Source organism: Talpa occidentalis, unplaced genomic scaffold, assembly GCF_014898055.3.
Source record: "Talpa occidentalis isolate TD23 unplaced genomic scaffold, MPIMG_talOcc4v2.1 talOcc4.3, whole genome shotgun sequence".
NCBI lineage: Eukaryota > Metazoa > Chordata > Mammalia > Eulipotyphla > Talpidae > Talpa > Talpa occidentalis.
In genome coordinates, this window is record NW_023603184.1 from 3,415,300 (window position 1) to 3,487,388 (window position 72,089).

Sequence of the window (72,089 nt, forward strand, 5' to 3'; positions counted from 1 at the left end):
CTGTCTCGCCCACTGCTCCCCTCAGCAGTGCCTTGGCCCATCTGCCTGTCCTGCTCCCCTCTATGTCTCTGGTGAATCCTCTCACCCTCCCGCAACTCTGGCCTGTACCCCAGCTCTTGTATAAATAAAAAATAAACCTTAAAAAAAAAGAATTCTCATTATTCAGGGCCTCCCTGGTGGCACAAGGTGTTGAGATGCAACCTATGAGTCTGTTCACAGCCTCTGCAACACGAGTAGATACCTGGCCAGCCAGGAAGCAACCTACGTGGCGTAGCAGACCTCTCCGGTCTCAACCGCTGCTCCCCTCAGCAGTGTACTTGGGTCATTCTGCCTGTTCTCTTCCCTACTCTGTCCCTGGTGAATCCTCTCACCCACACCCTGACTCCCCCACCCCCGCACCTCTGGCCTGTACCCAAGCTCTTGTGTGCATAAATGAATAAATCTTTTAAAATAAAAAGAATTCTTATTATTCTTTTGCATATTCATAGATTGAAATAAAGTCAAAGATGGTCAATTAAATATAGTAGTTGTTATCACTGAGGACTCATACTTAAAGTTTGCTCTTTCCAGAACTCCTTATTTTGCTGAACAAACACCAGCTCTCCTTAATGTTTCCAGGGAAAGAAACAAAAATTATTTATTCCAGGGAAAGAAACAAAAATTATTTAACAGGAGCTGAACAATTAGCGTGGGTTACATTAAAAGTCAACAGCCCATGATATGTGTAGATTAAGTAGCGATCCCCCTCATATGTGTGGATTCAATAAAAATGTTATCATTTAAGTCTCTGGGTTCCTGCAATCACATCTCTCTGCAACAAGTTCATTAAGAAAATGCGCACCACACAGTATCCTAAACAGGGTAGTCACGACTCCAGTATTCTCCCCGCCTTTCCACAACCTCTATAAAGGAGTAAAAAGACAAAAGAAAGAAAAATATCAGCCCCTGATTTCTACAGTCTACCTAGTATGCTTAGTCACAAAGAAAATCTTCTTAGGGACAAGACTGACTAAACTTCAACTCTTAAAATAGCTGCAAAGTTGTATCTACAACAAGTCAGATTTCAGTGTGTGTGAGTGTTCTCCTTAGACTAAATGAATTCCAAAATATGGTTTCCCATTCAACTGTTTAATAATCTTGAGCAAGTTTACATGCTCTCTGACCCCTAGTTTTTTTGTTTATTTTTAATCTGAAAAATAAGAGTGATGATCAAATAGTGAGGATCAAATAGTTCCTGTCAAATAGAATTCCTCTGAAAAGAACCTTATCCTTATGAAACTTACAAGTATAGATGTGCATTAACACACTCCATGAACTAACAAAATATAAACATTCATTATTAATTCATTCGTAAAGGAACAATAATCTGCAATTATTTCACCATTGGTAAATAGGAAAATACAATTTTTTTCAATAAGTTTAAAAAGCCACTAAATTTAGATTTCTCCAGAAGTTATAAAATATTTTCAAACTAGCTTCTACTGAAAACTCACTGGATGTTAAGTGGCTAATAGGATTTTCCATTTCACACATGGGAGAACTGAAATCAAGGTATCAGTATTATCATCAAGGTATATCCAGGTATCAAGGTATATTGCCAAGTATGAAACCAAGATTTCAAGAGAGCATTTTCTATTGGAACAGATTTAAAGTTGTTTGGCAAATATCAAAATGTTAGATTGGTTATACAAATTGGAAGTCTGTAAAGGCATAAAAGAAATAGTAAGCAGAAATATATGTAGAATATATTTATAATGAAAAAATGAATTTCCCCAGAAAATGAGCACAGGAGGTGGGATGATTCCAAGGCTATGCCAAGAGGTAATTTTACATTGGGTTAAGGATGCAAAAATGAAAAGGAAGGAAGAACCAATGGGAAAAAGAAAAGAAATAAGGAAAAACTCACATATTTGGTATCAGTCGATTCCAATCAATACTTGAAGGGATAGCCTTGTCTTCTGGAACTCATGATAACAATAAAAATTCTGTTTGTAAATCAAAATAATAGATCTCTTAGGGAGAAAGATGCATTTAAAAAACCATCATTGTATAGTACTGTGAAATTATATTTAGAATAAACAGATCATAAAAACTAACCTGTTCAAAATAGGAGGAAGAATTATATTACAAAACCTCAGGAAAAAAAATGGCAAATACACCTGGGCTTTTGGACCTGGCCTTTCTCATTTTGATGCAATAATGAGCAGCAAAGTCCAGTTCCCTAAATGCTGGGGACCTTGGTGCTGGCGGAGAACAACACTGAAAGAGCGAGCAAGAGTATTTAAAGGCTCCAGAGGGACCTGAGAACAATCCCAGTAGGAATCCCTGTGGCAATTCTAAGACAAGACTAGTAAAAATAAACTCTGATGACTCTACTTTAAAACGAATTTGGCTTTGCAAATAGGTTTTTAAAGAAACATATTGCTATATAATGATGCACAGCTGAAAATAATGGTATAAAGCACTGTTGCTTAAATCACATATATGCAAATGTGCTATTAAATTCCTTCAAATATATGGTGCTGATATCAAATGTTGGTTTTTATGACCAGTGACTAAAATTTTTTAAGGCAGTAATAAAACCTAATGCATTCATTATGTATATTAAGATTTTTTTCTCTGCTTCCATTACCAAGGCTAATTACCTATTAATATGAAGATGTTAGCTTTTACTTAACATAATTTATATCAAATTCAGGGGCTTCCCTGGTGGCACAGGTTTAAGCCAGCACTATCACTGTTGCAGGCTAAGTTCAATCCCTGGCCAAGGAGCTGACTCACAAGGCACAGCAGACCTCTGCTGTCTCCTGCGCTATTCCCCTTAGCAATGTATTTCAGTGTATCTGCCATTCTGCTTCCCACTGCATCTCTGGTGAATTCTCTCACCCCGCCCCACACCCCACACCTCTCGTGTACACTCGAGTTCTTACATGTGTAAATAAATAAAAATAAATCTTTAAAACAAAAAGATCAAATTCAAGTGTCCCAATTTCCACAAAGCTTTTTCCCATATTACTCTCCTATACTTCATCTCCACACCTCAAGTCATTCCATTCACAATATCTGATATACATAGATTATATTATTTGATTCCCCTTTCATATAGATCTGAGTTTTTAATATTAAGTGTGTGTGTGTTTTAAATGTTGGTGTTTTCATGTTTTCTCAATAGAGTACTAACTCACTGAAAGTAGGGTCTACTATTTCTCCGGTAGTACTTAATGATCTAAATTTTATGATAAAAGAGTAACAGCAAAAAAGTGATCATTACAATGTACTGCTACTTGTGGTAAGAATTCTAAAAGATAGCTTTAATTTAATATACATAATGTTATGTTCACAGGGGTGAGATGGTATCACATTGTAATTTTGATTTGCATTTCCCTCATGATAAGTAGTGATGAGCATTTTTCAGATGCCTGATGGCCATCTGGATATCTTCTTTAGAGAAGTATCTAGTTAGCTCTTATGCCATCTATATGATTGTATCCTTTGTTTTCTTTCAGATGAGTTGTGAGCGTTCTTTATACTTTTTTAGGTATCAGCCCTTTGTCATATGTATGATGTGAGATCACAATCTCCCATTCAGTAGGTGTCTTGTTGTTTTAGTGACACCTTCACTTGAGGTACAAACTTTTAAGTTTGATGTAGTCTCATTTGTTCATATTTCCTTTATTCTTTTGTTTTGTTGTTTTGTTTTGTTTTGTTTTGCAGCAGAAAACAAAGCTACAAAGAAAACACTTAAGACTGTGTTGGAGAATGTTTTCCTTACATCTTCTTTAAAGCATTTTATGGTTGGGGGCTTATATCCTTTCCGTCAATCTATTTTGTGTTAATTTTTTGGTTATGAGAAGAGATGTGACTCTTCTGCATGTGATTTTCCTACACAATTTGTTGAAGAAACTCTCTTTTCTTCAACATATGCTCATGGCTCTTTTGTCATAGATCAGCTGTTCATAGATATTCAGGTTTATTTCTGGGTTCTCAATTCTATTCCTTGTCTGTTTCTTGTTTTGTTCTGGTACTATACTGTTTTCATTATTATAGTTTGGTGGTATACTTTGAAGTCTGGAAATGTATTACTATAATATTACTCCTTTTTGTCAGGATTGTTTTGGGTAGTTGGGGTATTTTTTGGTTCTCAGATTATACAACATCTTCTTATACCTACAGTCTGGAAGGTTTTCTCTCTTTTAAATGGTTTCTTTACTACACACCTTCAGTCACATAATTTCTAAGTATTAACCTTCAAGTTGGATGTTCTTGAATAAGGTAAAAGTCTCAGATTCAAATAATACAAGTTCATTAGGTTTAGATGCTATACCATATAGATAACACTCCTTCAACTTCTTAATATTATGCATTGAATTATTACCATATGTTTACCTAGAGAATTCCAGAAAGTTATCAGACTATGTAGATTAATTTCCCTTATGCATTACTTTTTTCATCTTAGAATGTTTGAAATACTGGATTAATTTTCAAAACAGTGTGCTTTTGGTCAAATGTAGTGTATGCTACTACTTGCTCCCTACTGATTTGGGGGGTATTAAGATTTTTTTTTAACATACGCATTTTAGAATTTTAGCTTAATATCAACTTATAATTGCAGCATACACTGTTCAAACTAAAGGTAATAAATTTATATGGACTGGAAGTAGAAGTATTGGTGAATTTTAAAATATTGATATCTTGAAACAACTCAATCTATCAACTTATGCTTTAAAATAGCAATATCAAAATAACAAATATGAGTTATGAATACCTGTTCTAGAAAATGCAAAAAAAATGGAGACAGTAAAAAGTTCAGTGGCGCCAAGATATCGAGGAGAATGGAGAAGGGATGAATAAGTGGATCAAAATATATTTTGGGGATGAGAAGTAATTGTGTATGACACTAATAGAATATACACAACACGATATTGAGCATTTATGAAAACCAATAAAACGGTATAAGCAAGAGAGAACCTTAAAGTAAATGTACAACTTAGTAAATAGCAATGTGTTGATATTGACTCATCAGTGTAATAAATGTGCCACACTAATAAAAATTTAAAGGACATAGGAAACTGTGACGAGAAGGAGAGGAGTTCGTGGGAATCTCTGTACCTTATGTGTAATTATTTTGTAAATCTAAAACTGCTGAAAAAATAAATTCTATTAAAACTGTATATTCATAGTAGAAACTTAACTTTCTCATTTACCATATTTGACAGTATTTTTAATTTAATAAATATTCATTATATAATAAAGTCATAAATTGATAACCTCAAGTTCCCTACATGTTGTCTACTGTCTGCTTGTGCTTGTCTAATTGATAAATGCACATTGTATTTTTTCATGGAAAAAATAGCTCCTTTTAATTGAGAATACTGTAAAGGTTAAGACTTAATTTGAATTTTATTATAGATCATGAAACATTGGCATTAGAGCTCTAGCTCTTTCCCACAGGTTAGATTTTAAATTGTTGATCTGTCCCATAAGATGCCAGTTGCCACAAAATAATTTAATGCCATTCCTAGCTGAAATCCATATTTCATAACCTGAGTGTTTTCTGAGGTTTCTTATGTGTACCAAATATGTGTGATCAGTAAATAGGAGGAAGAAAATAACAATTTGGAACTAAGATTGATTAATAACAATGTTCGTATGTTTGGTGTAAAATGTAAAATTACATTATACTGTGTTACTTTTGAAGCTGGATTTGTTAATGTAAAGATTTCAATATACAACAACATTTGTAATATTTTAGCATTGCTTTATTTTGTTGCAATGGATCCTGAAAACCATGGATGTGCTAGGTCTGCTCTCTACCTGTGACAGGTATCTCAGTGAAGATATATTTCCTAGAGTGGATACAACTGCCAAACCATGCAGTCTTACGGGTTTCCCTGAATAAAGTGCTTTCATGCCCACTATCTCTGGGATCATGAAGAACAGCAAGTTCCAGAATGTCAGACATGAATTCTAGATGTCAGAGCTGGGAGGGCTGTGGAGATCAAATGCTTCACTTTCTATGTACAGAGTGTGATAAAATAAAAGAAAGAACAAAGTGCCTCCTCTCTCAAGGGGTACATCTCTTGAAGACGTCATCCCACCTCTCTGCATCTGCTCAGTCTCCACATTAACAATTCTGGGCAGGGCATGAGATCCCACAAAGGACACCAACACAGAGCCCTCATTTCCCGTCAAGCCGCTTGTCTCGGCACCAAACCTTCCTCATGGCATTCTTCATGTCGGTGTTCCTCAGCGTGTAGATGAGGGGGTTGAACATGGGCGCAATCATGGTGTAAAACAGGGCGAACACCTTGTCGTTGCTCACAGAATCCACCGTGGGCACGTAGGTGAAGATGAGGGGCAGGAAGAACATGAGCACCACGGTGATGTGCGAGCCGCAGGTGGAGAGGGCTTTGAGGTGGCCCTGGGAGGAATGGGCTCTCAGGCTGGACAGGATGATGATGTAGGAAATCAGCAAGGCAACGAAAGTCAAAATGGACAGTACCCCGGTGGTGGTAATGATGGCAATAACCCACACGTGGGTGTCCGTGCAGGCCAGCTTCAACAAGGGGAATATATCACAGAAGTAGTGGTCTACCTGATTGGGGCCACAGAAGGGAAGTTCCATAACAACCAATACTTGCATGATTGAATGAAAAAATCCTGCAATAACAGAGACTAACACCAAGACATAGCACACCTGTCGGCTCATGATGAGCATGTAGTGAAGGGGTCTGCAGATGGCAGCATAGCGGTCATAGGCCATGGCCACCAGGATGCAGATTTCAGTGCCACCAAAGAAGTGAGTATAAAACAGCTGGGCCATGCAGTTGTTGAAAGAGATGGTCTTTTGCTGGGCCAGTAAGTCTGTGATCAGTTTGGGACCCACAGTGGTGGTGAGGAAGACATCCATGAGGGACAGACAGCTAAGAAAAAAGTACATGGGCTGCTCACTGAGGCGACTACCCCTGATGGTGACAAGAATGACCAGGTTTCCAGAGAGAATTGCAAAATAGCAAAGTGAGAAAAACACAAAGCAAGCAACCTTTGCATCCACATCACTAAAAAGTCCCAGGAGGATAAATTCTGTGACGTTTTCATGTCCCATTTCTTCTGTGGGTTTGATCATGTAGAGAGGGTATTTAATATAACTGAAACTCTCAACTCTCTAACTATGGATTTCTTTTAAATGTCATTCATCATTCAATGAATATATACGGTTTGGTTATTAGGATGTAATCACTATAATTGGTTAAGGGTACTGCAGTGTATAACACACAACCTCTACTCCCAAGGGCATTACAGATTATTTCAACATTTATTGGATAACAAGAAGACTCCAAATAACCAAGAGACTGCAAGGGTAACTCCAATGTTGCACACTTGATATGAACAACAGAATGTATGCCAAAAGACGAAATATTCTTTTCCAGGTTAATTTTCAAATAAAATTTCACTCTTATCCATCAAGGGGAGTTTTTTAAACTTATATGTTTAAAATAACAGTAAGTTGTCTATTCTTCAAATGTAGGAAGGGCACTATAATTCCCAATTCATCCTAGTTTCACTAACTTGTGAAAATTCACTAGTGCCAATAAATGTTTGTTCTTTTAAACCCTGACCTCTGGCGATAATTTCAGAAAGTAACTTTAGAAACTTTTCATGTACCTTTAAGAAAATGGAGGGAGAAAAGTACAGCAGCAGATATTTGGAGGAAAGTGTGTTCCAGTGTTGCTTCCTAGCACACTCATAGCTTCTTGATTTTCACCCATTTCCTAATTTGTTCCCCAAGCTAACCTGGCAGCTCTCATCACCTGTACCTGTAGTCACACCTCCTGGTACTTCTTTTTTGACAGCACCCTTGGGGAGGGGCAAACTGCATCCTGATATTCTCCTTCACGCCTTCTTTTCAACTCCTTTTCTCTCTTCAAATTGAAGCACTTTTGCAAGAGGTAAATCCTGGGATAATGTAATTAAAAAGAAAGTATTTCTTTGATACAAAATATTATACTCCTCTCTTACATCTTTTCTGCAATCTGATATATCACAAAACTGCTAAACTCAAAGCCCATTTTCATTAAAATAAATCACTACATACAAATAACAATCTGCCTACCTGTCTGTGAAGAGCTATACTAGTAATTGAATAGCACCCTTCACTCCATGTGCATTCTTATGAGATTGTTTTAGGAAAATACACATTTTTCATACAATGAGATTTTTAACAAGTTCATGGACTTTGGCTTAATATCCTATGGTTTATTTTATTTCAAAATTTCTTGAATTATCAATGTCTGTCAACTCTTTGTGTTAGTTCTGAGCTAATGATATGCATGTTTAAAGATTCTTTTAACTGTGGGTTATTGGCCCTTTAAAATAACCTGTGAGTTATTTGCCCTTTCTTGAATATAAATTAAAATATATAAAAATATTTAAATTAGTCAAGATATTCCACATATTTAATTAGGAAAGATCTATGTAAAATGATGCCAATTCTTCCCAAACATCAGTACATTCAATAATTATAATTAAAATGCTAAAAAAATGTGTAATTTGAAATGTTCATTGCAAATATCAGAAACAACTAATATCGAGTCATTAAGTGAAGTTTGTAAAAGGAAGAATGAAGAGGATACACATACAATCTCAGAATTGAAGTAAATTATAAAATTATTCAATAAGATATATTGGTAAAGATAGGTTACTGGACTTGAAGTCAATCAATAAATAAATACACACACATATTGAAATTTGTTCTATTTAAAATACAATTTAAGTTACTTGGAAATAATGACTGTTTAGTTACTGATATAAAGACAAACTTTTCTGGAGAAAAGAAATCTTGCAAATAATAAAATTATATGCCAGATATATATTTATTTGATACTGGATGTGAAGTGAGTAATAGGATTTTCCATTTCGTACATGGGAGAACTCAAGAAATCAAGGTAAATTTTATTTATGAAGACCTCACTACCAACTAAAGATAATCTCTGTAATTTGGAGTAGTTGAATCAAGCACCTCTAAGAAATAATTAGTTTATCCCTATATTCTACTTAGTTCAATTAATAGTGTTGTGCTTTTTCCCCTAAATTTAATGATATATATTTATTATTTATCTTTGTAAAAGAAATAGACAATCATCATCCTTCTTGATTTCCTTGTGACCAATGAAATATCCTCCAATTTATTTCAAATGTCAGGAATTATTACAAAGTATTATGAACGTATGATACAGGATATGAACCTAGGATATGATGTTTCTGGTCGTCATCTGCCATTCCCTGATTATGTGATTGAGAAAACTGTCTTTCAAATTCTATGGGTATCCTCTTAACAAAATAAGGAAACCTGGGATTTTTCTGGATTCTTTAGTTACAGAAGCCCACTATGAAATCAAGTGATACACTAAACCATTCATCAGCAAACATCAAATTTGTCAAGTAATATTTTATCATTCCCTTAATCTATTCTGTTTATTGTTTACTTTATTCAATTATTGGAATCTTTTCAAAATTTTTATTTTTTATCTTTGAAGTAGAGCATAAAACAACCCACGGTTTATCTCTGCCTCCTGTCACAGTACCTAAGAGCTCCAAGTTAGAAGCCAAGATTTCAAGAGAGCATTTTCTTTATCATTTTCTACTGGAATGGATTTTAAATTGTCAAAGTATTAAAATGTCAAATTTGTTATACAAATTGGAAGTCTATAAAGGTATAAATGAAATAGTAAGGTGATATATTTGTAGAATATATTTATAATGGAAAAATGAATTTCCCTAGAAAATAAGTCATGAGGTGGGAGGATTCCAAGGCTATGCCAAGAGATAATTTTACATTGGGTTAAGTTTGCAAAAATAAATAGGGAGGAAGAACCAATGGGAAAAAGAAAAGAAGTAAATAAAAACTCACATATTTGGTATCAGTCGATTCCAATCAGTATTTGAAGAGATAGTCTTATCTTCTTGTACTCATGATAACAATAAAAATTCTGTTGTAAATCAAAATAATAGATCTCTTAGGGAGAAAGATGCAATTTAAAAGCCTCCATAACTGTATCTTACTGTGAAAATATATTTAGAATAAACAGGTCCTAAAAACTAACCTGATGTGTACTCAAAATAGGAGTGATAATTATGTCATAAAACTGCTGGGAAAATGGCAAATACACCTGGGCTTTTTGACCTTGTCTTTATTCCTTTGATGCAGTAATGAGCAGCAGAGTCCAGTTCCCTGAATGATCGGGATCTAGAGGCTGGTTCAGGAGCTGCACTGATAGGGCCAGCAAGAATATTTACAGACTCCAGAGGGAACTGAGTGCAATCCCAGTGGCAAATTCTGTGGCAATTCTAGGACAAGCATAGTAAAAATAAACTTTGGTGATTTTTATTTTACAATGACCTTGGCTTTGGAAATATGTTTTTAAAGAAACATATTGCTATATAATGATACACACCTGAATATAATGTTATAACGCACTGCTGCCTAAATCATACATATGCACACATGTGCTATTAAATTGCTTCAAATATATGATGCTAAATATCAAATATAGGTTTTATGCCCAGTGACCAAAATGTTTAAATATAGCTTTGTTTTTCTATGCAGATAATAAACCCAAACCATATATGTGCTAAAAGTCTTCCTCTGCTTCCATTACCAAGGTTAATTATCTATTAATATTGAAGGTATTCACCTTTTACTTTATACAATTAAGTCAAATTAAATGTCCCCATCTCAACCAAGATTTTTCTCATTATTTTGTATTTCCTACAAACTCATTCCACATCCAAATCATTCTGCTATCCAAAATATGCAGATGATATCATTTGATTCCTTTTTCATAATCTGAGTTTCTTTTTAATTGGGGGAGGGTGTGTGTGCATGTGTGTTAAAAGTTGATGTTCTGCTCTCAAATTCTCAATAGACTAATAACTCAGTAAAATCATGATCTACTCTCACCATGCATCCAATAATTAATATTTTATGATGGTATCAGTAATAGCAAAAATTGAAAATGCTGTTATAATTTGCTACTAATTGTGGTAAGGACTTTGAAAGAATTTTTTTAATTTAATGTACATAATGACCTTATGAGATGAAATTATTAATATTTTCTATAGGGGCATGATGATGTAATTTGACAATGCTAGGCAGCTAATAACTATATAAAATCTGACTTTGCCTAAGATACTTTAATAACACTGTAGTGGCTGTGACTATTAGTACCACACTATATACATAGCAAGCAGTTTGTAGATAGTTCTGGCTTTTCAATTTTAAACAAGATAATAAAATATCATCCTGAATGTTTCATAATTATGTTCTATTTTACTTCATGATGTCACTTGTACATGAAGTCTTAAAACCTAAAGAAATAAACAACAACAAAAAAAAGAATCTCATAGATAGAGAACAGATTGATGATTACCAAAGGAGAGATTGGGAGTTGAGTGAAATGGGTGAACGAGTTCAAGAAGTACAAAATAAATAACCCACGGGGATGTATACTGCATAAGATCCATAGATAATAATATAATATTGCAAATTTGAAAAATAAATGGGGAGGGAAGAAAAAGAGATTAATTAGCCAGAATAATAGAGCTGAAAAAACAAAAGAGCCAAGCCTGCCTGCCTTCGATGTTTTAAGGTCCATCCCACCACTCATCTTCACCCATATTGCCCATCAACTCCTCCTGGCTCAGGAAGCAGGTTCATGGTATGCTGGGAGTTTCAATCCAAGGTACCTTCGATCTTGTGAATGCAGAAGTGGGTGTGGACTTGTTCAGTCCATCATTCCCTGGCTATGAGTTTACTCCTCACTGTTCCTTTGACAAAACTAACATGAACATAAAGGATGGGGTTGGGAAGAGTGTATGAGGTGGGGTCTATGAAGAACATTCTTGGACACTAGGACTGAGGAATGCCACAAAAGATGCCTCACTGGTGCCGATTAGATGACTCTAGCTTGCTTGGTTTAGAACTACCCTTTTGAGAGAGGTGATAACTGAAATTGGCATTAAGTCTGAGTGGGAACCCTGCATAAAGTACTCCATTTTGGTCTTGTTTTTCCTATTTTTAAAACATTTAACAGTTATTAACTGCTGCTACCTGATATTCTAGAATCCCCCCAATGACCACAGGATGCAAAGGTCTAGGGAACTTGTGTTGGACTTTCAATGTACACAAGCATAAAATAGTAAATCTATGTTGCTTTAAGTCATTGTGAGTTAATTAATTGCAGCAGTAACAGAAGCCAATAGAGCTCCCGTCTTGAATATGCATTAAAGAGCCAGCTCCCAATGCTCTTATAAGTACAACAGTATTAGTTTTGTGGGGCTATCATGATGAAGTATCATAAACAATAGAAAAAAACATTTTATGGTTCTGGGAGCTATAAATGTGAGATCTTGGTGCTGGTAAGTATATTCCTTCTGTGAGTTATGAAGAGAATGTGTTCCACTCCTTTCTTCCACCTTCTGGTAATTTATCAATGCCCTTTGGCACTGCTTGGTTTGTGGATGTACCCAGAATCACCCCATTCACCCCATTCTCTGACTTCACCTTCACGTGACATTCTCTGTAAGGCTATACCTGTGCCCAAATTTCCCCTTTGTGTTAAGACAGCAGTCAATGGAATAGAGCTCACCACAAAGACATTTTGACTTGATTACTCTGTAGAGAGCTGCTCTGTGTGAAGACATAATTTTGACTTGATTACTCTGTAGAGAGCTTCTCTGTATTAGTATTGGCTTATCAGTATTGATCCCATCAGCTAGGAAAACCAGGGGCACTCATGGGTCCCCTACTCCTTGAGGCAGGCCCCCACAGACAATTCCCCTTTCCAAGTCAGTGTTGTGGCCCAACTGGTCCTTCTGGTTCTTAACATGATTGCAAGACAAACCCCACAAAAAATGGCTTGTTCCCCATAGTTTGTGTGGGGATACTCAACACGCTCAGGGTCACACAGCAAAGTTGCAGGTAGATAGAGAGTATGGGCCTGTGCTCTGATTTTATTAGGCTAGAGGATGGGGTGCCTAGTGTTCCTGAGTTTACTCTATATTGATGAATGTAAAACATACGAGTGTGATTGAAGCATGAGGAGGGAAACACACTGTCTCTCAAATGATCAGTTGTAGGTCAAACAGGGAATTCCAAAGGGAGACTTCCTGGGTGGGGTTACTTGGCTTTTTCTTAGTTAAGTATCTAGTGATGTGTTTATTCAAGATGGATGTCTTACAGCATGAATGGAACTGGAGGGGGAAATCCTAAGTGATAGTCCAAAGGAGAAAGACAAATACCAGGTGATTTTTTTAATATGTGTTTCTTTCAGATCAAGAAACAAAACAAAGGAACAGAACAAATGCTGTAAGTCTGACTGTACAACTGAGACTATCAGAGGGAGAGGATTTGAGGAGGAACAATGTGGGAAGATGCCCAGTGAAGTGTGGTGGAGGATTATGGGTGTGAATCTATACACCCAAATTATATTATATTCAATGTTGCAAAATGTTACCTTAATAAAAATAATACAATAAAAAATAATTTTAAAAGATTAGTGTCTTTGAAATGGTTACCTCCCTTAGAAATCAAAAGCTCCAGGGCCTCCCCAGTGGTGCAGTGATTGAGCGCTGGTTTGAGAAGCCACCCGCAGCCTCTGCAGTGCCGGTTCAGCCTCTGCAGTGCCGGTTCAATCCTCAGCCGCTGGGGCGACAGACCTCTTCTGCCACCCGCTGCTCCCCTCAGCAGTGTATTTCGTCAATCTGCCTGTTCTGCTCCCCGCTCTGGCTCTGGTGAATTCTCTCACCCTCCCACACTTCTGACTGTACCCAGTGCTTATATGAATAAATAAATAAATCTTTAAAAAAAAAAAAAGAAAGAAATCAAAAGTTCCATGTCAGGCACTCATATTATAATTTAAAAATAAATGTCAAGTTTTACATCACAAAATTCTGTCTCTACAGAGGTCACATTCTGAGGTGCCAATTTGCACTCCAACATATTCTTTTATTGGGGGACACAGTTCAACCCAAAAAATCAAATTTCAATTATGTGAGGACCACATATCAAAAACTCATCAAGCTCCAGAATTAAATAGAAAAGTAGATAATTTTCAGTGAAAAGATTTTTTTATTCTGTGAAACATTAGACAATATTATTTAAAGTCAATAAACTTTTATTTAGAGAAATTCACATAATACAATTCCTTCCACTGCCCATCAAGATTACTCTAGTTTTTCCAGTTTGAATCAAGATTTATATTCAAGGTAGCCCTTTTAAAGAATCTATGTTTTCTTATTGAAATATATTTGACATGTAACATCTTGAAAATTTCAGTACAATACGCCACATTGGTACATTTATATATTATAATACGATTGTCATTAAAAAAAAAGATCTTGCAAACAGCATTGAGAACCATTATGTTAATGATTGGAAGTTACACCATTCTACATTCATGCAGAGAAATATTTAAGAACACTTCTAATGAAGCTATTTCTAATAACACTAAAAAACAAGCAAATATATATTTACATGAATAAATAAGAGGAAACTATGCTTAATCACAATTCTATCAGACAGCCCACAATTCCTATAGTTGGGCATAGTTTATCTCCACTTGAATATGGACATACTGATAAACATACTTTAAAAATTCCTAGAAACTAGAATGTAATTTCTTCAAGCAATTTAATTTAGACCCCTATAGAGATTAAGTTCGAAATGTGTTCACCACTAAACTATCACACCCAACATTTGTACAGATTTCTGGGATAAACTGATACCTAAAATAATAAATATATATATTAACTTTTAGATCTTACATTTTTAGCATCTCTGATTTGTGTTCTTTCTTGTAGAGTTAACAAATAGGTCCCGAGTAATGCAAGTGTCACGTGTACTCTATGAGGCTTCTCCAATGATCTGGGCTCACAGGAAAAGCCCTCTTGGGGTAAGCTCAATTCCGGATTTCTATTTTGCCATCCTGTGTTAGCGCCTTCAAGATTCACTACAGTGAGGAATTGCTCTCCCCATTCGTACTTCTACTTGTGAGCCAAGTCCTACAACCCCCTCTGTATCCCATTTCCTTCTACAGGAGGACTGTGATGTCCTGCTCGACTTTTTTGTGACAGCCCTTAGTTAGCTGTTGGGATGCAAAATAAGCAGTCAGAGGAAGCTCAGGAGAAGAGCTAATACCAATTAGCTAATACCAATTGCCAATGATAATATCTTCAGATGAGGTCAGAATGTAGCATCAAGGCTCGAGAAAACTTCCTATATTTTAGAGAGAGAAGCTCCTCATGACAACTGAGAGGATGCAATATCATTTGTGAATTCATGATCCTCACTTTTCTCACATAAATGTGCCTGTTGTAGATCCTGATCCCCAATCATTCCCTAGCAGGACATGACTTTAACGACAACAAGAATGCTAGTGAGACTACACATTCTTTGCATTTCTACTATCTTTGTTATAAAGTCTTGAAATGGATTCAGAGCACAATCTGTTTGCAGAAGATGTGGTTGCAAACAGTGGCCATAGCAGCTCTAGGTTAAAAGCATATCCAAAAGGCTTATTAGAGTGTACTGGGAGGCACCTAAATTAAAACCCAAATACACCACTTTTCATGTTTTCCTGGTCATAAACTAGAAGACTTAAACTAAAACTGCTAACTAGAATCTACTGCTGTGCAAACCTTGCAGGATAAAACTGTAGCAGCTGTGATCTATGATAAACTGCTGAGATGAATTAACTCTGAAATTCAAATAATCTGAAAAACGTGGGATAGATACAGATATAGTAGATATAGATTAATTCATTTTGGCATTCACAAATTGCCATTCCCACACAAAGAAATGTGTTATCTTTTTCTAAAGCTAAAGGAAACCTAACATTCCCAGTACAATAAAAATAATACCAATTTAGCAATCTTCATATGATATAAGGATTTATAATAAAAATAGAAGCACAAAATAAGCAAAATTATTTATATTTATATTGAATTTTCTATATAAATAAAAGTACAGATAAATGAAATGAGAAATATTCTTGGTCATCTGTGTAGTGTTGATAGTGACAAAAGTTGATATCCTCTTCCATTGCATAAATGTAATATTTTTGCAAATTTCTGTCTTTCTCAAAACTCTCTTTTCTGGCTCATATTCAAAATCACTAAAATAATTCATATCTGTGATGTAAGTATTTCTTCACAGTCTGAAAATCTTCCTCTAGTTTATAACATTCTTTCTTTAGTTACTATTTCAAAAATCCCTATCATCAACCACTTGCACTTTTTTATTCTAATCCACATAAATGTATCTACCTTAATTTGAGTCATCTGTGCTATAACCACTATAGCCCAAAATAATGAATACATTATAATTTTTATGAGTCAAAAAATCTTAATACTACCCCAAAGTTAAGAAGGTTCATTTCAGAAGCAAAAAGAATTTTTCTTTAAAAAGAATAACAATATAAGTACAAACCTAACCTTCAGAAGATTTCTAAGATCAAAGAACTTCTTCAGAAGGGGAAATTTGTCATCATGTTCTATCACAGTTCTAGAGTGATTTGAGTAAATATATAAAATAGGTGGAAGTATAATCCCAAGAAATAGAAGTTAATCTAGCTAGATTACATACTGGTCCTTAAACATGAACATTCTACAATTTATTGAATAGGGTACTTCCTATTTAGTCAGAAAGAGCAACAAAGTTGAAAGTCCATGATCAGATATTATGAGATCACTGTTTGGAGGGAAAATATACCAGGCTGTGTTCGTATACATATAGAAGTATAACTATGAACAAACAACATGAGACGTCAAAATAAGCAAGGATGGAAAATGCTAGATCAAAGTCACAGTGATACCAAGCAGGCAAGAAAGCCAAAGACACAGGTTGAGCATCGAAAGCAAGGCACCAAAACAATGGCTGTCTGTACCTCCTGTTGTCTATTCTTTTACATAAGACTAGCTCAACACTAACCATGTGTTAGTTTATGTGTTCACATAAAGTATTTTATTGAAAGAATCCTCATACCCCAAGTTAGTATTATATGAATTCCACAACAGAAGATGATGTTGCCTATGGATTTATCATAGCTCAATCCAAACCACAAAGAAAAAAGTGAAATTTCCATTCACCTTTTATCATCTGAGACCAACTTCTTGCTCCATAACTTCTTCATGGCATTTTTCACTTCCGCATTTCTCAGAGTGTAAATCAGAGGGTTGAGCAAAGGTGTTCCAAGTGTATAAAACACAGCAATCATCTTATCCATGGGGAAGGTGGTTGCAGGGCGTGTGTATATAAATATGCAAGGGCCAAAGAACAAGACGACCACAATGATGTGGGAGATGCAGGTGGACAGGGCTTTTCTCCTCCCTTCAGCACTATGGTTTCTCAGAGAATGCAAAATGATGACATAAGAGAACATCAGCATGACAAAACTCACTGTGCAGATAGCCCCACTGTTGGACACCAACAGTAGGTTGATGACATAGGTGTCTGCACAGGCAAGTTTCAACAAGGGCTGCAAGTCACAGAAATAGTGATCAATCACATTGGGGCCACAGAAAGGTAAACTCAAGGTCAGAAAAATCTGAACTAAAGAATGCACACAGGACCCCACCCAGGCCACAGCCACCAGCACAGTACAGACACGTCGGTTCATGATGGTCATGTAGTGCAGGGGCTTACAGATGGCCACATAACGGTCAGCGGCCATGAGGATTAGAATGAAGATCTCCAGGCACCCAAAGAAATGGAATGAAAAGACTTGGATTATGCACTCATTGAAAGTGATAGTGCTACTTTTCACAAGGGTGTCCACAATCATTCTAGGGGCTATGGTAGCAGAGAAACATGTATCAGATAAGGATAAATGAAAAAGGAAGAAGTACATGGGGCTCCCCAGTGCTGGGCTGGTCTTGATGGTTGCAATAATCAGAGAGTTACCCAGCAATGTTCCCAGATAGAAAAACAAGAAGGTGATAAATACTATTTTCTTTTTCACAGGATCCTGAGTCAACCCAAGTAGAATAAATTCAGTCACATTATGGTCCAGATACATGATTTCATGAATGAAGAGAAGTTTTAAGTGTGAGCTGATTTATCTGCAAAAGTAAAGAAATTAATTCATGGTGTGATATATGAATTATTGGGTATTTTAAAAATAAATATTCTTTATCATGGACGTTTAACAGTGACTTCTCAAGTCACATCCATGCTTTGCTGTAATGACAATGACTACTTCGTAGGTCAGTAAGTATTTCAAATCAGCTTGACAATGTTTAACTTTTTGAGACCCTCTTCAATTACAAACCATTGTAACTTTTACATCATTCTGATTCATTTTGACAATACAATGAATTTAAAGTTGAGATATGACCCCATCTGAATTTCTTTTTATTCATATTTGATAAATGAGACCCGTGCTTGTGGATACATTTCAATGCCCTTAAAGGCTGAGAACATAAATGTAAAATCACACCCATTCCAAGCCCATAAAAAAAATCATCTCTATTTTTTATGGAAATGTATATTGTTTTGTTTTAAATGTCATTTTTAATTCTACTTATTTAGTATATTCTCAGTAACTTTAAAAATTGTTCATTTTTTCTGTTCCTTTCTGAGAGGAAGTGGAAGCAATAGGGCATAAGACATGGATATAGAAATTAGGTTGGATTATTCCATAATGATGCCTCTCAGTACAAAGATGTAAATAATTTGTCACTTACCTGTTAAAGCACTCTAAATGAGTGTCAAGCCTAACGCTCCCTTTATCAAAGCAGCCATCCCATAGAATACTAGGGAAAAAATCCCCTTTCCTCATTCTAGAGGGAATATTAAAACTTAGTGACGTAAGATGTCAGCATCTGGGAGTAGTATTCCCTAAAGTTTACTTTCCTGTGCTAATCAGAAACATCCCAGATGTTATAATAAATTTAACTTTTGTTTTGTCCATTTAACCTATATAAAATAACAAGTTAACTCTCTTGATACTCAGTAATCAAAGGGAAACAGTGTTTGGTGATATGAGGTCTCCCACTGACCAGATACCAGGTAAAAGGGAAAAATACAAATGGATGGCAGAGAGGGTGACCTGGAGAATAAAAAGATGTAATGTCTTCGGTAAAAGGAAGATTATCAAGAAATCACTATGCTCTCATCTGGTGTTATGCTGCCCCTCCTTACATTAGGAGACAATCTTTCCTAGCTCTGAGTCATTTATTTGCAAGCACAATCCAGAAGAGGCACTATGGTATTCTGGAGGCAGAGGTTCTATTCTTTGTGCTGACCTGAGGATGAATATTGATACTCAGCAATGAATAGACACTCATATTATTTCAAATTTATTCCTAATGCACATTCCTGATGTACATGAGTAAAAAGATACTTATTTAGGAATACACTTTATTGAAATAATTTTACTTCTCCAAAATGTATTGATTACCTTTTATACACCGTTCTTTGCTTATCACACTGCATAAATAATAGTTCTTCATTTACACAAATAATCCATGATGTAGATATTAATAATGACGTTTCATATAAAAAAAAGAACTTGCAGAGTTGAGCAGTGAGCCCCTATCACACATCTAGTAAGTTCAGTCTGGACATCTGTGTTCTGACTCTGTATTCATGATTTGTCCTCTTTCCACACATTTTCCTGACACTAGGCTAAATTGAAAACCAAGAAGTAAACAGAAAATGACAATGATGAAGTAAATTTCTAAAAGCTAGCAGTAGTGTCTCAGCTTAGAGTTTGGAATGAACACAAATGCAATGAGAAGAGGTTGAAATTCAGGTAGCCATAGAACATACAGGGAGACTGTTCAGTGGGAAACTGGGTTTTTTTTTTTTTTTTTTTTTAGTATGAATTTCATGTTAGGGCTGTAGAATTGTTGGGGGCCATGACTTGTGGCTGATTGTTTAAATCATGAGATTGAATAACACATTTAAAAATACATCGTTTGGGAAAATGAGCTAATGACAAAATATAGGACTATATCAACATTTAAAAGAATCTCTGAAGATTCTCAAGAAGTATATTCAAATAATCATAAGCAAAATTATGAAAGGACAGAGACATGGCACTCAAAGAAGCAGACTTTCAGGAAGAAATGAGTGGAGAGCCTCCCTGGTGGTGCTAGCGCTTGAGCGCCACACTGTGAAGCTGTCAGCAGCCTCTGTAGCACGGGTTCAATCCCAACCAGCATGGGAGAATCCCATATGGCGCAGCAGACCTCTCCTGTCTCACTCGCTGCTCCCCTCAGCAGTGTATTTTGTCGGTCGCCTGTTCTGTTCCCCACTCTGTTTCTGGTGAATGCTCTCACTCTCCCACACATCTGGCCTGTACCCCAGTTCTTGTATAAATGAATAAATCTTTTTAAAAAAATGAAGTGAGTGGAGTGAATTTTCTGGATAAGAAAGCCAATGAGCACTAGTGGCTGAAACTCAGGTGCATCCATATTCTGCTTGAATGATCAATTGCTGAGAAGGTAAAAGTAGGAAAACTTTCATTAGGACCAGAAACAAGGAAATCATCCTTATTTTATTGCTAGACTCTTAGCACATCCTGTAAATGGTAAATACTTATTGAGGGTATAGATTATAACTATCTTATTGTCTAGTAAAGTAATTATAAACAACACATCATCAATTCCTTAGTAAGTGAGTGTATGGATAAAACAAGTCAATCCAAACTGAAAATGAATTTGAGTGACAATTTATAACTATCTTTCTTAGAAAATTACCTATGTAATGGTAAATTATCACATCTTGGGACACAATGGTTCTGGGAGAAAACAACAAATGAGACATTTAATATGTCAGGCTGTTCTCATAAGAGATGGTGATATTCCTCATGTTGTGATATGGAATCCTCGAGAAGGTGGATTGATTCTACCTTAGATGAACATTTGTTCTTCTGTTGCAAGCATATCTACACACTTGCAGATACATCCTGTTTGCCTTTTAAGATGGTAATGATGAGTTGCAGAACTGTCTTAGAAGTAAGAACAAAGTGTGAAGGGAGAAGAGTGGACTACGGTGGTGGACTATGGGTGCTTCGGTGGTGGGGGCACAAAGATACAAACACTTGGTGGGCACAAGATGGGGAGTCCTATACCTCTAAAATATAAACCATGATGTAAACCAATATTACCTTAATAAAAAAAAATTAACTGCCTTTGTAGGTACTGATTTGGTTGTTTTTGCCTGACTAAAGTGGGAGTATGACTCCCTTGTGGTTGCTCAGAAAACATTTCCCCCAAGTTACCAAGATGGGATCAGAAATTCAATAGCAGATGAGATGCAAACTCAATGTTTTTATTTGGACAGTTAAAGTCATTACTTTTTTTTTTCTAACAGACTTAGAATTGCCTATAATCTTTCCCTGTGTGGACACAGCCTGAACCAAACTGGAGCTAATCACAAAAAGAGGAAACAGAACCAACAAGGAAATGAAGCCAGCTTATAGAATAAAATTTCAACAGAACTCACTTATTTTCAAACCATGTCAGCATGTTTCACTTTGCTTGTTTTATACTATTGTTTTTTATATTTATTTAAATAATATAATGAATACTTGTAAATTAACCTCCATCCTTAGAACTGAAATATTGCCAATGATTAGGTTGATTTAACCCCTTCCTCATCCTGCCCCTGCTTCAGCCTAAAGGTAACCAATATTTTGATCTTTTAAGTGTATGTTTATCTTTTGGAAAATAAAATAACTTTATAAAACCTGTATGCTTTTTAGTTTTTCCTGGTTTTGAATTTTAAACTTAGCATACTATTTTTATTTCGGTATTTAGGAATTGTTTTTATTTTATTTAGCATTGTTGCTAAGACTTTTATTACTTGTTGACTATAGTTTAATTTTCACAGCTAAACCGTATTCCCTGGTGTAACTGTTCCAAATTATACTTATCCATTATCCTTGCCATTAATATTTGACTGCTATGAACAGTAATTATGAGCATTTTTGAGCATGTCTCCTAGGAGTGTAATTGATAAATTGCTGGATGTAGCAAACTTCAGCTTCAGAACATGATATCACAAATCTCCACAATGAGATGCAAATCTCAGGAAATGCAATCTAATCATGTGTTGAAAAAACAAACACCTGGAATATGGGTAAACATATCTAATAACCTCCACATAGTAAGCAAAGTATTAAATAGAATAATGTACTATTGTCGTTTGTTTTAATTAAGAAAATGCATACATTTGTAATCTGTGAAACACCTTACATTTATATTCTGTTAATGTCAATTTAAAAGTCAGTACTTAGCTACTTATCTGTGTTAGATTTGGAGTAAAATTTGTCGAATACTGAAATAGACTGGTCTGTGAGAAGGGAGTTTCTCTGAGTCAAAAGGACTTTTCCTTATTTATGAAATATTAAGATGTGATCTAGAAAGTTAGATTTGAAAACTATGATTATGCTTCTTTCCATAAGTAACATCTTCATAAAAATATTTCCATCTACTCCTACACTCTAAAATTAATTGAAGATGATTTATAGAGATTCAGGAAGACATGATCATGAAGAATCCTAGAATATTATATGATACTGTGAATTTCCTTTTTCCCTAAAATATAGCCTGGGCTCAAAACTATTAATGCATTAAAAATCTCTACAAATAGGTGACCCCTGGTGACCTTGAGTCCTCAGTGCTCCTGGCACCTTCTAATGCCAGACTCTGTTTGTATTTACTTTATCTTACAATAAATTACTTAAAAGTGAAAAATTCAAAAAGATGACCTAATCCAAGACAGATTTACCTTCATCTTGTTTCATACTTTAAAAACTCAAAATAAAGAGGTGATATGCGTTGCGAGGGGTGGAGGGATGAATAGGTGGAGCACAGGGGATTTTTAGGACTGTTAAGACACTTTCTATGATACTTTAATGATGATTATGTGTCATTCATTATGCATGTGCCCAAGCCCATAGAATGCCCAACACAAAGAGAGAACCCTAAAGTAAGCAACGGACTTGAATGATTGTGATGTTTCAATGTAAGGTAATCAGTTGTATTAAATTCACCATTCTGCTAGGGGATATTGATATTGAAGGAAGCTGTGTCTGTTTGAGGGCAAAGAGGCACATGGAAAATCTCTAAACCTTCCTCTTAACTTTGCTCTGAACCTAAAATTGTTTTTATCAATTGTCTTTAATTTTAAAAATCCAATACAGATTATTAGCTGAAATAAAGAATTTTGTAGGTCTATGCTTAGTGTTCCTCTAGGGTGTAATTTCTTGAGGTCATGAACTCTATTGAAACAATGATGATGTTATGTTCTTTTTACCAGTTGTACTTACAGATGTCTTGGAACTCCAGGTATTGTGTCTGGCTTATGAAGCAAGGAAGGAAAATATTCACTCCCTGAGGTATATGGCAAACTGTGGTCAATATCTCCTTCCAACCTGGTCTCTTGGTCTCTAAGGCTGATGCAATGTTTTAATTGTTCAGAATACTTGGTGCCAAAACCACTTCCAAACTAACCGACACTGTAGTTTATGAAGTCCCCAGTGGTAATTTCTTCTAGCAGCCAATGGTTTCTTGGCAAGAAGTTTCAGAGATAAATCCTACTGTTAAGCTACTGAAAATGGCTTTTACTAACAGGCCCCAATTCCCCCAACATAGTAAGAGATTCTCTGAAGACATTATGTCAGCCTCCCTGCACTTGTTTCTGTCTCCAGTGTCCTGTCCAGTTAAAGTGAGACTGAGGTCCCTTTCCTTTCTCCCCGTCCATGAGTTCATGCCAACTCTCTGCCTTTATACAGAACATCTTGCTGAGATCATTATTTCTCCACTTTTCTGTCATTGAGAGGATGGGAACAACACATCTTCTCTTCTAAAACTTGTGTGTCACTTTGAAGTGTCTGCTGTTTATATATATGACATTTAAGGATCTCTTTTTAATATGTAGATAATTGTTTCTCAAATGTGAGTATCTTGCAGAATATTTTTAAATTAAAATGATCTATAGTTCAGCTTTGGCCTTAATATTCATCCATAATCACTTATCAGCTTATACTTCAATATTTGAAAATCTGATGAGCTAAATGGTACACAGGTTTCGTTTCTGACATGTTGGGTAATCTCTGGAATCAGGTCTTTGGGGTACACTATGTGGGGTCTTAGGCCTCTGGGAACATGGGATCAAAACTCCCCAATTAAGTTCTACAAACATAAGATTTGGCTTGAGTTTGGAGTCATCGTTAGTTTCTTCTTGGTTGTTTTGGTAATGGTTTCAGTAAATTCTAACCTCTCAGTTATGGCTTTTTGGAATGGAAGTAATGTTGTTCAACACTTATTTGGTCCCTTCCCTTCCCATTTCAGTTGCCAAAGGTAACAAAATCAGCAGACTGCCTAGATGACACCAGATCAAAAATCTTAGCTAACTTTACTAGCTTTTTTCTATTATTTGTTGTGTCTGAATTATTTTTAATATTAATTACCACATACTGTTCAACATTTAGGGGATTTTTCTACTGCTTATATTTTGAAATGACATCATGAACTTTCTGGCTTAATTTGGTGGGAAATAAATAATAAGATAAGATTATGCTAGATAAAAGCCTCCATAAAGACTAATTCCCAGGATAATTTCCTCTAAACAGGTAGAGGAACATGCTACACCATCTCCTTGTGCTCAGATTAGGGTGACCTAATTAATTTCATTTTTGTAGCTTCTACCACCAGTTGATTCATTGACCCTTACTTGACTTTTCCACAATGTGGTGCTCAAGTAAAACAGAAGTTCAAGTCACAGCTTGGTCAAGTTTGACCTAGTCCTAAGGGATCTGGTAGATCAGCTCCCCATCTCAAAAATTTCCCTTACTTGTCAAGAGTTTATCTTTCTCAATAGCTCAGCAGTATTCCACCATGTCTACAGACCACATCTTCCTGATCCACTCATCAGTATTTGGGCACATAGGCTGGCTATTTTCATAGTCGGACGTGGTAAATAGTGCTACAATGAACAGAGGAGTGCATGTTGCCCTTCAAATTTGTGCAAACTTTGTTTTCAGTCTTTGGGTAGTACCACAAGGTGTCTCTTATATGAGGAATATAAGGAAACCAAACAAAGGATCTGACGAAGCCAAGCTAACAAAAAACACTAGAAAGTTGATTATAGAATTGCGGCTGGAGTTGGGAGGCATGAGGACAAAGTTGAGGAGGGAGCACAGTGAATTATGGGATGGACTACAAGTGCTTTGATGGTGAGTGTGGTGTAATAACAACACCTGAAGGTGGAAATCCAATTCCTCTAAAACACAAACAAGGATGTAATGTAAACCAACATGAGCTCAGCAAATAAATAAATAATTTGTAAAATACAGAAGAAAAACAATTTCCTTCCCTTAAGCACACTTCCTTGCCAGTTACTCTCTCCATTAATTTCTTCCCCTTCATAGTAAAATATTTTGGCAGGGTTTTCATACTTTCTTTGTGTAATTCGTTTCTTCTCAGTCTATCTTAAACCAAGATGATTGACAAAATCTTCCTGTCAATATTGCAAATGGCCTCAACATTGCTAAGTACAAGGGCTATTTCTCAGTCATCATTTCACTGGTTCTATTAATGAGATTAGAATTATTATCTTTCTACTTCCTTGATAATCTTTATTTATTCAATTTCCAAGTTACTTGGCTTTCAATTGGTTTTGTGATTTTCTTTCTGTTTTGGGTCACTCCTCACTTATCTTTGATGATTCTGTCTTTTTCAATGGATCTCTTAAGTTTGTAGGATTCTAAGACTCAGTTCTTGGTTTTCTTTCTTCTCCCTCTCAGGATGTAGTGCCTCAGTAAACACATCCAATCCCATAGTTTTAAATATGAACTGTATGTGGAATTCTCATAAACTTATATCAGCATCTCAGTTATCCTTATTCTACCCTCATATATTTTACTACCTGTTTAAAAAAACTCTACCTAGTTAGCTGATAAACATGTCAATTCAGAAAGTGAAAAATAAACTAATCCCACTGCCATTCACCACCACCCTCAAAACAACAACAGCAAACAACCACCGTCTCCTCTCTCACATAAGACTTCTCAGAGGATGCCCGTTCTATTTTATTGTATTCTCAGGTAAAAACCTTAAGTCACTCTTCACTTTTCTCCTCATACCCCATCCAATCTTACCTAGAATTGGGCTGGTTCTACCTTCAAATATATACAGGACTCAGTGTATCTTACAATCCTTACCAAAGCCATCTAGTTTGAGTCACATTTCATTCTAATCTAGACCACTGAAATTCACTCCCTAACTTGTGCACTTCTACTGTGCAAACTTATTAAGTTTCACAAACTCAAGGAAGGAAATGGAATGAGAAACGGAATCTAGAGATGAGATTTGGCTCAGGTTCCTTCTAGTTCAGATATTCTAGTTACCCTAAGAGTGTGGTCTTTCTTTATGTGCAAATTATAGTACAGAAACAAATGATTAACTGGTTAATTCTATAATCTAGATTTCTGCTTATGGAACAGCATGTTTATCTGGACACAGTGATATTCTTACTGCTGGGAATTATTAAACTAGGTAGATGGAAATTCACTGGATTGGGGATTAGCACCTCCATCAGTGGAGAATCAGTCTCCAGGGATACAACTAGAATCATGCAAGTCTGTGCCACATCACTGCTGCTCACATGGACACCTGAGCCCTGTTCCATCAGCCCAAGAAAATTCTACTCATGATGTATCTTCTCAGAGGTATAATGAAGGCTGTTTCCACTTGGATCTAAGAAAACAGTCAACCAGGATTCAAAAAGGGACCTGTGTGATTTGGCAAACACTGCACCATATTTTTAGAAATTGTCCTTAATTGGAAAGAAGGCAAATCCCTTGGTAAACCAGAAATGTTATTTCTTCATTAGATCATAAGTACTCAAGTGTTCTGTCTTGAATCACTCTTTGAAAGCAATAAAAATCCTAGTTCCACAAATCTGAGCAAGGTGTAAAGCATTGAATGACTTTTCCTTCATTTATATTCCAGAAAGCATGCCACCAAAGTGATAAATGCCAAGTTGGAATAATTTTATCTGGTTCTTTGACTCTTTGAAGAAGTCACTTCACATGAATGAATCTTGAGTGTGAAAATCGTAGGTTTGGCCTGAGATAACCTTAGAATTCCTAGTTTTATAACTTTCTACGTTTGAGCAACTGTAAAAACTAAGCTCTAAGAAACATCTTTATTATTTGGTAAGTATTTAATATAGAGGTTTTGTTATTGCTTAGGATTATAGCATAAAATTACTTTCAAAATAAAACAATGGAATGAATTGCATTGAGTAAGTACATGTATACCTACTACCCTTAAAGCATGCCAACAATTTATACTCAAAACCTGTTTCCTTTATCTGCAAACAACATCCTCCAGATAAGGAAACATGGAATATGAACATGAGTTACAATTTGAATTATATCATGTTATTTTGCTTGACCAACTTTTGTATTCTTTTAAGCAAATTTTTAAATATTAAATGAATTAATATCTATATTAAAAACAAGAATTAGTAAATAAAACAAAATGTTTAAAATCCTCTCTCTCTCTCTCTCTCTCTCCCAAACCCTCCCCTACCTCCCCCTTTCTCTCTCCCTGGGAGTGTATATTTGTGTTTCCTACTCTTTTTCCATTATTTTACTTATCTTTATTCATAGGCCCTAAGATTCAGCCTCTACTTCCTTTGCTACTATTGATATTTAATTTCTGATTAAGGGGAAAAAACCTGAAGCATTATTTTTCTAAAAATTTATAACACTTGGTTAATAATATGCTAAATTAGTGGAGAAATTTATATGTGTGTGTGTGTGTGTGTGTTATCAGAATTGAGAATTCTAAGAATCAAATCCAAGCTATACCTAACTCATGTAACCTCAAGGAAGTGACTAACTCATTATTCTCACTATGATTAAAAATGCTCATTATTATTATTATAGTTGTTAATTTGCATTAGATATAGTAATGAATCAACAGAAAGATAATTGTCACTGTCTTTTATCTATAAGACTAGCTTAAATATTTGTCAAAATTTTTTTCTGAAAGGCCGTGCTTGCCTATAAGATAATAAAGATAAAAGAACAATAGCACAATTAAAAAGTAATAAATGAGTATAAACAAGAAAGATAAAAAGTTATAGAATGACAGAGCTCTCTAATACATTTTTGATAGGAATAATTGTTGGAAAGGAGAATTTGCCAATACCTATTTAAATTTAAATGTAAAATACTCATACCCTTTAATTCTGTCATTCTATCATAAACATTCATCTAGCAGAAGCATATATATGTAATCACAAAGATTTTCACTGCAGCATTGTTGAAATATCCAAAAGTTGAAATAAGATAAATTTTCACATACTGGAATGGAATGCTATCAGTGACAAGTTACCACTAAAATAGAATGTGCAGTATTTATGCAATGCCACTATAGCAGTACTATTATATAGTTATTCAATAGTATTCAATTATTAAACTGAATTAATTAGTACACAAATCCAATATTTCTTAATGCAAATACATAATTTATCAAGAGTTAATTGCACAGCTAAAAGGTTTCCAGAAGTCAAAACCAGAGTAGGCATACCTGCCCCAGGGCCCTTACTCTCTGCATTGCACTGTACTCCTTACCCTCACCTCAGGGTCTTTGTTCCAGCTGTCCCCTCTCCTGGGAAATCCCCTAGGCTTTTCTCTCTTAGCCACAGGCTAGCTTTAAGGCATCAATCTTTTTTTTTTCATTTTTTCAATTCACAATGATTTCTATTGTCATTTTTAATTTACTAGTCCTACTCCTATAGAAAATGGACCACATCTGTCAAGTTTTTTTACTGTTTGTTTTCTTTTTAAATAATTAGGGACAGTGAAGTAAGTGGATAGGCAAAGAAAATAATAGCCTTAATTATCACTGTCTGTCTCCTCACTGGAACAGCTTTTTTAAATAACTCCTCACGGACCTATTTCAGAGTACAAAGGAGCTTGTGTAGGATTCAGTACTGCACTCTAAGCTCCAGCTACTATTTAGTACTTGATTTTGTCTGTTGCAAATCTACAAAGACTACATTCAGTATATGGTATTATTGGGCTTGATTGGCAGGGTGGGGAAAGCTAACATATCTGATAACAGATCTCTCAAGTGTTCAGGAAGACTGACACGCCATTACCAGTGCCCTACACATCATGGCAGCTTCCTTCATCCACAAAATGTCTCTGATTGTATCGATGTCCTCACATCCTTACTAACTTATTAGGAATTCTGATAAATGTAAAAGAAGTAGCAAACCTCAAACATCTCCCTAGGAGAGACAGGAAATAATATATACAAGGGGTATGTGGGGATTAAGAGTAAGTAGGATGAATATTCAGGGTGGTCAAGGTGAAGACAGACAATATGAAAGGACTTGGACTGATTCAGATTTGAGACAGTTGTAATGAGTCTTTGCTGAGCCATCATGGCTTGTGTTCTTTATCAATTACCACTAATTCATCAAGGATCATTTCATTGGGAAATTTAGATTGTTTGGATAATTTAGTATTTGGAAGTAAAACACAAAATTACAAAGGAAATGTCATAATGTTTGAAAAAGAGCACAGGAAGAATAACCCACTTCAGTTTGTTTTGAAAACAAAATAGCATAATAACTCTCATGTACTTGGTAATGGTTGCTATTAGAGAAAAATATTAATGTTTGGGTTTACATTGACTATGGAATCAGAAAATATGGCCCACATTCTGGGTTTACCACCCCCTACCTGTGCAACTTTGCTTAAGTCTCATAAAATCAAGGAGGTCAGTTACTTCTCTGAAAACAGCATTGGACTAGTCTAGAATAAAGTAGATGCCAAAAATATTGACTAATAATCAGAATACTAAGTTGGGGGAGGATTTGGGGAGAATTTAACAATAAGGAAGCATCCATATTATAAACTCTTCACTTTGTATGTTCTTAGAGTCTAATGCTTAGGAAATAAATAAAACACTAAAAACAAACCCTCTCCCCAGATTTATGTCACCATTCCACCCCCCACCATCCAAGTACCCATAGTCCTTCACTATATATTTCTGTGCCCCCTCCCTCTTTTGTACCCATACATCTGGGGAATGTATAAATATTCTTCTAAATCATAAACAGTGTTATAAACAAATGCCCACCATAAAGTAAAAAATTAATATTTTAAAATTTTAATCTTTGCTTTTCATAGAAATTCAAGTTACAGAGAGGTACTTTGCCTATAATATTAGCAAAGATTTTTTAAAGGCATGAAAGGGAAAGTTGTGAACAAGAGTAGGATATACCTGTGGAATAAGAGTGCATTGGTAGTCTTTTTGAAAAAAAAAATTAATGTATACCAATGTGTTTAAAATGGACATTCTCCAAATACTGTACATCACTTTTATGTGGAAGCTTTAAAAAAAAAAAGTCAGTCATAGAAACTCATAGTAGAACAATGATTGCTAGGGGAGGGCAGAACAGAAAAATTGGAGATGTACAATGCTGTACTGCATTTTTGAAAGTTGCCAAAAAGTTAAGTTGATCTTAAATGTTCTTACCACATACAAAAGAACAATGCTAATTATGTGAAGTGATGGAAGTGTTAACTAATGCTGTTGTGATCATCAGCCACATATAGACCTACATAGCAATTCATCACATTGTATGATTTAAGCTATGACATAAAACCATGTTATATCTCAATAAATTATATCTTGATAAATCTTGAAAAATATTTTTTAAAAATAATAATAAATTCCTTGAGGTCCTGGAAATGTACAAGCCAAATAATCACTAATTTTAAACCACATGTTGCTTTTTTAGATTTTGCATCTCTCAGCTAGAACTTATATCAATGCCTGAAAAATGGGAAAGCAAAACAATGTGACTGAATTCATTCTTCTGGGCATTACAACGAATCCACAGCTGAGGAAAATATTACCTGTTGTATTTCTCATCATGTATGTGTTAACAGTTGTGGGAAACCTATTCATTGCCGCCACTATGGTCACAAGCCCAAATCTGAGGTCACCGATGTATTTTTTCCTCACTGCCTTGTCTCTCATAGATGCCACCTACACTTCTGTCATTGCCCCCAAGATGATTGTGGACTGCCTCTCCGGTATCACCACCATCTCCTTCACAGGCTGCATGGCCCAGCTCTTTGCAGAGCATTTCTTTGGTGGTGTGGGGATCATCCTTCTCATCGTCATGGCCTATGACCGCTATGTGGCCATCTGCAAGCCCCTGCACTACATGACTATCATGAGCCCTCATGTGTGCTATTTGCTGCTGGGAGGAGCATGGTTGGGGGGCTTTATCCACGCAGTGATCCAGCTGGTCTTCATGTATCAAGTACCCTTCTGTGGTCCCAATGTCATAGATCACTTTATCTGTGATCTGTTTCAATTGTTGAAACTGGCCTGTATGGACACCCATGTCCTGGGCTTTTTAGTCATCCTCAACAGTGGGGTGATGTGTATGGCCATCTTCCTTATCCTCATGACCTCCTACACAGTTATTCTCTGCTCCTTGAAGTCTCGTAGTTCTGAAGGGAGGCACAAAGCCCTCTCCACATGTAGCTCCCACTGCACAGTAGTCATCTTGTTCTTTGTGCCCTGTATTTTCTTGTACATGAGACCTGTGGCCACTTACCCAATAGACAAGGCAATGGCTGTGTCTGATTCCATCATCACACCCATGCTAAACCCATTGATCTACACCTTGAGGAACACAGAGGTGAAAAACGCCATGAGGAAATTGTGGCTGAAACAAGGGACTTCAGTTGGCAAGTGACTGTCATGCTAAGAATATCATGGGCTTCCCATCAACAGAAGTGTGTGTGTGTGTGTGTGTGTGTGTGTGTGTGTGTGTGTGTAATAAAACCATCCATTCTCCACTAGCAACCAGAGAGCTCTTCAAAATATGACCTTGATTTATGATTTAGAGATCATTATATTCTATTGCTTAATATCCATCATCAGCTTCTCTTTTAGAAGCTTTTAGAATCTCCTTGACTTGTCCCAAAATATCCTGATTAATTGTTCTGCTGCCTCTAATTCTCCAATCACATCTTGAGGCGCTCATCTCCTCTCCTTCTATGCATTACCCATGTTGGACCTTTTCATCTGCTCTTAGAGTTATACCAGTTATAACTATCATCATCTCTGCTTTTGCCTCATTCTATCTGAAAACAAGCCTTCATCCTCCTTAGGTGGATCTGTCCCTCTGAAGTCTGGTCTTACATTGAGAGATTGTATAATTATCTCAGAGTATCCCCCCAAGAATCTATTCAAAAATTCTTCCACTCCTCTATTGATCCGATTATCCCATTATGTAATTTCATATAAGACAAGGATTTTATTAGCAGGTAACATTTAAGCTTACTTTGAATTCTGTTGCAAAACCTTAGGAGGAATGATAAAATATATTTAACAATAAGCTAAATAATACTGATGAAGTAAAAAATTATTTATGAACACAGATTGCATTTAACTACAAAGGAGTTAGGGGACATGGTATGGAAAGCTTTCATAGTTATTATTTGTATTAATTTTCAGTTGTTGCAGAACTTCATGATACCATTTTAAAACATTTCAGGGTAGAAATATTAGCATTTTAGCATTACATAGCATTACAGAAGAAAAATTCATAGTAGTGTGATGGGTCAGGTTTTCAGAAAAGCCTTAGGGTGATCTTTATTTTATTACAATCACATAATGTAAATATTGGGGAGGTACTTGGAATGTGGTCCATGATTTTACATTTGTGATATTAAATAACTTGATAAAGTTTCATAAAAGAAATATTGTAATGCTTGCCAGCTTTAGTTCTATGCTATATATTGTACTTATGGGGATTTTTGGTGACTATGTCTTGCTACTTTTTAGATTATAGGATGCTATTTGTTCACACCCATTTTGAAGATGACTAAAATTAACACTCATGAAATAAGGTATCCCTATTTCTCATTAAATAGATTTTAGCAGTAAAGATCTGGCAATTTTTATATACTCTGCCTCTTATACAACCTGTAGCTTACTGACTTAACAGATTTTCCTGTTAATAAAATTATACTTTTAAAAAAGATAATTTGCTGTATACCCAATGGGATTTGATTAATTTTAGTCTGGATTATTAGTAAAACACAGCAAAATATATTAGCAGTGAACTTAATGTTATGTATATACATGTTGATTCTCAATGGTGCACATCTCAGAAATATTCCAAAGGAAATTATTTTTATCACTCACTCTACATACTCCTTACAAATAATGAGATAAAAAATTTCTGAAGCTTCTGAATTTTCATTTATGTCCAAGTAAAAATTTTCTTCTACTGTATCAACTTTAAAGGAGCAAGAGATAAGAATGAAAGTTGTTTGATTATGCCCTGGTTACTTAAGAAACAATTGCACTTAAATGTTGGCTATTAAGACCATATTCAAATTCCTTAAAAACCAAACTCTAAGACATAAAATTAGGGAGATTGGGAATGTCCACTGGGAGGAGGCCTGAGAGAAGATTGCCACCTGTGATACGGTCATGAGGGTCTGACAAATGTCTATTTGGGAGTTAAATATTTATTCAGCCATCATTTTCTATCCAAAAATTATTGGGAATCTTTGGTGTGATATGATAACATTTTTGTCTTCAGTTGATGGAAATGCCCCACATACTTGTAAAGTTCATTATTTTCTTTCTCATTAGTCTAAATCATTCAAATTAACACTTCTTGGTGCCAGTTTGATAGGAATTATAAACTTGGGTACTGAAATAGCATAACAGAACTTGATTTTGTGAGGTGGTGGTGGTCAATGGGTATCATATATATAGGTAAGATTATCTTCAAAATGAAAATACTCATTTAAGTGCATAGAAAATGAAGCAATAGAGTTGATTTTCCAATGCTGGGTTCTCCAAGAAATCTGAATTTTGAGTTTCAAGATATCATTAGGAACCAAAATAAATTTTAATTGCTCTTTTCCTGATACTCAAAGAAGTATGACCATCAGGGAACCAACTTGATTGCCAACTTGACCATCATCAAAAAACTGATTTTTTTTCCTGAAACTGTTTATATGGCCAAAGGTGATTCTTGAAATATAATGAAAATAAATCTCCACCTCTCCCACTTGGATAAGATTACCAATTTCCTTTTAACTTATCTCATCCTTCATGATGCAAAGCTCTCTGTCTTCCCTTCTTTCCTTTACCTCCCTCCTGTGTATTCTTGCTGTCAAACTCTTTTTTTTTGTATTGTTAAATAGTTTTATTGAAATAACTTCATTTTATTTTTTAATGAATTTTATTTTTATATTCCCCATACAATTGCAATCCCCCTATTTTGACCCCAATCCCTCCCCTCCCCGTCCCCTACCCCCCATAGAGTGTCTCTGGTTCATAGTTTTTTGTTGATTTTGATTTTCACTTTCTTATAGTTATTCATTTTCCTGGTCCCTTATTTAAGTTTTCTAGATTCCTGCTATGAGTGAGACCAACTCTTACTGCCTCTTCCTTGACCTTCGTAAAGTGTAATGTGAGATCCTGATTGGCAATTGGCTGACTGATGTTGCTTAACACATGCAATTATAAGACTCCACTCATTCTCACCATTCAGAGAATTTACAGAATTTTGAGAGATTTTCGAGAGACTAGGTTTTTGTAGAAATTCCCAGGTGTTTGTAGAGGTTGGGGGTCCTTCAGCGTAGATCTGCCCAGTGAGGCAGATTCAGGCACAGTTTCCAGAGTGGAATTTTCTAGAAGCATCACCTCTAAACCCTCAGGTTAGCAAGGTAGCAACTTTGATTTTCAGATATTTGGATTGGCTCTTATGATCACATTCATCAAAAGTAGAAGAAGAATTGGCATGCACACATGCACACACCATCATCCTGGTCTTAGGATGTACCTAAGATCACTATGTATCTCTTTCTGAAGAAAAAATTGTACAGGAAGCTAAATTATCATGTTATTATGTTCCGATGTTGATAGAATTTAAGTAAGGGTCATCAAATATTGTTCAAAATGATTATAAATTTTAAGTAATCATGTTCCAATATTGTCCAAGAATAAGGATACTAAGTATATATATTAAGAATATTATGGAGATTGTGTGTGAGAGAGACATCTTTATCTTTATTTTATCTCTAAATATTTCTTATATCTATAGATTTCTTAATATTTTATCTTTACTGTCCACAAGAAAAAGTAAAGCCGTTAAGGAAATATTCATTTGAATTCCCATATATTATTTATCAAATTAAATCATACTTTGCTACACCATAACTTTCTCATGGCATTCTTTACTTCTGCATTCCTCAGTGTATAGATCAGAGGGTTGAGTAAGGGTGTCCCAATGGTATAAAACACAGCCACCAACTTATCTATTGGAAATGTGGTTGGTGGCCTTGTGTATATGAATATACATGGACCAAAAAATATGACAACCACAATAAAATGAGAAGTGCATGTGGAAAGGGCTTTCCGTCTTCCTTCTGCACTGTGGTTTCTCAGGGAGTACAAGATGACAACATATGAGGTAAGAAGGATGATGAAACTCACCATGCATATGACCCCACTATTAGAAACAACTAGCAAATTTATCACATAAGTGTCCATGCAGGCAAGTTTCAACAAGGGTTGCAAGTCACAGAAATAGTGGTCAATCACATTGGGACCACAGAAGGGCAATTTTGATGCCAAGAAAATCTGTGCTGAAGAGTGGATGCAAGATCCTACCCAAGCCAGAGCCACCAACACCACACATACTTGACGTCTCATGATGATTGGGTATTGCAGGGGCTTACAAATGGCGACATAGCGGTCAAAAGCCATCAGGATGAGCACAAAGATCTCCATACACCCAAAGAAGTGGGCTGCAAAGACCTGAGTCATGCATTCATTGTAGGAAATTGTCTTCTTCTGAGAAAGGCAGTCAACAATCAATCTGGGAGCTGTGGTGGTAGAAAAGCAGGCATCAGCAAAGGACAGATAGAATAGGAGGAAGTACATGGGACTCCCAAGTGTCTTGCTTGTCTTAATAGTCACCACAATGAGAAAGTTCCCCATCAGAGTTGCAAGGTAAAGAATCAAGAAGACCCCAAATATTGCTTTTTGTTTTCTTGCATCCTGTGTCAACCCAAACAGGATGAATTCAGTCACACTGTTATTCATGGTCTTACTAGTTACTGAAGGCACTTGAAGGTTACTGAAGATGAAAAAGCTTTAATCTGTAGAGAGAAGAAAAGAAGTGACAGTAGACTGAACTCTGATTCCCTTGATTCTACACCATCTGGTTACCTCCTACTATCTTTAATCCACTATGAACCCGTGCACATCTTCAGATTGAACAAAAGCTTTTGCACAGAGAATAAAAATTAATTTCCCTTTAACAATTTTGATTCCTTCCAAGATTGAGAATTGAAAAATGTGTGCTTTTCTTGGGCAAGTGACTTAACTATTTTGAAATCTGGCTTTCATGTGAAAAATGGAATGAAAATGCTGGCCCTACCTTATTTTGAGTTTTGGTAAGAATTTTAAAATGATTTTATACATCCATTTATACACACACGTAGTTTATGTATTATGCACCCTGTGTGCTTTGATACCTGAGCAACCGAATTCCAAAAAAAATTAAGTGTTAATATAGTTGAAGAATCCCTCATTGAGAAAATTTTCTCAGTTCAAATTATTCATTTTTGTGTCTATTATCCCTGCTTTTCAAGATTATGGATGAAATATACAATGTGCTTTTTGTTGGCAACCTTTTGTCAATACCATTTTTGTTCAAGACATCAATTTCACTAAAAATTATAAATAACAAAACAATCCTGATGATAAACTTAAAACAAATCTCTCAGCTTTAACAGAATCATTTTATTACTGTTATTGTTGTTTTTATTGTTGTATATTTCATGTTTTATGTTTTAGAATAGTTTTGAGTTCATAGAAAAGTTAAGAGAAAGGGACAGAGATTTACCTAGCCCTTATATATAATCCTCCCCATTATCAATATCCCCCAGGAGCAAGGTACGTAATTGAAATTTACATTGATACATAAATCCATGGTTTATATAAGGTTCACTCCTCATAGTGAACATTCTATGGGTTAAGATAGATAAAGGAATAATGCCATGTATCTATCATTATAATATAATAGACTGTTTTCACAGCCCCCCCAAAAGGAATTGTTTTTATATTCTCAAAACACTGAATGTAAAAATGTCTTTCCTACAGTATTTAATACCCATTAAACTCTAACTAAAATGCCTCATGCAGCTTGGCAGAAGAAAACTAACACTTTGAGTGAAATATCTATATGAATGTTCATTATGAGACTTATTTGCTCATACATACAACAAAATCAGGTCAAATATTTATAAATGTCATTATTAAAAATACCCAATTCAGAATTACATAAGAGATTCCTCATAAACCTAGTCTATGTTTCTAAGGAAAAAATTTCATGCTATCATATCAGATATCCCCTTTTCTCCTCACTCTTCCAACCTCACCCTCTTTCACCTCCTTGAATCCCTCTTCCACCTCTATATCTTTTTGTTAGCATTTACAAAATATGATGAATCATATAATGAAATAGCTGCTAGGTTTTCAAATGAAATGACTGAGATACTCACCATGGTTTTCAAGCCTTCCAAATCTGTGCCATCATTTTCTTTCCACTTTTTCCTCCCAGTGCTTCTGTTCGTGCATGTTCCAGCCAAGTATCCCTCATAAATACACACAGGTCATCATTCTCTGAACTTTCCAGTTCTCCTAGCAGCTAAATGAACTTCCCTTAATATAACCCCCTACTCTCCATTATCCCCTGTACCCAGAGAAGTCAGTTCAAATGCCATCAGGGTTTTCCCCATCAAATACTATTTTCCTGATGGCCTTCCATTGTTAAAATGTATGCATGTTTCTTTAATCATGCAATCCTTAATTACAGCCTTCTATCATTTTTGCTTTAATATCTTTTATTCATTTGAAATTACAATATCCTGTAAGGCAAGTTTATATTGTTCTATTTTGTACCCTTCGGATTAAATCAAAGGCAGAGTTTAGCCATGAGTCTTTGTGTAGGACTCCAAATTCGCACTGCTGGGCTAAGCATCAGTCTCCAGCCATGCAGATGGAGCCATTAGAAATTTAAGAAACTATAAGCACATAAGGAAAAAAACAACTGACGTGTTCAACCTACATACTGACTATCAAACTTCAGGATGGAACAAAGGCATCAGCACTATGTATGTATATTTTAAAAATAATTGTGAGGAGGAGGAGGCATGATTAGCAAATGATGTAAGGAATCAGAGTTAAAGGGGAAAAAAAACCTTTATGGGAAAGAGCCAGAGAAGGAAGAAAAACCACAGGATGAAACAGAAAAAACCCACAATGCAAGGAGAAGCAAATAATGATATTAGAGATAAAAATTTATATATCCTTGGCTTTTGCTACAGAGTTTACTTCTCTCTCATGCTATCCTTTACTCTAGCCCCCAACAATCTTGGCTGTACACGGGGATGGGTGGCAGTGGATCCTTAACAATCAACATTAGTATCATTAAATCAAACCAATCAATGCCATGGTATCATAGATTCATAGTATCACCAGCATCAAAGCATTGTGGCTGCATATTGTCAGTGTGCATCCATATCTTTTCCTGACCTTGAACTTTACAAGTAAGAAATCTGCAAGTATAGTACACTATACCTCCCTTCCTTCACTGGCCCCTTCTTCAGTAAGAATTGGGCGTTGGAGAGTGACAGACTAAGCAGGGAGAGCAAAAGAATCCTGAAACATCAAGGTCTTCTCATCACTCTAGGAATTGAGTTCCTGCAACTTCAGGTTACTCAGGAGACAGGACTGCATGACAGCAACTGCCCCCAAGCCCCGTCCCAAAAAGGAGGAAGGAAGGATATAAATCAGTTGGGCTTAAAACTTACCTTTATTCTCATAAAAAAAAAGATACTCTATAATGGAGAGCTCAGCATTTTCCCACTTCCAATTGATTTACTCTAAATCTGAATCATGGGCTGTGACTTTGCAACATGTAAAGTGCATTTTTGGTAGATCCACTTGGTTTTTTCTGTTGCAACATCTAGAGACGTCTCACTCCATGAGAGCCAGCCCCAACTAGGAAGCCTTTTTGTAGACTTGTAATGTCTGAAGAAAATTATTTACTTCTACTTGTAAAACTCTCCAGAATAAAAAGGAAATATCCCCACTATTCTGTGACAGAAGCATCTCTAAGAGAAAACTCTATTATCCCCAAACACTCCTTGGCAGAGGTCATGAATTAAACATTTCTTCTTCTTTCATCATAGATACAGGAATTTTATAAAAGCCAGCAAATGCCCAGCCTCCAGAGAGCGAGGACTCCTCCTTTTCTACCTTTCCTTTGCTCAATGAACCACTTAGGTCACTTAATCCATGAGCACAACGAACACTGGGGACAATTCATCCCAGAAAAGATTGTGGATGGGCAGATCCTGTCCTCAGAGCCCTCCTTCCTACCTCATCACTCCTAAGGGGCACATCCCATTTTAGTTACCAAAGAGTCCTCCCATGCATGTAGATCTAAGGGAAAAGCAGGTTTTCAAAATCACATTGATGTATACAGACTATTTAAGTTACCAAAGCTCTTTCTTTTAAGTCAGATGTTTTCTAATGGCAGACAAAACTGAATCCCAGTAAATGTTAATTAGATGTGATAGAACTGAACTCTAGCTTCATTGTTTATGTTTCTATAACATCAGGCAAGCTTCTTAACTATTCTTAGTTTCCTGTTATAGAATATGTTACTTTTAAATATAATATGTAATATAAATCCTCATGATACCAATAAATATGTCAATAATTATAATGAAAATTTTTTATAATTTCTGAATTATTTTGAAGTTAGTAGGTGACTAGGCAAGGAAGAAGAGTGATAGAAAAGTGGAAAAATGTTTCTACATATTTTTATCTGAAAATTAACTTTTTAATGTATAATTTACATACAATAGTATACCATTTTGAACATACAGTAGATAATATTTGACAGATGTAAACATCCATGTAAATGCTACTTATGGAAGGAGTCTATCAATTTCATTCTCCTTTTCACAAAACAGATTTTCACTTAGCATTATTCTTTCCAGTCCCTTCTATGTTGTTGCATCTTTTTTATTGCTAAGTAGTATCCCACTGCCAAAAAGAGAAAGACAAATACTGGAGGGTCTCACTTATACAAGGAATATAGAAAAGGGTCAGTCAAAACCAAGCCAAAACTAAACTCTTAACATCTGATTGTAAAACTGAGGCAACCATAGAGAGATGGTGGTGGGGTGTGAGTGGACATTGGAAGGGGCCCAATGGAACATGGTATAGGATTGTGGGGATGGGCAGGGTATGAAAGTAGACATTTATAGAAGTTTGAACCTATAACACCTAAAGCAGATGCAAAGGTATAAATCTACTTTACCTCAATAAACATAATTTGGAGGAAAAAAAGCATATTCTGACTTTTGTCCTTTCCATATTTATAATCTATTTCTTTGCCTTCTTTTCTATTTTTTTTTATTTTAAGGTTTTGTTATAAGCATCCTTCTAAGGCTACAATGGACACTTTCTTTCAGGACACTCCTCTAGCTTCTGGTGTTTTACTGTCAATCTTAGGAGTTTCATGGCTCATAGGTGTATCACAATATTCTCTGCCTGTATATCATGGGGCATGTCCCTTGTGTTTGTGTCTGTCTCTGTGTCCACATTACACCCTTTGATGAGGGTACCAGTCATAATGGATGTGGGTACACCATATTGAATTAGTTATACTTCCTTTGTGGGTTGTTCCAGACACTGCACACTTGCTTCAGATTCCAAACCCAGTACCTCTTTCCCTGTTCTGGGTAACTGTAGAAACCGATATGACACTGTTGAAAAACACTCACATTCTAGTGGAGCTTCATGGGGAAAATACTTTAAGGGTGCTGCTTCCTGCCATACCAGTAAGACAAACACTGGGAAGAAAGGCATCTATCCTGAAAGGAATTGCCACCTGAACTCAAAACACTGAGCTCAGCCAGTGCGGAGATAGCAAAAGTTGAAGTGGGCACTGTAGAGAATGTAGACCCAAGCTCCCATGCAGGAAAAACTGCATTAGAGGAGCCACAGGTCCTCTAATACTCAGAGTTTTTCTCTTCTTCCCCCAAGATCCATAGAAAGGCCCCACTGGCTCCTGCTCCTCTCTCCCCTCACTCTGCCTTTGCTTCTGTTCCTCCTCCTCCTTATCTCTTCCCTCTAAGAAGTACATTCATCAAACATTTGTTGAAACTTGCCTACATGGACATTTATGTCAAATATAAAGTCATCGAATATTAGGAAATTGTCCTCAGATATAAATTACAAAATAGATATTCTTATAACACCAAATAATGTAAACTAACAATAAGGAAAGCAAAAAATGCATTGAAGTATGTAGAGAGAAATTGTGGATCAATACAATGCATATGTTTGTTATGACTAGGATTGTTTTTATTTGAATAGGTCATAAGTGTCTTTCTCACACATGTTCAAGGGGCAAAGGAACTTCCAGTTATCAAGGGTGTTGCAAAGGGGAAACAATCATCAAAAGGACTTAATTAACTGATATGTAAGCTCCCCTCTTATGTTTCTTGTTGTTACTTTGGGCTAGTCACTTGAGCCAGAGAAAGTAAAATCCAGATTTAGTAGTGCTGAAACAAAATTATCAGTAAAATGAATCAGACAAAAGTAGGGGTTAACTTGGATCAGAAACAGGTAGAAGAGTAGCACAAGCCATAATAATGTAATAAAGAGAGACAGAAAGGTATAGCTTTCAAGGAACTACTTCACAAGTTGCAATGCAGAGAGCAAAGGTGAAATACAGGCTTTTCCTATCACAAAAAATTACTATATTTGATTTTCTGATATCTTTGTTATTTTGGCTCAAAATATTATGGTCTTTTCTCTGTGCCTGTTTCACCAAACATATTACTGGGTGAGGATTAGATTGTATAGCTATCCAAGTCTTCTGATCTTTGCCACCTAAAGTCAGAGTTTGTTGTTCCACAACTTTCTCATGGCATTTTTAACTTCTGCATTCCTCAGAGTATAAATCATAGGATTGAGCAAGGGTGTCCCAATAGTATAAAACACTGCCACCATCTTGTCCCCTGGAAATGTGGTTGGAGGGCGAGTGTATATGAATATACAAGGAACAAAGAACAAGGTGACAACAATAATGTGGGAGGTGCAGGTGGAGAGAGCTTTCCTTCTTCCCTCTGCACTCTGTTTACTTAGGGAATGTAGGATGAAAACATAGGAGATAAGCAAGATTATGAAACTCACCATGCATATGACCCCACTGTTAGACACTATGAGTAGGTTGATGACAAAAGTGTCCACGCAAGCAAGTTTCAGCAAGGGTTGCAAGTCACAGAAATAATGATCAATAACATTGGGTCCACAGAACGGTAATTTCAAAATCAAAAATATTTGCGTTGAAGAATGGATACAAGACCCCACCCAGGCCAAAATCACCAGCACATCACAAACTTGCTGACTCATGATTGTTGTATATCGAAGGGGCTTACAAATAGCCACATAGCGATCAAAGGACATGAGTATGAGCACCAAGGTCTCCATGCATCCAAAAAAGTGAACTGCAAAGATCTGGGTCATGCATTCATTGTAGGAGATGACTTTCTTCTCAGACATGGCATCTATAATCAATCTGGGAGTCGTGGATGTAGACAAACAGGCATCAGCAAAAGATAAGTAACGCAGGAAGAAATACATGGGGCCCCCGAGTGTCCTGCTATATTTTATGGTCATCATGATAAGTAAATTTGCCAACAAAGTTGCCAGGTATAGACACAAGAAAACCACGAACACTATTTTACCCTTTAGAGCATCCTGTGTTAAACCAAGCAAAATAAACTCATTCACACTGCTATTCTGCTCCATAGTTAGTGTGAATGTAGAATACACACAGTAGAGAAATGGTTCATCTGCAAAGAAAATTGGAAAAATGGTGATTAGGCAATAGCAGTGGACTTGGACTCTCACTTGCAATATTGTACTAATTCCTCATGTCACTCAATGGTTCTCAAAATTTCCAGTGCATTGCAATCACCATGGAAATATTTTTTTAAATGCTGATATCCATGTTTTAACTATGGGTATTGATTCAAGATCTTCCTTTGTCTGACAAAGTTCTGGGGGGAAAAAAGCTATTGAGTGAATATATCCTTTCTGAAGGTCTGAGAACTAATGGACATGCTATATAATCTTGACCAACTCACTTTAATTTCCAAAGGCTTTTTCTCCATATAAAAATTACAGGTTCTAATAGATATATTATTGAGTATATTAATATGCACATGATTTGTAAATGCATGATATGTAAGTATATATGCAGCTCAATGACTAATAAATAATACCCCTAAATAATTTTAAAAATTGGAGACTTTGGAGATTGTCTGTTAAGAAACATTTCTTGATTTCGATATGAGTTTAAGCTCTTTCAGTATTTTGGTTTGATTATGCTTTTAAAAAGTAATTTCCAATTTTATGTTTATGGTGGCCATAATTTTTACTTTCATTATCACTTAGGAGACATGAGACATTTGAGTAAATCTCTGAGGCTGGCACGATTGAGGAAAATTATGACATATTCAAAATAACCCATTACTCATGTCAGATGTGTGGCATTAGGTTTCGCATTCTATGAATCTGAATTAACATTCCTTAATCTAAATAACGTCTTCACTTATACATTATTCACCACCACTGTTTTCTACACATTTTCTATTCTTCCTATTTTTATCACTCCAAAATATAAATTTTTAAATATATTTCAAATTTTCAACCTAAAAATATTTCTATTGTTCCACTCTATTCATTACAAATATATTTCAATCATCCTGTGTTATCATTGTTACTTCTTATTTTCATTTTTGACTGTTAAAAACCTTTCCCCATGTAAAGAGTTTTCACAACACATTATCTAATCATTAACTGTAAATATATCAAAATTTCATGACAGAAATTTAACCACTGATTCTTATATATTTATATGTAAAAATATATTTCTATATTATAAAAATAATTATATATTTGAAAATAATTTCAAATCTTACCCTAATAGAAATATTAAAAATCCTTGTCTCATTTCTAAACATCTCTTTATTTTTAATGATTTTATCAAAATAAATTTCCATGGAATTACTGTCAAAAAAATAAGTATTTTCAATATTCAATAAGCCTATGCTGGGTTATCCTACATAGAATAGTTAAAAATTAGTAATTCAACTTGTCCACTTACCTTTTATAAACTTACACATTTAAGTAAAACTTTTAAGTGTCTTTAGAGTACAACTAAAATACTACTAGTTCAATGTGATAGACTAGAGAAGTCATTAAGTACAAGCTCTGAATTTTCAATTCTTTCTGAGAACTATAGAAAAGAAAATGAATTCATTATCACCTGTTTTCAATACATTAGGTTCTGTAGAGGTTAAAGACTAAAGGGAAGGAACATTTTGCTGTGAAGGGCAAAATAACCAGGTGAGAAGAGTGAGCCAACAAAAAAGTCTTAAGAGGAGAAATGTGCCTTCAGATAAACACAGATCTATGTCCATAAAAAGCTACACTCTCATTAAATCGAAAAGTTATGAGGCAAATTTGCTGGTATGTAATGGACAAGTATAAAAGCCGAGCTATTTCTATTAGCTGATTAAGTGATTCTATTTCTTTTATTTTAAATAAGCAGAGAAGGCTTGAGCCCAATGAAAGAAAATAAGCATTTAACAAGATAGACATTAGGTAACATCAATAGTTTTATCATCTCCGCATTTTATCATTGAATTCAGTCATTATTTCCTAAACACTCCTGTACTATCTTCCCCTTCTGATTTGAGGAGTGGAGAGTAGGGGTGGCGAGGACATTATAGCAGTAGAGTATGCTACTTTCCTTAACCCTCAATCTTCACTTTTGTTGGTTGAAATTTTAATCAATTCAAATTACATTTTTTACCAAAAGTCTTCCTTTCCTCTCCTGTGCCTCAATCCCCCATGATGCTATTTACATTAATTCATATATAAACACAAACATGTATATATTATTCATTGAATAAGGCAAGCCTGCATTATCTATTATTCTTTTTCCAAAACTTTATCATTTCACAAGTTTTCACTTTTGTTTTTCATCTAATCTGCACATTTTCTTGAAAGATATGTGTAGTCATTGTACTACTCTTTTCTATGTTCAAAGTTTGACCTGTGATAACAGAAAGTTTGCTAAACAGACTAGAATGAGAATTGGGTGCTAACAGTTAGCCTCTCTCTTCAGCATCCACTTCCTGTGTTTTATAAAATATCAAATCTCACCCACCATGTACATTACATCCTGGAAATGAGAAAGTCTGAACCATCAGAGAGGGATGTCAGTAGATGTCAGTAGAGAAGGATGTAATTTCCTGGCTTGACCACTGAAACCAGTTATGCAAACTACATAGTGAGGCAAAAATCAAAGAAGATACCTCTAAGTGGATTAACAGTGAAGAGTAGATTAAGGCAGAGACTGAATAAAGTCTGAGCAGAAGAGAAGCGCATGATGGTGAGCAGAACCAAAGAAGAGTCAGGATATACAATCATAAAAACAGAGAAGAGAGCTGAGTAAAAGATGTAAGGGAGGGCTCCTTAACCCCAGAGCATCATAGAGTCCATCTGCTTTCTCCCTGACCTACTGTACCTACCTGCCCTAAGCCAGAGATGGGTGAGGGTCTGGTTCATAAGCAAGCATGTCAAGGTTCTTGAAAACCCAGGTGTTTGGAAAATGCAGCCCAGTCCTAAAACTCATCAAACAAAGAGACCCCCACCCCAGATAAAAATTGAAGTCAAGCTGTCCTCATTGTCATGGTGTAGTTAATCACCTCTCTGTGAGCTCTGAGCTGAGGCTGGCCAGGCTTACACTGACTCACCATAATCCTTCATCACTTTTTCAGAAGACACACAGTATAAATTCTATCAGATCAGTCTTGAGGAGGTGGTGTGAAGAAAATGCTTCATACAGACTGAAACCCTTACCTTATTTCTGTGAACAAATAGTTGACTTCCAGCAAGTTATATTTTCATATCTTCCACTATAATTTTCTCAGGTGGTGAATCATACAAAGCCTGAATAAAACATGCAAACTCCACTGCATTGAGATTTATCACTGCTTTCTATCAAGAGAGGTTTGGAGGAGCAGAGAGTTGATGGAGGAAGAGGACCCTGCATGTAGACATACCACAGTTCCTCCCCAGAAGCACAAAACAAGTTCTATTAGAACAGGGAACAAGTCTTGAAAAATAAGGGAAGTTTCTGAACTGGATTCTTGAAGGAAACTTTCTGACTCTGAGAGAGAAATGCTTGTGAAATCAGCTCTCTTCCCATAGTTTCTCTTTTGAAAAAATGTGAGTTAATAAGTGTTTTACTGCACTGGATATTTATGGTTTATCTCACAAAAGTTTACTAATGTCTAAGGCAGGCTTTTTAGCTTCAAGAGCCCCAAGGAAACAACTTCTTCCAACTTAGTCCCAAAGGAATTTCAAACAGTAGTTTTGTTCAGACAATTCTAAGGGCGAAGGCAAACCTTGGGGTCAATTAGTTACTTTTCAACTCAACAGTGATTTTCAGGTGAGAAAATTCTGTTCCCTTCTGCACAGACTTTGCTCCCATCTCTTCTAGAGTCATAAATGTCTTTGAGGTCAGTTAAAAGGTCAGAGAGATAAAATGTGCCAGGTAGACATGAGTCTTGTCCTCACTACTTCTCAGCTATGTGAATTTAACATGTCTCCAAACCTCTTTCATTTCCAAGTTTTTCTTTATAAAGGCAACTGGTAATCACCCTTATTTATTTTAACATTATTCCTATTAAGTTCTTCCATTTAAAAGACAAGGGAGGGCCTCCCTGGTGGCTCAATGGGTTAAGGACCACACTATGAAGCAATCCGCAGCCTCTGCAGGACGAATTTGATCCCCAGCCAGCCAGGGAGCAACCCATGTGGTGCAGCAGACCTCTCCTGTCTTGCCCGCTGCTCTGCTCAGCAGTGTACTTTGGTCAATCTGCCTGTTCTATTCTCCACTCTGTCTCTGGTGACTTCTCACATCCCCTGCACCTCTGGCCTGTACTCTAGCTCTTGTATACATAAATAAATGAATCTTTTAAAAATTTTTTAAATTAAAAATTAAAAATAAATTAGTAATTTTAGCAAATCCACTGAATGTTAACAGGAATTATATTATTACATTGCTTAAGAGCCAAAAATATACAGCAATCACCAGATCCCAATATAACTTCTCCATAGACAAGTATGTAAATTGTTTTATCTTGTAGTCATATTTTCTCTCTCATGAAATTCTGTAACATGGCCAGATGATATAGAAACACCTACACTGAGATTCTGAAAATATTCTGGTCCATCCTAAGACCTAGGTCATGATTGTTTCTTCTTCAGACAAAAATATTCATGCCTTAACAATAAATTGCTTTTCACTTGAAAAAGATCATTGCTCCTAATCACTAAATGTATTTGTCCTCCCCGACAAAAGTTACATAAAACATGGAATGAGTGGCAAGTGATGGACCAGGTAATTTCACTCAAAATTATTTAATTATTAGTTTCTATGTAAGCCTATTTAACATTTTTTCATTCACATAAAATGATACTGAGTTCCATATCAGAGCTAGTAGTGATATAAGTGTGAAAAATTTCATAAAACCCATGTTAATGTCATTTTTATTGTATTACCTCCTATCTTACAAGGTTCATCCACATAAGGTTTACGTTAAAAATTTGACTTATTACTCAGTGTTAGATGATTAATGATAAATCAGAGATTAATGTTTTACTTTTCATTAGAAACCACCAATAATCTGTTCCACAACTTCCTCATGGCATTTTTCACATCCCTGTTCCTGAAAGTATAAATCAAAGGATTGAGAAAGGGAGTTAAGATGGTGTAAAAGATGGCCACCATCTTGTCAAAAGAGAAAGCAGCAGGAGGCCGTGCATACTCAAAAATGCAGGGGACAAAGAACAGAATCACAACTGCAATGTGAGAACCACAGGTGGAGAGGGCTTTCCCCCTCCCTTCAGAACTATGGTTTCTCAGAGTGAGCAAGATGACACCATAGGAGACTAGCAACAAAGAGAAGATGATGATACAGATAAACCCACTGTTGGCAATCACAAAAAGTCCAAAAATATAAGTGTCAGTGCAGGCAAGCTCCAGTAATGGGTACAAGTCACACATGAAGTGATCGATGACATTGGGGCCACAGAAGGGCAGCTGGAAAGTGAAGAGAATTTGAATCATGGAATGCAGGAAGCCCCCTGTCCATGCTACTCCCATCAGAATTCCACAGAGCTTCGAGTTCATGATAGAGGAATAGTGCAGGGGTTTGCAGATGGCCACGTAGCGGTCATAGGCCATGGCTGTGAGGACAATCACCTCCACCCCAGCAAAGAAGTGTTCTGCAAAGAGCTGGGTCATGCAGCCTTCAAAGGAGATGGTTTTCTTCTCATAGAGAGAGTCCACAATCATCTTTGGGGCAATGACTGAGGAGAAGCAGGCATCCAAGAAGGAGAGGAAAGCCAAGAAGAAGTACATTGGGGAGCCCAGGAGTGCCGGGCTGCTGATAATGGTTGCCACAATAAGCAAGTTGCCCCCAATAGTTATAATGTAGACACACAGAAATACAAGAAAGACAAGTTTCTGAATATTTGGATTCTGTGAAAGTCCCAGGAGGACAAACTCAGTCACAAAGCTTTGGTTTTGCATGATTTCCATGGAAATGCTAAACACTGTCACAGTGAGCATGTAGAATCTGCAATTGTGAGAAAGAGTTTATTATCATAGGCATCAACAACTTGGTGTATTCATATGAAAAATTATCTTATGACTTCTGTCATCATGGAGTACTCAAAAATAGAAATTTGTTAAAGGGGGTAGTGGAAGATCAAAAAAAAATGGAATGAATGTGGATTATTAAATAGTTTAAGATCTCCAAAGTTTTAATTATATGAGCATGGACATGTATCTCAGCTGCCAACTCTGATAATTAAGTAGTAGTAGTGTGATGGAGTGAATTGTTGAGAAGGATTCTGAAGCCACATCCTAGTTCTGAGGAAAGGATGACTGCAATCTATATGCCTGCCATTAGCATGGGATGGCGACAAGATAACTTGCCCCAGATCAGGATACTGCCTCATTGACAAATAAAAGAAGAAATAACACACAGTTTAACAGATGCTTAAAAAATCAAAGTTATCCCCCCAATTTTTTAAAGTCTGAAGTGATTTGGCCTTTAATAACTAAAATCATTCCTTATAAAAGAGAAGGAGCTATGGAAAATTGCTCACCTCTATAGTAACATATGACAAGCTGCCTGCATTGAGTGTTTTCCACCCTTAGTCACAATTTTATTTTTTTAAAGATTTATTTATTTATTTATACAAGCACTGGGTACAGTCAGAAGTGCAGGAGGGTGAGAGAATTCACCAGAGCCAGAGCGGGGAACAGAGCAGACAGAAGGACCGAAGTACACTGCTGAGGGGAGCAGCGGGCGGCAGGAGAGGTCTGCACGCCAGTCATAATTTTAAATAAAAACAGAAGTTTATAAAATCTAACATCGACTGAGGAGGGTTATCTTGACCTTTAAGTTAAGTAGTACAAGGAATGCAATTTTCCAAAGCTTAGTGATCAGGAAACAGTCCATATTAGGACTTATTATCCCTATTTTGCCTGTAGAAAATCCAATAAACTCAAATAAACAACAGATGTTGAATCTGATATTTTAACACAGAGCATCTGGTTCCAACAACCAAGCCCTTCCAACTGGGCCAAGACAGAAAGGAGCAAGATTTTTCTTTTCAGCAAGAAACTCTGAGTGGGGCAGACTTTCTACGGTCTCCATCACCTATAGAATTTAAAGACTTCTGAGTCCTTTATTGTGTGTAAATGAGGTTAATGGCTGAAAGACATAGGACAAATTATATAAATTTCAAAGTTAATGGCCCAACTGCTGATGGGCCATTGGCAACAACCACGTAGGAAAAGATATATACATAGGTACTTGAAGCTTTATTAGTTACTTGTTAACTATTTACCTGTGAGCCAATTTAATCAAGTATCACCCCAATATATATCTCTTTCAAATTTATCTGGCTTTATTGCAAAGTACAAATGTTGAGATATATATATATAGTCTACCTGCTCATCTCACAAGATAATGATTAGGGTAAAATGTGAAAGTGTTGCTCATGATAAAATGTCCTTACCAATAGTTACCATTCTCTCCCTTAAAAATTCAACCACCTTCACAAGTGGTTAAGTCGCAGCACCATGAAGCTCTCCACAACCACTGCAGCATGAGTTTGATCCCTGGCCAGGAAGGTGACTCACATGGTCCAGCAGACCTCTCCTGACTCGCCCACTACTCCCTTTAGCAGTGTATTTCAGTCAGTCTGCCTGTTCTGTGTCCTGCTCTGTCTCTGGTGAATCCTCTCATCCCCCCTCCCCGCACCTCTGGCCTGTATCCCAATTTTTGTATGCATAAATAAATAAATCTTTTTAATTTTTTTTTTAATTCAGCACCTTACCCGCAGAAAGCTTTTCCATGAATCATGCAAATAATTACTCCAACTTTTGACTTCATCTTCCATGGGTAGATAGCGCTTCAACAAATGATTGTTTCCTCAACTGTACAGAATGCAGAGATTTATCACTCAAATTAAATATGTATGTACATATATCACAGATGTTGCTACACAGGTGATTTAAGAACAGTGAGGTTTACTGTGAGTATAAAAATGAGCCTATTTTTAATATCACTTAGAACCAACAAAAATAATTCAAAGGTTAATAAAATAAAAAATAATATACTTTTTTTAAAAAGTTCTTGAAGACTGTTTCCTCTTCTGTCACTGGGTATAAAATGAATGCTTATTGGTAGGATCTTTGTGAGACTTGATAAGGTGATACACATGAACACACACATGACATTGATGCTGTCAGAACAGGACACGATGATAATAATGAGGAGAAGAAGCCCCAGACACAGAGCAGAAATGACAGCATTTTCACTCCTAACTCCTGTTTTTATGTGATCAAGGTGATAAGTATCTTTACTCATCCTTTCATTTATTTTCAAATACTAAATATATTTTTGATTACAGAGCAGATATAATATTGTTTAAACGTGCAACACTTTTAAATGTGTTAATAATCCCTGACTAAACTATGGTGGCCCTCAGGCCCACACGTTTCTCTCTTCCCACAATATTGCTCTGATTTATCTAAATAACTCCTCTTTTATACTCTCAATATCCTGGGAATTTGAAAAAAACATTTTTGTTATTTCCATCTGTGTCTTTCCTGATGGATGAAGTATCTGTTATTTTTCTTTTCATAGTGATTTAGTTCATTGAAGAGAGAGAGGCCACAACTGACCCTAAAGCATTTCAGAGCCCCTGCTACTTGGGTAAGTCTGCTCAATTTATCAATTCTGAGGCAGAAATCTAATGCTGCTTATCATATCAAAATGCACTTAGAGAAAATTAAATAGACTTCATAAAATCAAAAGACTCTTCCCTGTTACTTGTCTCTCTTTCTTACATTTGATACCCTTCCCTGTGCTATTTGATAGGGCTTTTACTGGGAATATTAAGTATATATTATTTACAATAACACTGTGAATGGTAAACACTTGAATCACAGTGCTCCTATATTACAATTCCTATTCAGCCTCATAAAATTCCACCTTTATTGTAAAATACCAGGATGGAAAGAGCTTTTGATGATGAATGACAAATGAGAATATTTAGAAAGAATAAATCCAAATAAGTTAAAATGTAACAAATGCATCTTAGTTCTACCAATAACATTTATTTAACCTGAAGACGAAAAACTGAAAATAGATCTAAGTTCATTAGATTTGATGTAATAGGTATTCCAAATCTTCCCTCCAAAAAAAAAACCCTTTGCATTCTAATAGTGACTACTTATGTAATGCTATTATGTTTTAAATACAGTTTCTTTGACCCCTCATGCATTATTTTATTTACATTTCCAAATTATTTTAGCCTGGTAACATTATAATTCCCATTAAATTAAATAATCTAGAACCAGAAATGTCACATTACTAGTCCAAGTGTGCACAGTTAAAGTGACAGACCTACGCATTACATTAAACATGGCAGCCCAGCACACCACCATGGTCTGAAGTCCTCATCACAATTTAAACACTTCCTGAAAATACAAAATATGAAGTGTAGATCTCACCATTTGTCAGTTCCTTGAAAATTCTGGTGATGACAACCTCTGATTCTCTGTGGATAAAAGCCCATTTAGTGGCTCAGCAAAATGTGCAGGTGGCCCCCAAGTCTTACTTCTGTATTCAAGAGTGAGATGAAGAGTATCTCCAGTGGAAGCGGTAGAGAATGTTCCCCACTGCTTCTCCAGTGCAGTCTTCAACATGGTCTCAGGGAAGAAAAAAATAAAAAAGGAAGAAACGAATTTTTTCTCTGTGACTTCCAACTGGAACTTAAAAAGATTCCCTGAGCAGTTATGAACCTGTAGAATTGCCTCTCAGCTCCCCTTGGGGCTTGGAAATGTCCCAACAGTATGATTTTCTAAGACAAAGTTAGCAGGTTTAATCTGTTCCAGTGTTTGCAAGACTTTTATGTCCCTCACTACTTAGAGTATTTTTTCTTTAACTGCTCCTGGGTTTCTATTTGAAGTTGTTTTCATTTTTTCTTCATTCCCTTCTGTGTGTATTGTGGTAGAATATAGTGTCTCCTTGCAGGATTAGGATGCAATGTCTCTGCACTTACAAAAGGGAAGCTCTGAGTTCAGGGAACAGGCACAAGGAAATGTAGTGTGTGAGACTAGAGAACTAACTGATAGTGCTTGTTAAGGAATGACAAATTCTTTGTGTAAATGCACAAAGATTAATCGAACAATCTCTTGTTCTCTCAGTCCCTGATCTTTATATCTCATGTAATTACAATCAAGAAACAATTTCTGGAGAATAAAGCAAATTTTCTCTTCTCATTTTTTTTGAAAAGAAGGAATGGCAAGCCGGTTTATCTGCTGGAATGCACTGTAGGATCGAAAATTAAGGGAGGAAGGAGAAAGACAAATACAAAGTTTTTAAAATTTTGCAAGTCAAAAAAGAAAAAGACAGAAGCAGAGGCAGAGGGAGACAAAAAGAAATTATGAAATGGAGAGAAGTTAAGTAACAATTTGCCATTCTGGAATTTATTCTTGAGTCAATTCTTCCCGATGGATTTAATTTTTACCTTCATTATTCATTAAATTACAAAATTTGTACTAACTTTTCAAAGACAGATGACTCAGTTTGGTGGCAATGTTTTCTGTTGTTCAGCATTCCTTATTATTGGGCCTGTAGCAAAATATTTACAACCAGAGCCTTTACATCTATTCTGACATCGTAGATCCAGTTCCCTGTCTCTATTTTTCTCATGTTGTTTGAGTGGAAGGATAATGTTGAGAAATTCTTGTAAGGGGAGAAAAAGTGAGTGATAAGACCCATACTATCTCATCCAGCTCAAGCACCCCACAGAAGTCACTGCCCAATCCCAGACCCTAAAAAGTTACTTAGATAATTTCGCAGAAAACACTATAAGTATGGGGTCAAGAACAGAAAATTTGCTTGTCTATATTTAAAGGTAATATACTATGAAATAATGTTCGTTCCTATCTATGCATATAATGTGAATTCGTTGTTCAGATAATAGGGAGAAAATCTTCCCAATGTAACTACATAGGAGACCTACTGCAAGGACCCCTGGTGAATAAGGACCAGGATGGTATAAGAGTAACCAGAGGATCAGACATGGGGGAGGTGGAATCTGGAGTACAGATCTCGATTTGTTCTGTTTAATACATCTATTACAGTCACTCAAGCAGAAGATTTAATAAATCTATTATAGTCACTCATGAAGAACTTAGATTTCCAGATCTTCACCTCTGATAAGATGTCAGAGCTAATGCTAATTATCTGAATTGTTAGATAATAATTTTGGAATCCTGTTCATGAAAGAGAATATATGAAGGAAGACAGGGAGAAATATTCCAGCTTAATGAGCCTAAAAAATGAGATATTGGTGATGACCATAAAATTTAGTGACAGTGTTAGTGATTACCTTTAAAAGAGCATTTCTAGTAACTAAGTATTAAATTGTGATGAAAAGGGTTAAAAGAGAATGGCAGAAGATAAACAGAAACAGGTATTATATCTCAAATTTCATTACAAAGAAGAGGGAATAAAACTGAGTAAAAGAAGATAAAGGAAGTAGGATCAAGGGAAGATTTTATTTTAAAGATGAAAGAGAGAACAGATTCCTTCTTTGCAAATGTAAAAGATATAGTAGAAAGGAAATGTGGGTGAAATAAGAAATGTAGAGAGATTTTTAGGATGATGTCCTCATATAAGCTTCCACAAGATGAGGTAAGGGCATCAGTAAGGAGGTTGGTTGCTTTTGTTTAGGAGCACAGAAAATGTACTTATAGTGGCAGGAAAGCAGGTAGCATGTAACTGAAAGGAATGCTGGCAGAGTGTAGATGGGGTTGTTTGAGTCTGTGGAGGTTCTAATGTGATGGCTTAAGTTTTCTCAATAAAATGGGAAGCAAGTTCAACTAGTGCTCACTGATAAGTCTGCTGCTTGTAATAGATGTTTAGCCTGGTATACTTTAAAGCAAAACACATTTTTATTCCTTCTTTGCTATTTTTTGCATAATAGATTGCATTTGGATGTTACCACTCTAATATATAAATAATCTTATGATTTACCAGCTAATAGAAAGTTTGTATTACAAAAAAAAAATAGTAACATAAAGTTTGTTTCAGAAATTTAAAAGAAAATCAGAGTTATGTGTTTAATGATAATGCTATAAAATATGATTTAATTTGAGAGAAACTGGGACAGATAAGAAAAAAAGTTGTGCTATCTAGCTGAAAGGTATACTATCAGTATGAAAGGTTAAAACAACTCCTACCTATGTAATAGAAGATGACAATTTTGGATCTACTTTGGACACTAGAAATTGTTCAGATTACAAATATTAAGGTTAAGTATCTCATTAAGACCCTTTAAACTCTTTAATTCTTTAACTAAAATGGAAAATATTTTTATCACCAGTTAAATGTACATCCACTTCTATCTTCTGTGCTCTATATTACAAGCTTTATACATATCTATTAAATAACATAATCCTTATTCCTCATTTAATATTATCATTTAAACAATTCCTCACCTATGTTTAATATTTGAACTGAACATTTTCTTTCAAGGTAGATGTAACCATTTACATTGTTCGTCTCTATGTACAAAGTTTGGACTCTGCTAAAGGAAGTATTGCCAAACAGTTAGGTTATAATTGCTTGGCGTCTGTAGGTGGCCTCTCTCTAAGAGTCTTCACCAGTCATATAAAACATCAAATCCCAGCCATGAAGTAGATGGCACACAAGTAATGACAAATCCTGAGCCATCAGAAAAGGATGTTAATAGATACATTAATTTCATGTCCCAGCACCATAATCAAATCCTATAAACTGCCTGGTGAGGGAAATGTCAAGGTAGAAACTAAACAAGTGAATAACAGTGAAGAGGAGGAAAGTGCAGAGATTGAAAGAAGTCACAGCAGGAGTGGGAGAGTTATGAGCAGACAACAGAGGAAGAGGAGTCTTTGGGGGAGAAGATACTGAAAGACAGAGAGGAGGGACGCAGGTAAAAGAACGTGAGAAAGTGTCCTTTGACCCACAATTTCATTATTGCCTACAGATCCTTTTTCCTCACCCACAGCACAATCACTTGCTCCAAACCAGACAGTGGGAGGGGACACAGTTGTGGGACCTGGCAAAGATGGCCTAAAGGCATGAAAACTCAGGTGTATAGAGAGGGAATTCCAGACTTTTAACACGCTCTCTGAAACATCACCTCTGCCTCAAATTTTTCAAATGAAAGTGAGCCCAATATAGAAACTTCTGCTAAAGTCAATGACAGGGTATAGGTGGTTCCCCCTCTCTGAGCAGAGATGCTTTTGAGGTGGTATGTATAGGCTCTGTGCTGAGGCCAGGGAAGGCTCTGAGCTGCAAAGCCCCATAACTCCTCACTGGGAGAAAGGTTTTCAGGAACATATTGAAGACACTGAGTATAGATCACATCACATTCATCTTGAGGAGGCAACTGAAAGAAAATTTTTGCAACAACCTGAAAAACTATCAACCAATGTCCTGAAGATAAAATCTATGCAGGGAACATGTTTAAGTTTCTCTTTCTAATTTTCAACTATTTTCCCTTCTCTCCACAAGGATTTTCAAAGTATAGAATAAATTGAAAGTACTCAGATAATTTCTTTTATTCTTTTTTAATTATTGGATTCTAAGGAAGCATGAAATTCAACACTTTTTTACAAATGAGGATACTGAATTGCCAAAACAGGGTTCATAAATAATCTCACAGTAAAACATTTTTTCATGACTCTCATGTTAATGTTTTTATTGTTTTATTTATACAATCAAATAGCACTTTTTATAGTTTTTGCTTAAGAGTATTTATCTTTTTAAAGCAACTTTATTTTGAAACATTAATGTATTATTTATCATTAGAAAACACCAGTAATCTGCTCCACAATTTCTTCATGGCATTTTTCACTTCTTTATTCCTAAATGTGTAAATCAAAGGATTGAGAAAGGGAGTTAAGATGGTGTAAAAGATGGCCACCATCTTGTCAAAAGAGAAAGCAGCAGGAGGCCGTGCATACTCAAAAATGCAGGGGATAAAAAACAGAATCACAACTGCGATATGAGATCCACAGGTGGAGAGAGCTTTCCTCCGCCCTTCAGAACTGTGGCTTCTCAGAGAAAGCAATATGATACCATAGGAGACAACCAACAAGGAGAAGATTAAGATACAGATAAACCCACTGTTGGCAATAACAAAGAGTCCAAAGACATGCGTATCAGTGCAGGCAAGCTCCAGTAATGGGAACAAGTCACACATGAAGTGATCGATGACATTAGGGCCACAGAAGGGCAGCTGGAATGTGAAAAGAATTTGAATCATGGAATGCAGGAAGCCCCCTGTCCATGCTACTCCCATCAGAATCCCACAGAGCTTCGAGTTCATGATAGAGGAATAGTGCAGGGGTTTGCAGATGGCCACATAGCGGTCATAGGCCATGGCTGTGAGGACAATCAACTCCACCCCAGCAAAGAAGTGTTCTGCAAAGAGTTGGGTCATGCAGCCTTCAAAGGAGATGGTTTTCTTCTCATAGAGAGAGTCCACAATCATCTTTGGGGCAATGGCCGAGGTGAAGCAGGCATCCAAGAAGGAGAGGAAAGCCAAGAAGAAGTACATTGGGGATCCCAGGAGTGCCGGGCTACTGCCAATTGTCACCACAATGAACAAGTTGCCCCCAATAGTTGCAATGTAGACACACAGAAATATGACAAAGACAATTTTCTGAATATTTGGATTCTGTGAAAGTCCCAGGAGGACAAACTCAGTTACAAAGCTTTGGTTGTACATGATTTCTAGCAAAAGATGAAAGACACCACACTGAGCCTATAGAACCCACAACTTGAAGGGGAAATACCTGTAAAACTAGTATATGACATTAACATAGTCATAACAAAGTTGGCTCCAATAAGTAAAAATATCTTCTGTGTTTAGGTCGTCATGAAGAACTCCATACTATAAAATTGTTAAAGGTGGTAATGGAAAGTCTACCAGATGAAGTGAAAATAAATCATTATTTTTTTAAAAAAATCCAGAGCTTCATTATGGTAGAAGTATCCGCATGTGGTGGCCTGAGAAATAGTTTATCTCAACTGCCAACTCTGATCACTTAGTAGTTTGATGGCATGAATTGTTGAGAAGGATTCTTAGCATGGGATGGCAACAGGATAATTTGCATGGCATCCCCCATTAGGATACTATTTCATAGACAAATAATAGAAGAAACAGCATGCAGGTTAAGCGGTGCTTAAAAAATGTAGGCTATTCCCCCCAAATTTCTTTAAATATCTGAAATGATATGGCCCTTAATGTGAATGAAATCATTCCTTTTACAAGAGAATGACCTATGGAAAAGTACTCACCTCTATACTAACACAAAGCTAGTGGAAGATGCCGAGTAGTTTTTCTCCACATCCATCATATTAAATAAGAGCAGAGGTTAATAAAAAAATGACACCTAGTAAAGAGTGTTGTCATGATCTCTGAGATTAATACTCCTGCAGAAAATTAAATAAGCTCAAATAAGTAACAGATGCTGGATATGATATTTTAACACAGAACAACTGGTTCCAACAATCAACTCCTTCCAACTGGGCCAAGACAGAAAGGAGCAAAGATTATTCTTTTTTAGCAAGAAACTCAGAAACTGGTCTTTCTACTGTCTCCATCACCTGCAGAATTTAAATTCTTCTGAGTCATTTGTCCATGATCAGTCACTTGCTGAAGGACATAGACAAATGATAATGATTTCAAAGGTAATGGCCCAACTACTGATATATACAAACTGGCAACAACCACATAGAATAGACAGAAAAGTATGTTGACTATATACAGACTTGAAGCATTATTAGTTACTTATTATTTATATATGTGGCCCAGTTTAATTAAGTATCACCCTTAATGTATTTCAGTTTCAAATTTATCTAACTTTATTGAAAAGTATGAATGTTGACATATGTAGCCTAGCTGCTCATCTCCCCAGATAATGATGACTGTGAAATAAAAAAAAATGTGAAAACTGCTTATGAGAAAATGCCCTTACCAACAGTTGTCATTCTCTCGCTTAAAAATTCAGTCAACTTACCCACAGAAAACTTTTCCATGCATCACCCATATAATTATTCCAACTTTTGACTTCATTTTCCATAGGTAGAAAGAGCTTCAATAAACAGTTGCTTCCTTGACTGTATACAATATAGAAATGTATCATTCAAATTACATGTGTACATCTGTATCAGATGTTGCTAAATAGGTGATTAAAAACAGTACACTGTGAGAATATAATAGTAAGTATAAAAATTAGCCAATCTTCTTGATACTGCTTAGAACTACAAAAATAACTCACATGTTAATAAACTAAAAAAAAAAAATAGAAAGCAGTTAATAACTAATGAATACTAGGTATGCTAATATCTGTGAGCTTATTTTGAAATAACAATTTCTATTATGTTTCAGGGTGGTAGACATTCCTGAAGGGGGTCTGCACTGTGCCATCCATAACCAGCTGTTTCCTCTCTGTAACTGGGTATAAAATGAATGCCTTGGGCCTCCCTGGTGACGCAAGATTAAGCACCGCGCTATGTAGCAACCCTCAGCCTCTGTAGCACAAGTTCAGTGCCCAGCTGGCCAGGGAGCAACCCACATGGCATGGTGCAGCAGACCCCTCCTGACTTGCCCACTGCTCCCCTCACCAGTGTTTTCAGTCAGTCTGACTGTTCTATTCCCCACTCTGTCTCTGGTGAATCCTCTCAACCACCCACCTACCCCTGCATCTCTGGCCTGTACCCCAGCTCTTGTATGCATAAATAAATAAATCTTTTTAAAAATATATTAAAGAAATAAAAAAGAAAATGAATGCCTATTGGTAAGATCTTTGTGAGACTTGATAAGGTGGTACACCTAAACACACACATGACATTGATGCTGTCAGAACAGGACACAAATGACAATAATGAGGAGAAGAAGCCCCAGATACAGAGCAGAAACGACAGCATTTTCCCTCCTAACTCCTGTTTTTATGTGATCGAGGTGATAAGTATCTTTATTCATCCTTTCCTTTCCTCACAAATACAAAATATGTTTTTGGTTACAGAACAGATATAATATTGTTTAAATGTGCAACAGTTTAAATGTCTTAATAATCCCTAAATAAATTATGGTGGCCCTCAGGCCCACACATGTGGCTTCTCTCTAAGACAGGTCCGTTGTACAAAAGAAAGAAAATGGATGAGAAAGTGAAGAGAAAACCAAGATACATAACTGTTAGGCTCTGCACTTCCCTTACCTGGAGAGTTTCTAAGAGCTGCAGCATTTTAGAATTAAAATGTTCATGAGATATAAACAAACTTCTCTTTTCCCAGATAAGAAGGCTCTCTAATATTAGTATTAAAACTAATACAGAGTCCAGTGTCCTCATGGTTTCTGATCACAAAGATTGTGCATTTAAGTCATTTAAAAGGTAATGAGTCTTTAAAGCAATATGTTGTCCTGAATTGTGAAGAACAAAGACAGCAGTAAAAAATTCAGTGAAAAATGAATAAAATATGGCATTGCATAAAAGCAGTATAACAATATTCATTTCAGAGTTTTCACAAATATATACTCTGCATTATGTTCTGTGATTACAATGGGAGAAACTATGTGAGGGGTATATCAAAACTTTGTAATATCTTGGCAACTTTTCTTTTACTCTATAATTTCTTAAAAATTGAAAGTCAATTAAAAATAATATGATAATTTTTCAGTTTTTGCTATCACAAAGCTAGCAATCCAGCCTCACCATTGAATAGACATGTACCATTAAAAAAATGCTAAGCATCAGGATCCTCTACCATAAAATAGACATAGCACCTCCTCAAGCCACCTGACCACAAAAGTCAAATGAGACAGTATTTTGAATGTACATAGAATTTTTAAATCAATGAAAGATGTGAAATATTAATGTCAGCAATATCTTTTTGATAGCAGTGTCTACACATAAAATGTGAACCAATTGAATGTGTAATAGGAGTAAAATATATATTGATATTTTTCATTATATCAATTATAAAAATGCTTCGTTCATCTAATTCTTTCTGGAATATGCTAGCAATCAAGTCCAATTCATAAACCTGTTGGTATTGTTTATACTTGCAAACTCAACCCTAAATTTTACTTTAAAATTGAAATGAGATTGGGTAAATCTTATAATACATGATTATGTTATGTCATTTATATAGTAAATTTTTAGAAAGATTTTTAATGTTCAATAATACTTTATGTTGATGTAAATAAATGTTTATGTAAATCAGCCTACAACAAATTAACAGCTCATGATATTGTGAATAAAATTCCAATGAGTAATATTAGGTCATAGTGAAGTATTTTTATTATATGTTAAATGAGAAAAACAAGAAAAATTGCAATAATTGCTAATTTGTGCAATATCAATATAATTTTAAAATCTAGAAGGAACATATGAAAATGTAAAAACTTTTCAATATGCATTTTGATGTAATTAAAACAATATTGATAATTTTAAACAAAGTTTAAAAGATATAACACAAAACTTCCATCATCTAAATGTTCAGAAGTAGGAGGTGGGGTCTGAGGATATTCTGCATATTCTATATGCATTCCAATAAATTTGGGGGGGCAGAATTAACGTGAACAATGATTTTAAATTATCACAAACTTTCCAGAAAGAACTATTTCATGGAACCAGCAACCCATCCTCTGTACTTACTTTGACATCAAGTTCAACTTCATGTACTCTTAGAGGAGGCAACTACCTCTGCTCCTACTGCTCCTAGAAGAGTCCATGCTCGTTCCTTTCTTAACACTCTTTCATATGTTGGGGCTGCTCCTGAGTTGGCTCCGTGGCCCTCACAACCACGACCTGTGGGCTGTGAGCCATCTCTTGCAACTGTGACCTTGGGAATTTTGCCTCCTAAATCTCCCTATTGCCCACAATTTCCTTCACATTTGTTTTGGCAACAGACTAATCCTAGTAACATCAAAGTTTCTGAAAATAATACGAACTCTGTTTCAACTTTGAAGTATATATAACATTCAAAACTCTATGACACATTAAACAGTGGTGGTCACTGTAAGTAGTGTTTTGTAATTATATGCCAAGCCATAAAGTTCAGATGTATTTATATGTATATACAGGTTTCTATCAATTATATGGATATATATTTTTTCTAAATAAATGTGGTGACTGCAAATTAAAAGAACAGATCAAAATGCCACTCTTGATTCCCTTTTCTGTTCAGTGCCTTAAATCCACTGTTAATCCAGGATCCACTTAAATCCTGTTAAGTCCCTCTTTCTTATGCTTAATTCCTTCCCTGTGCTATTTGACAGGGCTTTTCTGGGAATATAGTGCTATATTATTTACAATAACTCTATGAATGATAACCAACACTTGAATCATAGTTCTCCTAGATTACTATCCTTTACACATTATCAGAAAATTCCACTTTTAATCTAAAACACCAGGACAGAAAGAGCTTTTGAAGGTGATGATAAATGATAATGTTTAGAAAGCATAAACAAATGCTAGTGGAGAACTAAGATAGATGCATTTGTTGCATTTCTAACTTACTTGGATTTAACTTAAGATGAAAAACTGAAAATAGACTTTTTTCCTTACAGTGCTGTCCCTCTCCCCCTCCCTTGATGTGTGCCACAGATCTATGGTCAATTTGCAAGTTTTGTCTTCTTCTTGACCTTTTGTTCAGACAGAATGAGGGGCAGCCCAGGACCCCCAAACCTGCCTTCTCTAAAGAGGTTCTGCCTTCTCTAAAGAGGTTCTCTAAAGAGGTTCCGTATCAAGAAAAACATACTCTTAGTGCAAGATCTTTAAAAGAAAATTAACTATAATATAATTAATGTGCAATAAAGAAAAGAGCAAAGAATATAGTTTCCAAATCAAACACCCAAATTTATCCATCCTTTTGTGGGTAAATGCCCTACTAAACAGGGTTGGTCCTAACTAGGGCCACTGAGGCCCGAAGGCCATACATCTAAGTCACCTCTTGGTGGGGACCCTAAGAAAAAGGAACAGAAGGGGCCAGGGAAATCTGGAAGGAAAAGAGCAAAATCAAAATCAAGAAAAAGTCTTCTATTGTCAACCTCCCCATGGGTCCCTCACCCATATCTCTGTCTCCTTCAAGTGTCTCTTTCCACACCCCCCACCCCAAGCCCCTGGGTAAAGTCCAAGGCTGAGAAACAAATGCAAACTCTTCATGCATCTTTCTGCTGCATGTGCCTCCTCCAGGCCTCCTCTTAGTTCTCCATTTCAATGGATATCACACTGTTACACTGTGAAGGAATAGGTTTAAGTGGTTTTTTTTAAATATAATACTTTTCTCATTAGATAATGAATGCATTTACCAAGGAGCAGAACACAATGTGGCAAACAAACTGAACAGTCTACAGAAGCCATAGTTCATGGCATTTTCCTTTCTCCTAGTTTAAGAAAAGTGATTGTAACAGTGGAGCTGGAGTTATTATTTAGAGCCAACTAGAGTTTTAGGATTCATAAAAACCTCAAGAACATGCAAATGACAGTTACTGAGAATTATCTCTATGGAGAGCAGTGATCTCAGCTTGGGAAGAATTTATATGTTGGGGAAATCAAGTTCTTTAACATGGTATTAATAAGAATGGCATAGAATTGGTGTAAAGATTAAAAGAAGATAACACATTTGACATGGTGTCTAAATATAGTTATTATTCGAGTAATAATTTGTAATGGTCATAGTAAAGAACCCAGCTGCTATAACATGTGAAACCTGGAATCCCAGATGCTTCATTCTATAAAATCCATTCCTCTCTCCTTTCAGTGTCTCTCTGGTGGGGTGACATTGTATGGGATCATTTAGGAACTAAGGCTCTTCATTTGGTGATTTTGGCCCCCTCTGTGTCCATAAAGTCAGCCCAAGGTTGAGGAAGCAGAAAGCAGATGAGGTTTTATTAGCATATTTCTCCTCCATCCCACTCAGGGGTCTAGAATGCTGTTATGCACCCAGCTGCAGTGAAGGCCAAGGAATGTAATGTCACAGTGTGATTGAAGAGAATGTGTGTTTGGAGAGCATCTGGTCATTCGGTTATAGGTTTTTGTTTGTTTGTTTTTTTTTTTCCTGTTACTCTTCTATTTTATCTATTTAAGATTCAGGGATATTCTATTTTTTTTTATTTTTATTAGTACTACCGAGCTAATGCTGCTTATTTCTGAGGGTCTAAAGTAGTTAAATATTTCTTACATGTAATAAAGCTTTTTTGCGTGCTTTGTTCTAGTGCAAAATTTGTAGCAAAACCCTTGAATATTACAGTAGAACATTGGCAAAGGTGAGGTGAAATATGTCATTCCTGGGAAAAGAATAAATTTGTGCCACCCTTATACAGAGAACTGTGAATTTAGACTATTTATGCTGCTTGACATAGTCTTTCTTTGCAGGGAAATGTTTTGAAATACAAATAAAATCATTATGTGTAAAAATGTTCACCAGCACTCTCTTTATAGTAACAAATAATTAGAAACACTCTAAATGAAAACCTCGGGGGATAGTTCAATAAATTGCGGTATATACCTAAAAAAGAGAGTGAGCATTTAGGGGGTCTATGGTGAATGAAGGGCTGAGAAATGATTGAGGGTTCAGGGGGACTGCAAGGGCCCTGAGGAACCAGACAGAGAAACGGCGGAGCCTGCCGCCTGGTGGTGACCATGGGTAATGCGCGCACAGTTGGAGCCTGACAATGGCTGCAAAGCTGGGACGAGACTGGGGGCCTGGGCTAAGCGCAGAGCCCCGAGAATCCGCACACCCTTGCTGTCATTATCCCAGATCAGGGGCCAGTTTGTTGAGTCACCTGCGGTCACTGCTTAATAATCCTGAGCAAGTTTTTATATCCAAGTAGAACCACTTTGCCACTGTAGTGGCTTTCCAGAATTTTCGTTGACACTATTTTGGAGCAGACACTGGCTATCTGCCCGCATGCAATGAGTGTGAATTTCCAAACTGGCAGGCGGCCGCAGGACAGCGGGTGGGCGCGGCCGCGAGAGCGCGTTCAGGTGCGCCCCGCCCCCCAACCTGGGCACCAGCGGCGCCGGCACCACCTCCTGAGCGCGCGCGCGCCCGGCCCTGCTCTGCGGCGCCCAGCCCGCCGGCTCCCCGGGGTGTGGCGGCGAACTTCCACTCCTTTGGACCCGTGAGGACGCTGGGTCCCTTGTCTGCGCTTGGACCTGGGGAGCTTCTCGGGCCCTGGAGAGGCGCCCCGAGGAGCGGCCACGGTGAGGACATCCCCGGGGCGGCGGGCTGCGCGGGGCTCCTGTCGGAGGGCCCGGTGCGGGGAGGGCTGGGCGTGGGAAACTGGGGGGCCTTTGTGGGTTCATTGTTGGGCCTGGAGGAACAAAGGGGTCCGGGCTCCTGTCTGAGCGTGACCCCAGCATGCCCCGTCTCCCCCGCCCCAAGAGCGCGTCCTGTGCGCTCCTGCGCCCGGGGCTGCCGGGCTCGCGGGTCCGCGGCGCTGCTCTGCGCGGGTGTGTCGCGGGGCGTTTATGACACAGTTTGGGAACACGGCGTAGAGTTTCCTGGGGCTGCCACCCCCTCCCCTCCTGTCGTGTCAGAAAGGCACAGAGCTGGGTCTCTCTAGTCCCGGCAGGCGCCTAAAGGAGAGTCTGGAGCCCTCGGTGGCTTTTCAGGCTTTTATTAAGCTTTTTACAAGGCGGGGGGCTCAGGACTGGGACAGCTCCGCACCCCCCCCAGCCCCCCGCGAATCTTCACTCTTTCTGGGCTCTCCGGCGGCCTCCCCTCCTGCTCCCCTGGTTCCCTCTGCTCTTTCTCTTCGCTGGCGTCCCCCTGGCGCCGCCCTTATTAGCCCAGGTGTGCCCACCTGAGCCTGCCCGCACCCAGTGCAGGTGTCGGCCCTCAGGCTGCGTGTAGCTCCAAGGGATCATCACTAATGCAGAGCGCGGGGGGGGGGCGGGAAAGCCTGCTCGCGTCTCCCCACAGCGCCCAGGTCCAGCGGGCGGGAAGGCGAAGCCACCGCCAGAGGCCAAGTCAGAGCTGCTCCTCCCTGTCTCCCCGGGATCTGGGCCCGTCTCCGCCGCCCGCGGCTGACCTTGGAGGCTGCTAGAGAAGTAGCTGCGGGCGCTCGGCCTTTGCATGTCCGCAGGGCGTGCTTTAGAGAGGCTGGGGTGGAGAGGGCTTTGCCTTCCTCCGGCACCAGCCTGTGTCTTGGGGGGGACTCACGGGAGCAGAGGCCCCTCCCGTCCGCAGTAACCACGTTCTTCCTGTCGGTGACTCTTCCTAGCCCTGAAACCCGACTCAGACTCTAGGTTTCTGAAATAAGATTTGTCAGGCTGCTCCTGGGTTCAAATGCCCACTTTAATTTTAATCTCATAATCTTTGTTGGACTTTAGTTGAGACTTTGTGTCCCATGAACAGTTTGAAGTCAGGGAGCAACATGCCTCCAGCTTCACTCTCGAGTTTCTGCCTCCTCCAGGTCCTCTGTGCTCCCCCCACGTTTCAGGATGGTTGGTTCTGTTTCTGTGGAAAATGCCAGTGGACTTTACTTTGGAAGCTGCACCTTTCAATAATATCAATTATTCCAATCATGAGCACAGAATAGCCATTTATTTAACAGTATTTTATAGTTTTTATCATACAGGGTTTTCTTCTCCATTATTTCCCAGGTATTTTGTTCTTTTTGATGCAATTGTAAATGGCATTGTTTTCCCGGTGACTCTGATGGGTTATTATTAAGGTATAGAACACAACTGAGTTTTGTATATTGATTTTGTGTTCAGTAACTATACTGAATTCATCTATTTATTTTTTGTGTAGAAGAACGGGGGTGTAGGCGAGAGGTGCAGTGGGGTGAGAGGATTCGTGGAGACAGAGTGGGGAGCAGAACAGGTGTGAAAAGGAATTGCTAAGCAAATAAATCATTCCTGCTAAAGGGTCTTAGGCCTGGTGCAGTAAATAATCCAATGCAATTGTAAATAACAAGTTTTCTTACTTCATAAACCTTGCCTTAGAGAGCTTTCATTCTAAGTTTTAGCTTATCTAAACGAGCTTACTTTTTAACAAGGTCAGCCAGACAGACAGCAGCCAAGCTGATTTCTCTCTCAAAGGACATCCCCAAATGTCCATCTTTCCCCCTTTGTCTAGGAGATTTACAGCAAATAGTTGTGCTTGCTGTAAATGTTATCAATGTAAGATGGTTATGTATATAAGAAACCCTTTGTCTCTAGAAGGGTGCTCAGACCTTATGGGACTGCCCAGATCTGAGACCTCAGGCATGAGTAATAAAGCTTCTCCTGACCTCACCATTCCTGAAATACCGCTTGTTCTTCCCTTGCCTGGGTGAAAGGCTAGAATTTATTTCTGCAACAGGTGGGTCTACTGAAATACACTGCTGAAGGGAGCAGCAGGCAAGACAGGAGAATTCTGTGCCATGTGGGGTAGTTCCCTGGCCGGGGACCAAACTCAGGCCAAAGCGGTTATAGTGCTGAGACAACCCCCAAGGCCCCCAGGGAGGTCTGAATTCATCCTTTCTAAGAGTTTGTTGTGGGGTTTTTTTTTTGGTGGATTAATGTAGAAATTTGGTGCTTAAAACTCTTACTATTTCTACCACATCGTGGGTCATCTGCAACACCCAAGACATAATGTCTACTACTAGAATCTTGCCACACTGTCTCTTAATAAGGCTTGTGCTCCATGAGTTTTAGTTCCTCTAGGTAGGTAGGAACTTCTGTTCCTCTAGGTAGGCCTGTGAGAAGTAATTTACTTTCCATTACTTCAAATGCACAGGAAACTTTAATAGCAGTACAAAATGCTCTCTCTTACATCAGATTCCTACTTTGCCACATATTTGACTTAACATGGAACATCCTTTTGTGTTTTCATGACAATATCCCGTTTTGTATTTAACCAAAATATTCCAGGCATCCACTATCTAGCCCCCAATGAGAAATCATCATGGTTTCCATACTATAATCCAGGCCCCTGGCCCATTTCAGCTTTACCCACCCACCTGCCCAACCTGAGAGTGTCATCTTCCCTCCTGATCCACTTTTCTCTTTTGAAAATGTTCCTGAGACTGACTGTTCCTCATTTTCACAACTTTGATGAATTTAATGTGTGTATATGCCTAAAATCTGGATGGTATTTTCTGTTTGATCTCTTAGGTTTTCATGTTCATGCATTTGGGGGGGCCACCTCTGTAGTCCATTTACCTGCACGGGTGCTTAACAGTTTATTTCCTTAGACTTAGAGCTGATCTCATTGGTGATATTAAACCAAAGGGGATTATAATACAACCATACAAAAATAGGCCAGTATTTTAGCCTTAATTCTTTTTTTTCCACTTTTTATATAAACACTGCTAAAAATATGACACATTTTCAACGTCAGACCTTTTGCACTTGAGGTCTCTCTGCTAGAAGTGCCCACCGTATCACCTCACTCAGGTCAATGTCAGATAACCCCGTGCTCAGAGAGACTCCATTAGATCACTCTGTATTAGTTCCCCTCCCTCGGCAACCTGAATCTGTTTTCCGGACCTTGCTGCATAGTACCTGTTAGTCCCTGACCTGTTCCCCTTGGGCCCTTTCTCTCCCCTCTTCCCTCTTCACCTCAGAAACCTCACTGGTTTCTTAGAGTCCAGTCGTTCTCTACGAGTATTTTACTTTGTCTTCTCACCTGCCATGTAAACACCCAACATTTGTCTTTGTCATCCTGACTTGCTGTGCTACATAGGAGCCCCTCACATTCCTTCCATTTTGTTGTAAGTGGTCATTTTTTGTCTTTCCTTATGGCTGGCCAGTGTTCCACTGTGTGGACAGGCCACATCTTCTGGATCCAGGCCTCTGTGGCGGGCACACAGGTTGCTGCCTTTGCTTGGGTGTGACCTGGTTCTCAGTCTGCGGGGGAGGGGAGCTGGGCATCGTCACTCTCCAAGGCCTTTTCATCTCCCCCCTGAAACTGTCAACTAAGCACCAACTCTCCAGCCCTCTCCCGCTGGCAACCACATTCTAGGCTCTGTTTCTGAGTTTGACCACTCTGGATACTCACCTAAGTGGGATTTCTCTACATGTGTCCTTGTTGGCTGGGTGGTTTATTGCACATATTATAATGACTCTAAGTTTCCAGAAGTTGCAGCCTGTATCAGAATTTCCTTGCTTGTTTGACAGTGAATCTGAATTGTGTAAATGCCACATTTTTTGCTTCTAGAGATTGATAGATTGTGAATGATGCAGCTGTGAGCATGGGGGTACAGATGGCTGTTTGAGTCGCTGCTTTAATTCTCTAGGGCATAGCCCCGCAGTGGGATGGCTGTTTACATGTTGGTTTTTAAGGGAATGACCATACTGCTTTCCACAGCAGCTGTACCAGTTTACTTTCCTCCTTAAATGGCAAAGTAATATTGAAGTTTCTGGGCCTACCCCATGTTGTCTGTCCCTCACCCACTGTGGACATTTGCACTGTTTCTACCTTTGGCTATTATGAACAGTGCTGCTATAAATATTTGTGTACGAAATTTAGCTTGCACACCTGTTTTCAATTCTTTGGGGTATATATCTAGGTGTGGAATGCTGAAGCATATGGTGATACTATTTTTAACATTTTGGGGAAATACCAAAAATTTTGGTGAACATTTTTACACAAAAAGATTTTTGCCTGCATTTCAGAGCATTTCTTTAGGTCATTTTCCCACAATAGATTTACTCTATTTAAAATAAAAATATTTTAATCTCCAGGGGCCTGCAGAGGGGCAGTGAGAAGTGCCTTCCTCAGGGACATGTGAGGACTTCTCCCCTCAGCCCTGCTAGCACTGCCCCTATGTCCCAACACCCCAAGCTTACCCCAAGCTCCCTCCCCTCCCCTCCCCTCCCCTCCCTCCCCTCCCCTCCCCTCCCCTCCCCTCCCTCCCCTCCCCTCCCCTCCCCCTCCCCTCCCCTCCCCTCCCCTCCCCTCCCCTCCCCCCTCCCCTCCCCTCCCCTCCCCTCCCTCCCCTCCCCTCCCCTCCCTCCCCTCCCCTCCCCTCCCCTCCCCTCCCCTCCCTCTCCCCTCTCCTCTCCTCTCCTCTCCTCTCGCTGCATTTCGGCTTAATCCGCCACCAGGGGAGCTGGGCAGGGGGCCTCTGACCGCTCATTTCCCAGCGCCGTTGCTGTCGCTCCCTCGCGCCACCAGGTGGCGCCCGCCGCCGTTTTCCTGCACTTGGCCCCTAAGGCCCTTTCCGTTCCGCCCTCAGCCACTTCTCCAAGCGTCACCAGCGACCAGCGACCGGGCTCTTCATGACGCTGCACTCGGGCCCTTCACTGGCTCCGCGTCCCCTTTCCCGCCGCAGTTCCTGTTCTGTGTGCCCCGTCGCGACCGCTTCCCTCGCCCATCCACGCCGTCATCGCTCTACGGGTTTCCTTGCGCTAGCCCTCCGGTCCACAAGGCGGCGCGCTCTGTTGCGCGCTTCCCCCTTTTGCCCTAGGAGCCCCTCCTTCCTCCGGTCACTTCCGGTCCCACTCGGCTGCGCGGGAAGCGATTTTCCCACGTTACCACCCCAGTCCACAAGGCGGCGCTCTCTGTAATGTTAGCACTTCCTTTGGCCCAGGAGTCCCTCCTTCCTCATCGCTGAAGAAAGGCACCCAGTGATGACGTAATGAGTAGGCATCTCTCCGTCCGCAGCCATTTTGCTTTGTCCCCTACTCATTACGTCAGCACTGGGTGCCTTTCCTTAGCGATGAGGGAGAGGATCCTGGGCCAAAGGAAGTGCTAACATTACAGAGAGCGCCGCCTTGTGGACTGGGGTGGTAACGTGGGAAAATCGCGTCCCGCGCAGCCGAGTGGGACCGGAAGTGACCGGAGGAAGGAGGGGCTCCTAGGGCAAAAGGGGAAGCGCGCAACAGAGCGCGCCGCCTTGTGGACCGGAGGGCTAGCGCAAGGAAACCCGTAGAGCGATGACGGCGTGGATGGGCGAGGGAAGCGGTCGCGACGGGGCACACAGAACAGGAACTGCGGCGGGAAAGGGGACGCGGAGCCAGTGAAGGGCCCGAGTGCAGCGTCATGAAGAGCCCGGTCGCTGGTCGCTGGTGACGCTTGGAGAAGTGGCTGAGGGCGGAACGGAAAGGGCCTTAGGGGCCAAGTGCAGGAAAACGGCGGCGGGCGCCACCTGGTGGCGCGAGGGAGCGACAGCAACGGCGCTGGGAAATGAGCGGTCAGAGGCCCCCTGCCCAGCTCCGCCTGGTGGCGGATTAAGCCGAAATGCAGCGGGAGCGGAGGGGAGGGGAGGGGAGGGGAGGGGAGGGGAGGGGAGGGAGGGGAGGGGAGGGGAGGGAGGGAGGGGAGGGGAGGGGAGGGAGGGGAGGGGAGGGGAGGGAGGGGAGGGGAGGGAGGGGAGGGGAGGGAGGGGAGGGGAGGGGAGGGAGGGGAGGGGAGGGGAGGGGAGGGGAGGGGGAGGGGAGGGGAGGGGAGGGGAGGGGAGGGGAGGGGTTCTATGAAAATTCAATCATAGAAATTAATTGTAGCAATTAGACACAATAATTCTGAATAGCTTATAATGATGTGGAAAATGTTTATTTTACAATGTTAAATTATGAAAGTAGAATATAAAATCCTAGTATAATTTCACTACAAAAAAGGAAAATATTAATGAAATATACTTTATAATCTTTACATAGAAGGGAAATATTAGCATTATGTAGCAGTGAAAATAATTACTCTATCAATGTGGATTAATCTGACCTACATATTGTTGAAAGATTCAAGATAATAAATGTAAAATTTCATTAAATCTTAAATACTCAGCAAATTAAAATTGTTTTAATTATACATTTAGTGATACATACTTACGTGATATAATGAACAGGGGAAACAATTTAGATGAAAGTCATATTGGTGCATGCTTATAGATTATGTGATGTGATTTCCTATTTCTTGACCTGGTTATTGGGAGTTCACTTTGTAATTCTCAAACCCTACATCAATGCTACCTGCCCGTATACACATGAGTAATATTTCAGTTAAAAATATTGGGAAACACTAGGAAGAAAGTACTCTCTAACTCATAAAAGCATTTATTTTTTTAGTTCATTATAGTTACTACTTTTCAGTTTTTCTATAATGGACACATCCCCATTTTATTAGCAGAGCCAGTCAACCAATGCTAACCAAAAAAATGTTGCTGAAATTACCTCCCTGGTCCCTGGCAGGTGAAAACTAATCAATTTTTTTAAGCCTTCAGAAATCCATTGTGGTTATAGAAAAACACTAAAG

The 72,089-nt window shown here is 37.6% G+C and overlaps 7 protein-coding genes and 2 long non-coding RNA genes across 11 annotated transcripts in view; 2 read left to right on the top strand and 7 right to left on the bottom strand.

The window, feature by feature from the left end:
* Positions 1–6,178: 6,178 nt before the first annotated feature.
* On the bottom strand, positions 6,179–7,105 carry LOC119254483 (olfactory receptor 4P4-like). The gene has a single exon (XM_037521584.1). It carries the CDS (start codon positions 7,103–7,105, stop codon positions 6,179–6,181), a length of 927 nt encoding a protein of 308 aa, XP_037377481.1.
* A 10,036-nt stretch (positions 7,106–17,141) lies between these two features.
* On the bottom strand, positions 17,142–18,074 carry LOC119254484 (olfactory receptor 4C16-like). The gene has a single exon (XM_037521585.1). The coding sequence runs from the start codon at positions 18,072–18,074 to the stop codon at positions 17,142–17,144; it is 933 nt and encodes a 310-aa protein (XP_037377482.1).
* Positions 18,075–30,880: 12,806 nt separating this feature from the next.
* Positions 30,881–31,810, top strand: LOC119254290 (olfactory receptor 4C6-like). Its single transcript, XM_037521407.1, has one exon. It carries the CDS (start codon positions 30,881–30,883, stop codon positions 31,808–31,810), a length of 930 nt encoding a protein of 309 aa, XP_037377304.1.
* Positions 31,811–33,733: 1,923 nt separating this feature from the next.
* Positions 33,734–36,189, bottom strand: LOC119254485 (olfactory receptor 4C11-like). Of its 2 annotated transcripts, XM_037521587.1 has the most exons (2): positions 35,295–36,189; positions 33,734–33,744 (listed from the first exon to the last, which is right to left on the bottom strand). In XM_037521587.1, exons 1-2 carry the CDS (start codon positions 36,187–36,189, stop codon positions 33,734–33,736), a joined length of 906 nt encoding a protein of 301 aa, XP_037377484.1. The 2 variants fall into 2 exon arrangements, with proteins under 2 accessions (XP_037377484.1, XP_037377483.1); XM_037521586.1 differs by lacking the exon at positions 33,734–33,744 and having other exon boundaries at positions 35,281–36,189.
* A 5,880-nt stretch (positions 36,190–42,069) lies between these two features.
* On the bottom strand, positions 42,070–42,984 carry LOC119254487 (olfactory receptor 4C11-like). The gene has a single exon (XM_037521588.1). The coding sequence runs from the start codon at positions 42,982–42,984 to the stop codon at positions 42,070–42,072; it is 915 nt and encodes a 304-aa protein (XP_037377485.1).
* Positions 42,985–47,911: 4,927 nt separating this feature from the next.
* On the bottom strand, positions 47,912–48,856 carry LOC119254488 (olfactory receptor 4C15). Its single transcript, XM_037521589.1, has one exon. The coding sequence runs from the start codon at positions 48,854–48,856 to the stop codon at positions 47,912–47,914; it is 945 nt and encodes a 314-aa protein (XP_037377486.1).
* A 7,829-nt stretch (positions 48,857–56,685) lies between these two features.
* Positions 56,686–57,621, bottom strand: LOC119254489 (olfactory receptor 4C15-like). The gene has a single exon (XM_037521590.1). The coding sequence runs from the start codon at positions 57,619–57,621 to the stop codon at positions 56,686–56,688; it is 936 nt and encodes a 311-aa protein (XP_037377487.1).
* Positions 57,622–64,959: 7,338 nt separating this feature from the next.
* Positions 64,960–72,089, top strand: part of LOC119255279 (uncharacterized) — an 11,238-nt gene continuing 4,108 nt past the window's right edge. Inside the window, exon 1 of the long non-coding RNA XR_005127432.2 lies at positions 64,960–65,107. This is a non-coding gene — a long non-coding RNA (uncharacterized LOC119255279). The remainder of the gene's footprint in view (positions 65,108–72,089) is intronic.
* LOC119255280 (uncharacterized) overlaps positions 71,659–72,089 on the bottom strand; it is an 8,054-nt gene continuing 7,623 nt past the window's right edge. For both annotated transcript variants that reach the window (XR_005127434.2, XR_005127433.2), the window contains one exon: positions 71,659–72,089. This exon is cut by the window's right edge and continues 313 nt beyond it. This is a non-coding gene — a long non-coding RNA (uncharacterized LOC119255280).

Excerpts from the sequence above, each read along its gene's own strand:
- LOC119254483 (XM_037521584.1), bottom strand. The coding sequence starts at position 7,105 with ATGGGACATGAAAACGTCACAGAATTTATCCTCCTGGGACTTTTTAGT.
- LOC119254484 (XM_037521585.1), bottom strand. The coding sequence starts at position 18,074 with ATGTATCTGGACCATAATGTGACTGAATTTATTCTACTTGGGTTGACT.
- LOC119254290 (XM_037521407.1), top strand. The coding sequence starts at position 30,881 with ATGGGAAAGCAAAACAATGTGACTGAATTCATTCTTCTGGGCATTACA.
- LOC119254485 (XM_037521586.1), bottom strand. The coding sequence starts at position 36,189 with ATGAATAACAGTGTGACTGAATTCATCCTGTTTGGGTTGACACAGGAT.
- LOC119254487 (XM_037521588.1), bottom strand. The coding sequence starts at position 42,984 with ATGGAGCAGAATAGCAGTGTGAATGAGTTTATTTTGCTTGGTTTAACA.
- LOC119254488 (XM_037521589.1), bottom strand. The coding sequence starts at position 48,856 with ATGGAAATCATGCAAAACCAAAGCTTTGTGACTGAGTTTGTCCTCCTG.
- LOC119254489 (XM_037521590.1), bottom strand. The coding sequence starts at position 57,621 with ATGTACAACCAAAGCTTTGTAACTGAGTTTGTCCTCCTGGGACTTTCA.